Below are 71848 nucleotides of genomic sequence, written 5' to 3' on the forward strand. Positions count from 1 at the left end.
CGTGTGGGACTGAGGGAAGTGTACCGTTTTTGACTGCGGGAAGTGTACCCTGTGTGACTGAGGGAAGTGTACCCTGTGTGACTGAGGGAAGTGCACCCTGTGTGACTCAGGGAAGTGTACCCTGTGTGACTCAGGGAAGAGTAAGACGGTTGGACTGAGTGAAATGTACCCTGTGTGAATGAGGGAAGTGTACCCTGTGTGACTGAGGGATGTGTATGCTGTGTAAGAGAGGGAAATGTACATTGTGTGACAGAGGGAAGTGTACCCTGTGTGACAGAGGGAAGTGTACCCTATGTGACTAAGCGAACTGTACCCTGTGTGACTGAGGGAAGTGCACTCTGTGTGACTGAGGGAAGTTTACCCTGTGTGACTGAGGGACGTGTACCCTGTGTGACTGAGGGACGTGTACCCTGTGTGATTGTGGGAAGTGTACCCTGTGTGACTGAGGGACGTGTTCCCTGTGTGACTGAGGGAAGTGCACCCTGTGTGACTGATGGAAGTATACCCTGTGTGACTGAGGGAAGTGTACCCTGTGTGACTGAGGGAAGTGTACGCTGTGTGACAGAGGGAAGTGTACCCTGTGTGACTGAGGGAAGTGCACCCTGTGTGACTGATGCTGGTGTACACTGTTTGACTGAGGGAATTGTACCCTGTGTGACTGAGGGATATGTACCCTGTGTGACAGAGGGAAGTGTACCCTGTGGGACTGAGTGAAGTGTACCCTGTGTGACTGAGGGAAGAGTACCCTGTGTGACTGAGGGAAGTATACCCTGTGTGACTGAGGGATGTGTACCCTGCGTGAATGAGGGAACTGTACCATGTTTGACAGAGTGAAGTGTACCCTGTGTGACTGAGGGAAGAGTACCCTGTGTGACTGAAGGAAGTGTACCCTGTGTGACTGAGGGAAATGTACCCTGTGTGACTGTGGGAAGTGTACCCTGTGTGACTGAGGGATGTGTACCCTGTGTGACTGAGGGAAGTGTACGCTGTGTGACTGAGGGAAGTGTGCCCTGTGTGTCTGAGGGAAGTGCACCTGTGTGACTGATGGAAGTGTACCCTATGTGACTGAGGGAAGTTTACCCTATGTGACTGAGGGTCGTGTATCCTGTGTGACTGAGGGAAATGTAACACGGTTTGACTGAGGTAAGTGTACCCTGTGTGACTGAGGGAGGTGTACGCTGAGGGACTGAATGAAGTATACCTTGTGTGACTGAGGGAAGTGTAACCTGTGTGACTGAGGGAAATGTACCCTGTGTGACTGAGGGAAGTGTACCCTGTGTGATTGAGGGAAGTGTACCCTGTGTGACTGAGGGAAGTGTACCCCTGTGTGACTGAGGGAACTGTACATCTGTAAGACTGAGGAAAGTGTACCCGGTGTGAATGAGGGAAGTGTTCGCTGTGTGACTGAGGGAAGTGTACCCTGTGTGTCTGAGGGAAGTGTACCCTGTGTGACTGAGGGATGTGTACCCTGTGTGACTGAGGGACGTGTTCCCTGTGTGACTGAGGGAACTGTTCCTCGGTGTGACTGAGGGCAGTGTACCCTGTGTGACTGAGCGAAGTGTACCCGGTGTGACTGAGCGAAATGTACGCTCTGTGACTGAGGGAAGTGTATCTGCGTGACTGAGGGAAGTGTACCCTGTGTGACTCAGGGAAGTGTACCCTGTGTGACTCAGGGAAGTGTACCCTGTGTGACTCAGGGAAGTGTACCCTGTGTGACTCAGGGACGTGTAAGCCGGTTGGACTGAGGCAAGTGTACACTGTTTGACCGAGGGAAGTGCACCCTGTGTGATTGAGGGATGTGTACCCTGTGTGAATGAGGGAAGCGTACGTTGTGTGACAGAGGGAAGTGTCCCCTGTGTGACTGAGGGAAGTGTACCCTGTGTGACTGAGGGAAGTGTACCCTGTGTGACTGAGGGAAGTGTACCCTGTGTGACTGAGGGAAGTGTACACTGTGGGACTGAGGGAAGTGTACCCTGTGTGACTGAGGGAAGTGCACCCCTGTATGTCTGAGGAAAGTGTACCCCTGTGTGTCTGAGGGAATTGTACCCTGTGTGACTGAGGGATATGTACCCTGTGTGACAGAGGGAAGTGTACCCTGTGGGACTGAGTGAAGTGTACCCTGTGTGACTGAGGGAAGAGTACCCTGTGTGACTGAGGGAAGTATACCCTGTGTGACTGAGGGATGTGTACCCTGCGTGAATGAGGGAACTGTACCATGTTTGACAGAGTGAAGTGTACCCTGTGTGACTGAGGGAAGAGTACCCTGTGTGACTGAAGGAAGTGTACCCTGTGTGACTGAGGGAAATGTACCCTGTGTGACTGTGGGAAGTGTACCCTGTGTGACTGAGGGATGTGTACCCTGTGTGACTGAGGGAAGTGTACGCTGTGTGACTGAGGGAAGTGTGCCCTGTGTGTCTGAGGGAAGTGCACCTGTGTGACTGATGGAAGTGTACCCTATGTGACTGAGGGAAGTTTACCCTATGTGACTGAGGGTCGTGTATCCTGTGTGACTGAGGGAAATGTAACACGGTTTGACTGAGGTAAGTGTACCCTGTGTGACTGAGGGAGGTGTACGCTGAGGGACTGAATGAAGTATACCTTGTGTGACTGAGGGAAGTGTAACCTGTGTGACTGAGGGAAATGTACCCTGTGTGACTGAGGGAAGTGTACCCTGTGTGATTGAGGGAAGTGTACCCTGTGTGACTGAGGGAAGTGTACCCCTGTGTGACTGAGGGAACTGTACATCTGTAAGACTGAGGAAAGTGTACCCGGTGTGAATGAGGGAAGTGTTCGCTGTGTGACTGAGGGAAGTGTACCCTGTGTGTCTGAGGGAAGTGTACCCTGTGTGACTGAGGGATGTGTACCCTGTGTGACTGAGGGACGTGTTCCCTGTGTGACTGAGGGAACTGTTCCTCAGTGTGACTGAGGGCAGTGTACCCTGTGTGACTGAGCGAAGTGTACCCGGTGTGACTGAGCGAAATGTACGCTCTGTGACTGAGGGAAGTGTATCTGCGTGACTGAGGGAAGTGTACCCTGTGTGACTCAGGGAAGTGTACCCTGTGTGACTCAGGGAAGTGTACCCTGTGTGACTCAGGGACGTGTAAGCCGGTTGGACTGAGGCAAGTGTACACTGTTTGACCGAGGGAAGTGCACCCTGTGTGATTGAGGGATGTGTACCCTGTGTGAATGAGGGAAGCGTACGTTGTGTGACAGAGGGAAGTGTCCCCTGTGTGACTGAGGGAAGTGTACCCTGTGTGACTGAGGGAAGTGTACCCTGTGTGACTGAGGGAAGTGTACCCTGTGTGACTGAGGGAAGTGTACACTGTATGACTGATGGAAGTGTACCCTGTGTGACTGAGGGACGTGTACCCTGTGTGACTGAGGGAAGTGCACCCTGTGTGACTGAGGAATGTGTACCCTGCGTGAATGAGGGAACTGTACCATGTTTGACAGAGTGAAGTGTACCCTGTGTGACTGAGGGAAGAGTACCCTGTGTGACTGAAGGAAGTGTACCCTGTGTGACTGAGGGAAATGTACCCTGTGTGACTGTGGGAAGTGTACCCTGTGTGACTGAGGGATGTGTACCCTGTGTGACTGAGGGAAGTGTACGCTGTGTGACTGAGGGAAGTGTGCCCTGTGTGTCTGAGGGAAGTGCACCTGTGTGACTGATGGAAGTGTACCCTATGTGACTGAGGGAAGTTTACCCTATGTGACTGAGGGTCGTGTATCCTGTGTGACTGAGGGAAATGTAACACGGTTTGACTGAGGTAAGTGTACCCTGTGTGACTGAGGGAGGTGTACGCTGAGGGACTGAATGAAGTATACCTTGTGTGACTGAGGGAAGTGTAACCTGTGTGACTGAGGGAAATGTACCCTGTGTGACTGAGGGAAGTGTACCCTGTGTGATTGAGGGAAGTGTACCCTGTGTGACTGAGGGAAGTGTACCCCTGTGTGACTGAGGGAACTGTACATCTGTAAGACTGAGGAAAGTGTACCCGGTGTGAATGAGGGAAGTGTTCGCTGTGTGACTGAGGGAAGTGTACCCTGTGTGTCTGAGGGAAGTGTACCCTGTGTGACTGAGGGATGTGTACCCTGTGTGACTGAGGGACGTGTTCCCTGTGTGACTGAGGGAACTGTTCCTCGGTGTGACTGAGGGCAGTGTACCCTGTGTGACTGAGCGAAGTGTACCCGGTGTGACTGAGCGAAATGTACGCTCTGTGACTGAGGGAAGTGTATCTGCGTGACTGAGGGAAGTGTACCCTGTGTGACTCAGGGAAGTGTACCCTGTGTGACTCAGGGAAGTGTACCCTGTGTGACTCAGGGACGTGTAAGCCGGTTGGACTGAGGCAAGTGTACACTGTTTGACCGAGGGAAGTGCACCCTGTGTGATTGAGGGATGTGTACCCTGTGTGAATGAGGGAAGCGTACGTTGTGTGACAGAGGGAAGTGTCCCCTGTGTGACTGAGGGAAGTGTACCCTGTGTGACTGAGGGAAGTGTACCCTGTGTGACTGAGGGAAGTGTACCCTGTGTGACTGAGGGAAGTGTACACTGTGGGACTGAGGGAAGTGTACCCTGTGTGACTGAGGGAAGTGCACCCCTGTATGTCTGAGGAAAGTGTACCCCTGTGTGTCTGAGGGAAGTGCACCCTGTATGACTGATGGAAGTGTACCCTGTGTGACTGAGGGACGTGTACCCTGTGTGACTGAGGGAAGTGCACCCTGTGTGACTGATGGAAGTGCACCCTGTGTGACTGATGGAAGTGTACCCTGTGTGACTGATGGAAGTGTACCCTGTTTGACTGAGGGACGTGTTCCTGTGTGACTGAGGGAAGTGTACGCTGTGTGACAGAGGGAAGTGTACCCTGTGTGACTGAGCGAAATGTACCCGGTGTGACTGAGGGAAGTGTACCCTGTGTGACTGAGGGAAGTGTACCCTGTGTGACTGAGGGAAGTGTACCCTGTGTGACTGAGCGAAGTGTACCTGGTGTGAATGAGGGAAGTGTTCGCTGTGTGACTGAGGGAAGTGTACCCTGTGTGTCTGAGGGAAGTGTACCCTGTGTGACTGAGGGATGTGTACCCTGTGTGACTGAGGGACGTGTTCCCTGTGTGACTGAGGGAACTGTTCCTCGGTGTGACTGAGGGCAGTGTACCCTGTGTGACTGAGCGAAGTGTACCCGGTGTGACTGAGCGAAATGTACGCTCTGTGACTGAGGGAAGTGTATCTGCGTGACTGAGGGAAGTGTACCCTGTGTGACTCAGGGAAGTGTACCCTGTGTGACTCAGGGAAGTGTACCCTGTGTGACTCAGGGACGTGTAAGCCGGTTGGACTGAGGCAAGTGTACACTGTTTGACCGAGGGAAGTGCACCCTGTGTGATTGAGGGATGTGTACCCTGTGTGAATGAGGGAAGCGTACGTTGTGTGACAGAGGGAAGTGTCCCCTGTGTGACTGAGGGAAGTGTACCCTGTGTGACTGAGGGAAGTGTACCCTGTGTGACTGAGGGAAGTGTACCCTGTGTGACTGAGGGAAGTGTACACTGTGGGACTGAGGGAAGTGTACCCTGTGTGACTGAGGGAAGTGCACCCCTGTATGTCTGAGGAAAGTGTACCCCTGTGTGTCTGAGGGAAGTGTACCCTGTGTGACTGAGGGAAGTGCACCCTGTATGACTGATGGAAGTGTACCCTGTGTGACTGAGGGACGTGTACCCTGTGTGACTGAGGGAAGTGCACCCTGTGTGACTGAGGGATGTGTACCCTGCGTGAATGAGGGAACTGTACCATGTTTGACAGAGTGAAGTGTACCCTGTGTGACTGAGGGAAGAGTACCCTGTGTGACTGAAGGAAGTGTACCCTGTGTGACTGAGGGAAATGTACCCTGTGTGACTGTGGGAAGTGTACCCTGTGTGACTGAGGGATGTGTACCCTGTGTGACTGAGGGAAGTGTACGCTGTGTGACTGAGGGAAGTGTGCCCTGTGTGTCTGAGGGAAGTGCACCTGTGTGACTGATGGAAGTGTACCCTATGTGACTGAGGGAAGTTTACCCTATGTGACTGAGGGTCGTGTATCCTGTGTGACTGAGGGAAATGTAACACGGTTTGACTGAGGTAAGTGTACCCTGTGTGACTGAGGGAGGTGTACGCTGAGGGACTGAATGAAGTATACCTTGTGTGACTGAGGGAAGTGTAACCTGTGTGACTGAGGGAAGTGTACCCTGTGTGACTGAGGGAAGTGTACCCTGTGTGACTGAGGGAAGTGTACCCTGTGTGACTGAGGGAAGTGTACACTGTGGGACTGAGGGAAGTGTACCCTGTGTGACTGAGGGAAGTGCACCCCTGTATGTCTGAGGAAAGTGTACCCCTGTGTGTCTGAGGGAAGTGTACCCTGTGTGACTGAGGGAAGTGCACCCTGTCTGACTGATGGAAGTGTACCCTGTGTGACTGAGGGACGTGTACCCTGTGTGACTGAGGGAAGCGCACCCTGTGTGACTGATGGAAGTGCACCCTGTGTGACTGATGGAAGTGTACCCTGTGTGACTGATGGAAGTGTACCCTGTTTGACTGAGGGACGTGTTCCTGTGTGACTGAGGGAAGTGTACGCTGTGTGACAGAGGGAAGTGTACCCTGTGTGACTGAGCGAAATGTACCCGGTGTGACTGAGGGAAGTGTACCCTGTGTGACTGAGGGAAGTGTACCCTGTGTGACTGAGGGAAGTGTACCCTGTGTGACTGAGCGAAGTGTACCTGGTGTGAATGAGGGAAGTGTTCGCTGTGTGACTGAGGGAAGTGTACCCTGTGTGTCTGAGGGAAGTGTACCCTGTGTGACTGAGGGATGTGTACCCTGTGTGACTGAGGGACGTGTTCCCTGTGTGACTGAGGGAACTGTTCCTCGGTGTGACTGAGGGCAGTGTACCCTGTGTGACTGAGCGAAGTGTACCCGGTGTGACTGAGCGAAATGTACGCTCTGTGACTGAGGGAAGTGTATCTGCGTGACTGAGGGAAGTGTACCCTGTGTGACTCAGGGAAGTGTACCCTGTGTGACTCAGGGAAGTGTACCCTGTGTGACTCAGGGACGTGTAAGCCGGTTGGACTGAGGCAAGTGTACACTGTTTGACCGAGGGAAGTGCACCCTGTGTGATTGAGGGATGTGTACCCTGTGTGAATGAGGGAAGCGTACGTTGTGTGACAGAGGGAAGTGTCCCCTGTGTGACTGAGGGAAGTGTACCCTGTGTGACTGAGGGAAGTGTACCCTGTGTGACTGAGGGAAGTGTACCCTGTGTGACTGAGGGAAGTGTACACTGTGGGACTGAGGGAAGTGTACCCTGTGTGACTGAGGGAAGTGCACCCCTGTATGTCTGAGGAAAGTGTACCCCTGTGTGTCTGAGGGAAGTGTACCCTGTGTGACTGAGGGAAGTGCACCCTGTATGACTGATGGAAGTGTACCCTGTGTGACTGAGGGACGTGTACCCTGTGTGACTGAGGGAAGTGCACCCTGTGTGACTGAGGGATGTGTACCCTGCGTGAATGAGGGAACTGTACCATGTTTGACAGAGTGAAGTGTACCCTGTGTGACTGAGGGAAGAGTACCCTGTGTGACTGAAGGAAGTGTACCCTGTGTGACTGAGGGAAATGTACCCTGTGTGACTGTGGGAAGTGTACCCTGTGTGACTGAGGGATGTGTACCCTGTGTGACTGAGGGAAGTGTACGCTGTGTGACTGAGGGAAGTGTGCCCTGTGTGTCTGAGGGAAGTGCACCTGTGTGACTGATGGAAGTGTACCCTATGTGACTGAGGGAAGTTTACCCTATGTGACTGAGGGTCGTGTATCCTGTGTGACTGAGGGAAATGTAACACGGTTTGACTGAGGTAAGTGTACCCTGTGTGACTGAGGGAGGTGTACGCTGAGGGACTGAATGAAGTATACCTTGTGTGACTGAGGGAAGTGTAACCTGTGTGACTGAGGGAAATGTACCCTGTGTGACTGAGGGAAGTGTACCCTGTGTGACTGAGGGAAGTGTACCCTGTGTGACTGAGGGAAGTGTACCCTGTGTGACTGAGGGAAGTGTACCCTGTGTGACTGAGCGAAGTGTACCTGGTGTGAATGAGGGAAGTGTTCGCTGTGTGACTGAGGGAAGTGTACCCTGTGTGTCTGAGGGAAGTGTACCCTGTGTGACTGAGGGATGTGTACCCTGTGTGACTGAGGGACGTGTTCCCTGTGTGACTGAGGGAACTGTTCCTCGGTGTGACTGAGGGCAGTGTACCCTGTGTGACTGAGCGAAGTGTACCCGGTGTGACTGAGCGAAATGTACGCTCTGTGACTGAGGGAAGTGTATCTGCGTGACTGAGGGAAGTGTACCCTGTGTGACTCAGGGAAGTGTACCCTGTGTGACTCAGGGAAGTGTACCCTGTGTGACTCAGGGACGTGTAAGCCGGTTGGACTGAGGCAAGTGTACACTGTTTGACCGAGGGAAGTGCACCCTGTGTGATTGAGGGATGTGTACCCTGTGTGAATGAGGGAAGCGTACGTTGTGTGACAGAGGGAAGTGTCCCCTGTGTGACTGAGGGAAGTGTACCCTGTGTGACTGAGGGAAGTGTACCCTGTGTGACTGAGGGAAGTGTACCCTGTGTGACTGAGGGAAGTGTACACTGTGGGACTGAGGGAAGTGTACCCTGTGTGACTGAGGGAAGTGCACCACTGTATGTCTGAGGAAAGTGTACCCCTGTGTGTCTGAGGGAAGTGTACCCTGTGTGACTGAGGGAAGTGCACCCTGTATGACTGATGGAAGTGTACCCTGTGTGACTGAGGGACGTGTACCCTGTGTGACTGAGGGAAGTGCACCCTGTGTGACTGAGGGATGTGTACCCTGCGTGAATGAGGGAACTGTACCATGTTTGACAGAGTGAAGTGTACCCTGTGTGACTGAGGGAAGAGTACCCTGTGTGACTGAAGGAAGTGTACCCTGTGTGACTGAGGGAAATGTACCCTGTGTGACTGTGGGAAGTGTACCCTGTGTGACTGAGGGATGTGTACCCTGTGTGACTGAGGGAAGTGTACGCTGTGTGACTGAGGGAAGTGTGCCCTGTGTGTCTGAGGGAAGTGCACCTGTGTGACTGATGGAAGTGTACCCTATGTGACTGAGGGAAGTTTACCCTATGTGACTGAGGGTCGTGTATCCTGTGTGACTGAGGGAAATGTAACACGGTTTGACTGAGGTAAGTGTACCCTGTGTGACTGAGGGAGGTGTACGCTGAGGGACTGAATGAAGTATACCTTGTGTGACTGAGGGAAGTGTAACCTGTGTGACTGAGGGAAGTGTACCCTGTGTGACTGAGGGAAGTGTACCCTGTGTGACTGAGGGAAGTGTACCCTGTGTGACTGAGGGAAGTGTACACTGTGGGACTGAGGGAAGTGTACCCTGTGTGACTGAGGGAAGTGCACCCCTGTATGTCTGAGGAAAGTGTACCCCTGTGTGTCTGAGGGAAGTGTACCCTGTGTGACTGAGGGAAGTGCACCCTGTCTGACTGATGGAAGTGTACCCTGTGTGACTGAGGGACGTGTACCCTGTGTGACTGAGGGAAGCGCACCCTGTGTGACTGATGGAAGTGCACCCTGTGTGACTGATGGAAGTGTACCCTGTGTGACTGATGGAAGTGTACCCTGTTTGACTGAGGGACGTGTTCCTGTGTGACTGAGGGAAGTGTACGCTGTGTGACAGAGGGAAGTGTACCCTGTGTGACTGAGCGAAATGTACCCGGTGTGACTGAGGGAAGTGTACCCTGTGTGACTGAGGGAAGTGTACCCTGTGTGACTGAGGGAAGTGTACCCTGTGTGACTGAGCGAAGTGTACCTGGTGTGAATGAGGGAAGTGTTCGCTGTGTGACTGAGGGAAGTGTACCCTGTGTGTCTGAGGGAAGTGTACCCTGTGTGACTGAGGGATGTGTACCCTGTGTGACTGAGGGACGTGTTCCCTGTGTGACTGAGGGAACTGTTCCTCGGTGTGACTGAGGGCAGTGTACCCTGTGTGACTGAGCGAAGTGTACCCGGTGTGACTGAGCGAAATGTACGCTCTGTGACTGAGGGAAGTGTATCTGCGTGACTGAGGGAAGTGTACCCTGTGTGACTCAGGGAAGTGTACCCTGTGTGACTCAGGGAAGTGTACCCTGTGTGACTCAGGGACGTGTAAGCCGGTTGGACTGAGGCAAGTGTACACTGTTTGACCGAGGGAAGTGCACCCTGTGTGATTGAGGGATGTGTACCCTGTGTGAATGAGGGAAGCGTACGTTGTGTGACAGAGGGAAGTGTCCCCTGTGTGACTGAGGGAAGTGTACCCTGTGTGACTGAGGGAAGTGTACCCTGTGTGACTGAGGGAAGTGTACCCTGTGTGACTGAGGGAAGTGTACACTGTGGGACTGAGGGAAGTGTACCCTGTGTGACTGAGGGAAGTGCACCCCTGTATGTCTGAGGAAAGTGTACCCCTGTGTGTCTGAGGGAAGTGTACCCTGTGTGACTGAGGGAAGTGCACCCTGTATGACTGATGGAAGTGTACCCTGTGTGACTGAGGGACGTGTACCCTGTGTGACTGAGGGAAGTGCACCCTGTGTGACTGAGGGATGTGTACCCTGCGTGAATGAGGGAACTGTACCATGTTTGACAGAGTGAAGTGTACCCTGTGTGACTGAGGGAAGAGTACCCTGTGTGACTGAAGGAAGTGTACCCTGTGTGACTGAGGGAAATGTACCCTGTGTGACTGTGGGAAGTGTACCCTGTGTGACTGAGGGATGTGTACCCTGTGTGACTGAGGGAAGTGTACGCTGTGTGACTGAGGGAAGTGTGCCCTGTGTGTCTGAGGGAAGTGCACCTGTGTGACTGATGGAAGTGTACCCTATGTGACTGAGGGAAGTTTACCCTATGTGACTGAGGGTCGTGTATCCTGTGTGACTGAGGGAAATGTAACACGGTTTGACTGAGGTAAGTGTACCCTGTGTGACTGAGGGAGGTGTACGCTGAGGGACTGAATGAAGTATACCTTGTGTGACTGAGGGAAGTGTAACCTGTGTGACTGAGGGAAATGTACCCTGTGTGACTGAGGGAAGTGTACCCTGTGTGATTGAGGGAAGTGTACCCTGTGTGACTGAGGGATGTGTATGCTGTGTAAGAGAGGGAAATGTACATTGTGTGACAGAGGGAAGTGTACCCTGTGTGACAGAGGGAAGTGTACCCTATGTGACTAAGCGAACTGTACCCTGTGTGACTGAGGGAAGTGCACTCTGTGTGACTGAGGGAAGTTTACCCTGTGTGACTGAGGGACGTGTACCCTGTGTGACTGAGGGACGTGTACCCTGTGTGATTGTGGGAAGTGTACCCTGTGTGACTGAGGGACGTGTTCCCTGTGTGACTGAGGGAAGTGCACCCTGTGTGACTGATGGAAGTATACCCTGTGTGACTGAGGGAAGTGTACCCTGTGTGACTGAGGGAAGTGTACGCTGTGTGACAGAGGGAAGTGTACCCTGTGTGACTGAGGGAAGTGCACCCTGTGTGACTGATGCTGGTGTACACTGTTTGACTGAGGGAATTGTACCCTGTGTGACTGAGGGATATGTACCCTGTGTGACAGAGGGAAGTGTACCCTGTGGGACTGAGTGAAGTGTACCCTGTGTGACTGAGGGAAGAGTACCCTGTGTGACTGAGGGAAGTATACCCTGTGTGACTGAGGGATGTGTACCCTGCGTGAATGAGGGAACTGTACCATGTTTGACAGAGTGAAGTGTACCCTGTGTGACTGAGGGAAGAGTACCCTGTGTGACTGAAGGAAGTGTACCCTGTGTGACTGAGGGAAATGTACCCTGTGTGACTGTGGGAAGTGTACCCTGTGTGACTGAGGGATGTGTACCCTGTGTGACTGAGGGAAGTGTACGCTGTGTGACTGAGGGAAGTGTGCCCTGTGTGTCTGAGGGAAGTGCACCTGTGTGACTGATGGAAGTGTACCCTATGTGACTGAGGGAAGTTTACCCTATGTGACTGAGGGTCGTGTATCCTGTGTGACTGAGGGAAATGTAACACGGTTTGACTGAGGTAAGTGTACCCTGTGTGACTGAGGGAGGTGTACGCTGAGGGACTGAATGAAGTATACCTTGTGTGACTGAGGGAAGTGTAACCTGTGTGACTGAGGGAAATGTACCCTGTGTGACTGAGGGAAGTGTACCCTGTGTGATTGAGGGAAGTGTACCCTGTGTGACTGAGGGAAGTGTACCCCTGTGTGACTGAGGGAACTGTACATCTGTAAGACTGAGGAAAGTGTACCCGGTGTGAATGAGGGAAGTGTTCGCTGTGTGACTGAGGGAAGTGTACCCTGTGTGTCTGAGGGAAGTGTACCCTGTGTGACTGAGGGATGTGTACCCTGTGTGACTGAGGGACGTGTTCCCTGTGTGACTGAGGGAACTGTTCCTCGGTGTGACTGAGGGCAGTGTACCCTGTGTGACTGAGCGAAGTGTACCCGGTGTGACTGAGCGAAATGTACGCTCTGTGACTGAGGGAAGTGTATCTGCGTGACTGAGGGAAGTGTACCCTGTGTGACTCAGGGAAGTGTACCCTGTGTGACTCAGGGAAGTGTACCCTGTGTGACTCAGGGAAGTGTACCCTGTGTGACTCAGGGACGTGTAAGCCGGTTGGACTGAGGCAAGTGTACACTGTTTGACCGAGGGAAGTGCACCCTGTGTGATTGAGGGATGTGTACCCTGTGTGAATGAGGGAAGCGTACGTTGTGTGACAGAGGGAAGTGTCCCCTGTGTGACTGAGGGAAGTGTACCCTGTGTGACTGAGGGAAGTGTACCCTGTGTGACTGAGGGAAGTGTACCCTGTGTGACTGAGGGAAGTGTACACTGTGGGACTGAGGGAAGTGTACCCTGTGTGACTGAGGGAAGTGCACCCCTGTATGTCTGAGGAAAGTGTACCCCTGTGTGTCTGAGGGAATTGTACCCTGTGTGACTGAGGGATATGTACCCTGTGTGACAGAGGGAAGTGTACCCTGTGGGACTGAGTGAAGTGTACCCTGTGTGACTGAGGGAAGAGTACCCTGTGTGACTGAGGGAAGTATACCCTGTGTGACTGAGGGATGTGTACCCTGCGTGAATGAGGGAACTGTACCATGTTTGACAGAGTGAAGTGTACCCTGTGTGACTGAGGGAAGAGTACCCTGTGTGACTGAAGGAAGTGTACCCTGTGTGACTGAGGGAAATGTACCCTGTGTGACTGTGGGAAGTGTACCCTGTGTGACTGAGGGATGTGTACCCTGTGTGACTGAGGGAAGTGTACGCTGTGTGACTGAGGGAAGTGTGCCCTGTGTGTCTGAGGGAAGTGCACCTGTGTGACTGATGGAAGTGTACCCTATGTGACTGAGGGAAGTTTACCCTATGTGACTGAGGGTCGTGTATCCTGTGTGACTGAGGGAAATGTAACACGGTTTGACTGAGGTAAGTGTACCCTGTGTGACTGAGGGAGGTGTACGCTGAGGGACTGAATGAAGTATACCTTGTGTGACTGAGGGAAGTGTAACCTGTGTGACTGAGGGAAATGTACCCTGTGTGACTGAGGGAAGTGTACCCTGTGTGATTGAGGGAAGTGTACCCTGTGTGACTGAGGGAAGTGTACCCCTGTGTGACTGAGGGAACTGTACATCTGTAAGACTGAGGAAAGTGTACCCGGTGTGAATGAGGGAAGTGTTCGCTGTGTGACTGAGGGAAGTGTACCCTGTGTGTCTGAGGGAAGTGTACCCTGTGTGACTGAGGGATGTGTACCCTGTGTGACTGAGGGACGTGTTCCCTGTGTGACTGAGGGAACTGTTCCTCGGTGTGACTGAGGGCAGTGTACCCTGTGTGACTGAGCGAAGTGTACCCGGTGTGACTGAGCGAAATGTACGCTCTGTGACTGAGGGAAGTGTATCTGCGTGACTGAGGGAAGTGTACCCTGTGTGACTCAGGGAAGTGTACCCTGTGTGACTCAGGGAAGTGTACCCTGTGTGACTCAGGGACGTGTAAGCCGGTTGGACTGAGGCAAGTGTACACTGTTTGACCGAGGGAAGTGCACCCTGTGTGATTGAGGGATGTGTACCCTGTGTGAATGAGGGAAGCGTACGTTGTGTGACAGAGGGAAGTGTCCCCTGTGTGACTGAGGGAAGTGTACCCTGTGTGACTGAGGGAAGTGTACCCTGTGTGACTGAGGGAAGTGTACCCTGTGTGACTGAGGGAAGTGTACACTGTGGGACTGAGGGAAGTGTACCCTGTGTGACTGAGGGAAGTGCACCCCTGTATGTCTGAGGAAAGTGTACCCCTGTGTGTCTGAGGGAAGTGTACCCTGTGTGACTGAGGGAAGTGCACCCTGTATGACTGATGGAAGTGTACCCTGTGTGACTGAGGGACGTGTACCCTGTGTGACTGAGGGAAGTGCACCCTGTGTGACTGAGGGATGTGTACCCTGCGTGAATGAGGGAACTGTACCATGTTTGACAGAGTGAAGTGTACCCTGTGTGACTGAGGGAAGAGTACCCTGTGTGACTGAAGGAAGTGTACCCTGTGTGACTGAGGGAAATGTACCCTGTGTGACTGTGGGAAGTGTACCCTGTGTGACTGAGGGATGTGTACCCTGTGTGACTGAGGGAAGTGTACGCTGTGTGACTGAGGGAAGTGTGCCCTGTGTGTCTGAGGGAAGTGCACCTGTGTGACTGATGGAAGTGTACCCTATGTGACTGAGGGAAGTTTACCCTATGTGACTGAGGGTCGTGTATCCTGTGTGACTGAGGGAAATGTAACACGGTTTGACTGAGGTAAGTGTACCCTGTGTGACTGAGGGAGGTGTACGCTGAGGGACTGAATGAAGTATACCTTGTGTGACTGAGGGAAGTGTAACCTGTGTGACTGAGGGAAATGTACCCTGTGTGACTGAGGGAAGTGTACCCTGTGTGATTGAGGGAAGTGTACCCTGTGTGACTGAGGGAAGTGTACCCCTGTGTGACTGAGGGAACTGTACATCTGTAAGACTGAGGAAAGTGTACCCGGTGTGAATGAGGGAAGTGTTCGCTGTGTGACTGAGGGAAGTGTACCCTGTGTGTCTGAGGGAAGTGTACCCTGTGTGACTGAGGGATGTGTACCCTGTGTGACTGAGGGACGTGTTCCCTGTGTGACTGAGGGAACTGTTCCTCGGTGTGACTGAGGGCAGTGTACCCTGTGTGACTGAGCGAAGTGTACCCGGTGTGACTGAGCGAAATGTACGCTCTGTGACTGAGGGAAGTGTATCTGCGTGACTGAGGGAAGTGTACCCTGTGTGACTCAGGGAAGTGTACCCTGTGTGACTCAGGGAAGTGTACCCTGTGTGACTCAGGGACGTGTAAGCCGGTTGGACTGAGGCAAGTGTACACTGTTTGACCGAGGGAAGTGCACCCTGTGTGATTGAGGGATGTGTACCCTGTGTGAATGAGGGAAGCGTACGTTGTGTGACAGAGGGAAGTGTCCCCTGTGTGACTGAGGGAAGTGTACCCTGTGTGACTGAGGGAAGTGTACCCTGTGTGACTGAGGGAAGTGTACCCTGTGTGACTGAGGGAAGTGTACACTGTGGGACTGAGGGAAGTGTACCCTGTGTGACTGAGGGAAGTGCACCCCTGTATGTCTGAGGAAAGTGTACCCCTGTGTGTCTGAGGGAATTGTACCCTGTGTGACTGAGGGATATGTACCCTGTGTGACAGAGGGAAGTGTACCCTGTGGGACTGAGTGAAGTGTACCCTGTGTGACTGAGGGAAGAGTACCCTGTGTGACTGAGGGAAGTATACCCTGTGTGACTGAGGGATGTGTACCCTGCGTGAATGAGGGAACTGTACCATGTTTGACAGAGTGAAGTGTACCCTGTGTGACTGAGGGAAGAGTACCCTGTGTGACTGTGGGAAGTGTACCCTGTGTGACTGTGGGATGTGTACCCTGTGTGACTGAGGGAAGTGTACGCTGTGTGACTGAGGGAAGTGTGCCCTGTGTGTCTGAGGGAAGTGCACCTGTGTGACTGATGGAAGTGTACCCTATGTGACTGAGGGAAGTTTACCCTATGTGACTGAGGGTCGTGTATCCTGTGTGACTGAGGGAAATGTAACACGGTTTGACTGAGGTAAGTGTACCCTGTGTGACTGAGGGAGGTGTACGCTGAGGGACTGAATGAAGTATACCTTGTGTGACTGAGGGAAGTGTAACCTGTGTGACTGAGGGAAATGTACCCTGTGTGACTGAGGGAAGTGTACCCTGTGTGATTGAGGGAAGTGTACCCTGTGTGACTGAGGGAAGTGTACCCCTGTGTGACTGAGGGAACTGTACATCTGTAAGACTGAGGAAAGTGTACCCGGTGTGAATGAGGGAAGTGTTCGCTGTGTGACTGAGGGAAGTGTACCCTGTGTGTCTGAGGGAAGTGTACCCTGTGTGACTGAGGGATGTGTACCCTGTGTGACTGAGGGACGTGTTCCCTGTGTGACTGAGGGAACTGTTCCTCGGTGTGACTGAGGGCAGTGTACCCTGTGTGACTGAGCGAAGTGTACCCGGTGTGACTGAGCGAAATGTACGCTCTGTGACTGAGGGAAGTGTATCTGCGTGACTGAGGGAAGTGTACCCTGTGTGACTCAGGGAAGTGTACCCTGTGTGACTCAGGGAAGTGTACCCTGTGTGACTCAGGGACGTGTAAGCCGGTTGGACTGAGGCAAGTGTACACTGTTTGACCGAGGGAAGTGCACCCTGTGTGATTGAGGGATGTGTACCCTGTGTGAATGAGGGAAGCGTACGTTGTGTGACAGAGGGAAGTGTCCCCTGTGTGACTGAGGGAAGTGTACCCTGTGTGACTGAGGGAAGTGTACCCTGTGTGACTGAGGGAAGTGTACCCTGTGTGACTGAGGGAAGTGTACACTGTGGGACTGAGGGAAGTGTACCCTGTGTGACTGAGGGAAGTGCACCCCTGTATGTCTGAGGAAAGTGTACCCCTGTGTGTCTGAGGGAAGTGTACCCTGTGTGACTGAGGGAAGTGCACCCTGTATGACTGATGGAAGTGTACCCTGTGTGACTGAGGGACGTGTACCCTGTGTGACTGAGGGAAGTGCACCCTGTGTGACTGATGGAAGTGCACCCTGTGTGACTGATGGAAGTGTACCCTGTGTGACTGATGGAAGTGTACCCTGTTTGACTGAGGGACGTGTTCCTGTGTGACTGAGGGAAGTGTACGCTGTGTGACAGAGGGAAGTGTACCCTGTGTGACTGAGCGAAATGTACCCGGTGTGACTGAGGGAAGTGTACCCTGTGTGACTGAGGGAAGTGTACCCTGTGTGACTGAGGGAAGTGTACCCTGTGTGACTGAGCGAAGTGTACCTGGTGTGAATGAGGGAAGTGTTCGCTGTGTGACTGAGGGAAGTGTACCCTGTGTGTCTGAGGGAAGTGTACCCTGTGTGACTGAGGGATGTGTACCCTGTGTGACTGAGGGACGTGTTCCCTGTGTGACTGAGGGAACTGTTCCTCGGTGTGACTGAGGGCAGTGTACCCTGTGTGACTGAGCGAAGTGTACCCGGTGTGACTGAGCGAAATGTACGCTCTGTGACTGAGGGAAGTGTATCTGCGTGACTGAGGGAAGTGTACCCTGTGTGACTCAGGGAAGTGTACCCTGTGTGACTCAGGGAAGTGTACCCTGTGTGACTCAGGGACGTGTAAGCCGGTTGGACTGAGGCAAGTGTACACTGTTTGACCGAGGGAAGTGCACCCTGTGTGATTGAGGGATGTGTACCCTGTGTGAATGAGGGAAGCGTACGTTGTGTGACAGAGGGAAGTGTCCCCTGTGTGACTGAGGGAAGTGTACCCTGTGTGACTGAGGGAAGTGTACCCTGTGTGACTGAGGGAAGTGTACCCTGTGTGACTGAGGGAAGTGTACACTGTGGGACTGAGGGAAGTGTACCCTGTGTGACTGAGGGAAGTGCACCCCTGTATGTCTGAGGAAAGTGTACCCCTGTGTGTCTGAGGGAAGTGTACCCTGTGTGACTGAGGGAAGTGCACCCTGTATGACTGATGGAAGTGTACCCTGTGTGACTGAGGGACGTGTACCCTGTGTGACTGAGGGAAGTGCACCCTGTGTGACTGAGGGATGTGTACCCTGCGTGAATGAGGGAACTGTACCATGTTTGACAGAGTGAAGTGTACCCTGTGTGACTGAGGGAAGAGTACCCTGTGTGACTGAAGGAAGTGTACCCTGTGTGACTGAGGGAAATGTACCCTGTGTGACTGTGGGAAGTGTACCCTGTGTGACTGAGGGATGTGTACCCTGTGTGACTGAGGGAAGTGTACGCTGTGTGACTGAGGGAAGTGTGCCCTGTGTGTCTGAGGGAAGTGCACCTGTGTGACTGATGGAAGTGTACCCTATGTGACTGAGGGAAGTTTACCCTATGTGACTGAGGGTCGTGTATCCTGTGTGACTGAGGGAAATGTAACACGGTTTGACTGAGGTAAGTGTACCCTGTGTGACTGAGGGAGGTGTACGCTGAGGGACTGAATGAAGTATACCTTGTGTGACTGAGGGAAGTGTAACCTGTGTGACTGAGGGAAGTGTACCCTGTGTGACTGAGGGAAGTGTACCCTGTGTGACTGAGGGAAGTGTACCCTGTGTGACTGAGGGAAGTGTACACTGTGGGACTGAGGGAAGTGTACCCTGTGTGACTGAGGGAAGTGCACCCCTGTATGTCTGAGGAAAGTGTACCCCTGTGTGTCTGAGGGAAGTGTACCCTGTGTGACTGAGGGAAGTGCACCCTGTATGACTGATGGAAGTGTACCCTGTGTGACTGAGGGACGTGTACCCTGTGTGACTGAGGGAAGTGCACCCTGTGTGACTGATGGAAGTGCACCCTGTGTGACTGATGGAAGTGTACCCTGTGTGACTGATGGAAGTGTACCCTGTTTGACTGAGGGACGTGTTCCTGTGTGACTGAGGGAAGTGTACGCTGTGTGACAGAGGGAAGTATACCCTGTGTGACTGAGCGAAATGTACCCGGTGTGACTGAGGGAAGTGTACCCTGTGTGACTGAGGGAAGTGTACCCTGTGTGACTGAGGGAAGTGTACCCTGTGTGACTGAGCGAAGTGTACCTGGTGTGAATGAGGGAAGTGTTCGCTGTGTGACTGAGGGAAGTGTACCCTGTGTGTCTGAGGGAAGTGTACCCTGTGTGACTGAGGGATGTGTACCCTGTGTGACTGAGGGACGTGTTCCCTGTGTGACTGAGGGAACTGTTCCTCGGTGTGACTGAGGGCAGTGTACCCTGTGTGACTGAGCGAAGTGTACCCGGTGTGACTGAGCGAAATGTACGCTCTGTGACTGAGGGAAGTGTATCTGCGTGACTGAGGGAAGTGTACCCTGTGTGACTCAGGGAAGTGTACCCTGTGTGACTCAGGGAAGTGTACCCTGTGTGACTCAGGGACGTGTAAGCCGGTTGGACTGAGGCAAGTGTACACTGTTTGACCGAGGGAAGTGCACCCTGTGTGATTGAGGGATGTGTACCCTGTGTGAATGAGGGAAGCGTACGTTGTGTGACAGAGGGAAGTGTCCCCTGTGTGACTGAGGGAAGTGTACCCTGTGTGACTGAGGGAAGTGTACCCTGTGTGACTGAGGGAAGTGTACCCTGTGTGACTGAGGGAAGTGTACACTGTGGGACTGAGGGAAGTGTACCCTGTGTGACTGAGGGAAGTGCACCCCTGTATGTCTGAGGAAAGTGTACCCCTGTGTGTCTGAGGGAAGTGTACCCTGTGTGACTGAGGGAAGTGCACCCTGTATGACTGATGGAAGTGTACCCTGTGTGACTGAGGGACGTGTACCCTGTGTGACTGAGGGAAGTGCACCCTGTGTGACTGAGGGATGTGTACCCTGCGTGAATGAGGGAACTGTACCATGTTTGACAGAGTGAAGTGTACCCTGTGTGACTGAGGGAAGAGTACCCTGTGTGACTGAAGGAAGTGTACCCTGTGTGACTGAGGGAAATGTACCCTGTGTGACTGTGGGAAGTGTACCCTGTGTGACTGAGGGATGTGTACCCTGTGTGACTGAGGGAAGTGTACGCTGTGTGACTGAGGGAAGTGTGCCCTGTGTGTCTGAGGGAAGTGCACCTGTGTGACTGATGGAAGTGTACCCTATGTGACTGAGGGAAGTTTACCCTATGTGACTGAGGGTCGTGTATCCTGTGTGACTGAGGGAAATGTAACACGGTTTGACTGAGGTAAGTGTACCCTGTGTGACTGAGGGAGGTGTACGCTGAGGGACTGAATGAAGTATACCTTGTGTGACTGAGGGAAGTGTAACCTGTGTGACTGAGGGAAATGTACCCTGTGTGACTGAGGGAAGTGTACCCTGTGTGATTGAGGGAAGTGTACCCTGTGTGACTGAGGGAAGTGTACCCCTGTGTGACTGAGGGAACTGTACATCTGTAAGACTGAGGAAAGTGTACCCGGTGTGAATGAGGGAAGTGTTCGCTGTGTGACTGAGGGAAGTGTACCCTGTGTGTCTGAGGGAAGTGTACCCTGTGTGACTGAGGGATGTGTACCCTGTGTGACTGAGGGACGTGTTCCCTGTGTGACTGAGGGAACTGTTCCTCGGTGTGACTGAGGGCAGTGTACCCTGTGTGACTGAGCGAAGTGTACCCGGTGTGACTGAGCGAAATGTACGCTCTGTGACTGAGGGAAGTGTATCTGCGTGACTGAGGGAAGTGTACCCTGTGTGACTCAGGGAAGTGTACCCTGTGTGACTCAGGGAAGTGTACCCTGTGTGACTCAGGGACGTGTAAGCCGGTTGGACTGAGGCAAGTGTACACTGTTTGACCGAGGGAAGTGCACCCTGTGTGATTGAGGGATGTGTACCCTGTGTGAATGAGGGAAGCATACGTTGTGTGACAGAGGGAAGTGTCCCCTGTGTGACTGAGGGAAGTGTACCCTGTGTGACTGAGGGAAGTGTACCCTGTGTGACTGAGGGAAGTGTACCCTGTGTGACTGAGGGAAGTGTACACTGTGGGACTGAGGGAAGTGTACCCTGTGTGACTGAGGGAAGTGCACCCCTGTATGTCTGAGGAAAGTGTACCCCTGTGTGTCTGAGGGAATTGTACCCTGTGTGACTGAGGGATATGTACCCTGTGTGACAGAGGGAAGTGTACCCTGTGGGACTGAGTGAAGTGTACCCTGTGTGACTGAGGGAAGAGTACCCTGTGTGACTGAGGGAAGTATACCCTGTGTGACTGAGGGATGTGTACCCTGCGTGAATGAGGGAACTGTACCATGTTTGACAGAGTGAAGTGTACCCTGTGTGACTGAGGGATGTGTACCCTGTGTGACTGAGGGAAGTGTACGCTGTGTGACTGAGGGAAGTGTGCCCTGTGTGTCTGAGGGAAGTGCACCTGTGTGACTGATGGAAGTGTACCCTATGTGACTGAGGGAAGTTTACCCTATGTGACTGAGGGTCGTGTATCCTGTGTGACTGAGGGAAATGTAACACGGTTTGACTGAGGTAAGTGTACCCTGTGTGACTGAGGGAGGTGTACGCTGAGGGACTGAATGAAGTATACCTTGTGTGACTGAGGGAAGTGTAACCTGTGTGACTGAGGGAAGTGTACCCTGTGTGACTGAGGGAAGTGTACCCTGTGTGACTGAGGGAAGTGTACCCTGTGTGACTGAGGGAAGTGTACACTGTGGGACTGAGGGAAGTGTACCCTGTGTGACTGAGGGAAGTGCACCCCTGTATGTCTGAGGAAAGTGTACCCCTGTGTGTCTGAGGGAAGTGTACCCTGTGTGACTGAGGGAAGTGCACCCTGTATGACTGATGGAAGTGTACCCTGTGTGACTGAGGGACGTGTACCCTGTGTGACTGAGGGAAGTGCACCCTGTGTGACTGATGGAAGTGCACCCTGTGTGACTGATGGAAGTGTACCCTGTGTGACTGATGGAAGTGTACCCTGTTTGACTGAGGGACGTGTTCCTGTGTGACTGAGGGAAGTGTACGCTGTGTGACAGAGGGAAGTATACCCTGTGTGACTGAGCGAAATGTACCCGGTGTGACTGAGGGAAGTGTACCCTGTGTGACTGAGGGAAGTGTACCCTGTGTGACTGAGGGAAGTGTACCCTGTGTGACTGAGCGAAGTGTACCTGGTGTGAATGAGGGAAGTGTTCGCTGTGTGACTGAGGGAAGTGTACCCTGTGTGTCTGAGGGAAGTGTACCCTGTGTGACTGAGGGATGTGTACCCTGTGTGACTGAGGGACGTGTTCCCTGTGTGACTGAGGGAACTGTTCCTCGGTGTGACTGAGGGCAGTGTACCCTGTGTGACTGAGCGAAGTGTACCCGGTGTGACTGAGCGAAATGTACGCTCTGTGACTGAGGGAAGTGTATCTGCGTGACTGAGGGAAGTGTACCCTGTGTGACTCAGGGAAGTGTACCCTGTGTGACTCAGGGAAGTGTACCCTGTGTGACTCAGGGACGTGTAAGCCGGTTGGACTGAGGCAAGTGTACACTGTTTGACCGAGGGAAGTGCACCCTGTGTGATTGAGGGATGTGTACCCTGTGTGAATGAGGGAAGCGTACGTTGTGTGACAGAGGGAAGTGTCCCCTGTGTGACTGAGGGAAGTGTACCCTGTGTGACTGAGGGAAGTGTACCCTGTGTGACTGAGGGAAGTGTACCCTGTGTGACTGAGGGAAGTGTACACTGTGGGACTGAGGGAAGTGTACCCTGTGTGACTGAGGGAAGTGCACCCCTGTATGTCTGAGGAAAGTGTACCCCTGTGTGTCTGAGGGAAGTGTACCCTGTGTGACTGAGGGAAGTGCACCCTGTATGACTGATGGAAGTGTACCCTGTGTGACTGAGGGACGTGTACCCTGTGTGACTGAGGGAAGTGCACCCTGTGTGACTGAGGGATGTGTACCCTGCGTGAATGAGGGAACTGTACCATGTTTGACAGAGTGAAGTGTACCCTGTGTGACTGAGGGAAGAGTACCCTGTGTGACTGAAGGAAGTGTACCCTGTGTGACTGAGGGAAATGTACCCTGTGTGACTGTGGGAAGTGTACCCTGTGTGACTGAGGGATGTGTACCCTGTGTGACTGAGGGAAGTGTACGCTGTGTGACTGAGGGAAGTGTGCCCTGTGTGTCTGAGGGAAGTGCACCTGTGTGACTGATGGAAGTGTACCCTATGTGACTGAGGGAAGTTTACCCTATGTGACTGAGGGTCGTGTATCCTGTGTGACTGAGGGAAATGTAACACGGTTTGACTGAGGTAAGTGTACCCTGTGTGACTGAGGGAGGTGTACGCTGAGGGACTGAATGAAGTATACCTTGTGTGACTGAGGGAAGTGTAACCTGTGTGACTGAGGGAAATGTACCCTGTGTGACTGAGGGAAGTGTACCCTGTGTGATTGAGGGAAGTGTACCCTGTGTGACTGAGGGAAGTGTACCCCTGTGTGACTGAGGGAACTGTACATCTGTAAGACTGAGGAAAGTGTACCCGGTGTGAATGAGGGAAGTGTTCGCTGTGTGACTGAGGGAAGTGTACCCTGTGTGTCTGAGGGAAGTGTACCCTGTGTGACTGAGGGATGTGTACCCTGTGTGACTGAGGGACGTGTTCCCTGTGTGACTGAGGGAACTGTTCCTCGGTGTGACTGAGGGCAGTGTACCCTGTGTGACTGAGCGAAGTGTACCCGGTGTGACTGAGCGAAATGTACGCTCTGTGACTGAGGGAAGTGTATCTGCGTGACTGAGGGAAGTGTACCCTGTGTGACTCAGGGAAGTGTACCCTGTGTGACTCAGGGAAGTGTACCCTGTGTGACTCAGGGACGTGTAAGCCGGTTGGACTGAGGCAAGTGTACACTGTTTGACCGAGGGAAGTGCACCCTGTGTGATTGAGGGATGTGTACCCTGTGTGAATGAGGGAAGCGTACGTTGTGTGACAGAGGGAAGTGTCCCCTGTGTGACTGAGGGAAGTGTACCCTGTGTGACTGAGGGAAGTGTACCCTGTGTGACTGAGGGAAGTGTACCCTGTGTGACTGAGGGAAGTGTACACTGTGGGACTGAGGGAAGTGTACCCTGTGTGACTGAGGGAAGTGCACCCCTGTATGTCTGAGGAAAGTGTACCCCTGTGTGTCTGAGGGAATTGTACCCTGTGTGACTGAGGGATATGTACCCTGTGTGACAGAGGGAAGTGTACCCTGTGGGACTGAGTGAAGTGTACCCTGTGTGACTGAGGGAAGAGTACCCTGTGTGACTGAGGGAAGTATACCCTGTGTGACTGAGGGATGTGTACCCTGCGTGAATGAGGGAACTGTACCATGTTTGACAGAGTGAAGTGTACCCTGTGTGACTGAGGGAAGAGTACCCTGTGTGACTGAAGGAAGTGTACCCTGTGTGACTGAGGGAAATGTACCCTGTGTGACTGTGGGAAGTGTACCCTGTGTGACTGAGGGATGTGTACCCTGTGTGACTGAGGGAAGTGTACGCTGTGTGACTGAGGGAAGTGTGCCCTGTGTGTCTGAGGGAAGTGCACCTGTGTGACTGATGGAAGTGTACCCTATGTGACTGAGGGAAGTTTACCCTATGTGACTGAGGGTCGTGTATCCTGTGTGACTGAGGGAAATGTAACACGGTTTGACTGAGGTAAGTGTACCCTGTGTGACTGAGGGAGGTGTACGCTGAGGGACTGAATGAAGTATACCTTGTGTGACTGAGGGAAGTGTAACCTGTGTGACTGAGGGAAATGTACCCTGTGTGACTGAGGGAAGTGTACCCTGTGTGATTGAGGGAAGTGTACCCTGTGTGACTGAGGGAAGTGTACCCCTGTGTGACTGAGGGAACTGTACATCTGTAAGACTGAGGAAAGTGTACCCGGTGTGAATGAGGGAAGTGTTCGCTGTGTGACTGAGGGAAGTGTACCCTGTGTGTCTGAGGGAAGTGTACCCTGTGTGACTGAGGGATGTGTACCCTGTGTGACTGAGGGACGTGTTCCCTGTGTGACTGAGGGAACTGTTCCTCGGTGTGACTGAGGGCAGTGTACCCTGTGTGACTGAGCGAAGTGTACCCGGTGTGACTGAGCGAAATGTACGCTCTGTGACTGAGGGAAGTGTATCTGCGTGACTGAGGGAAGTGTACCCTGTGTGACTCAGGGAAGTGTACCCTGTGTGACTCAGGGAAGTGTACCCTGTGTGACTCAGGGACGTGTAAGCCGGTTGGACTGAGGCAAGTGTACACTGTTTGACCGAGGGAAGTGCACCCTGTGTGATTGAGGGATGTGTACCCTGTGTGAATGAGGGAAGCGTACGTTGTGTGACAGAGGGAAGTGTCCCCTGTGTGACTGAGGGAAGTGTACCCTGTGTGACTGAGGGAAGTGTACCCTGTGTGACTGAGGGAAGTGTACCCTGTGTGACTGAGGGAAGTGTACACTGTGGGACTGAGGGAAGTGTACCCTGTGTGACTGAGGGAAGTGCACCCCTGTATGTCTGAGGAAAGTGTACCCCTGTGTGTCTGAGGGAAGTGTACCCTGTGTGACTGAGGGAAGTGCACCCTGTATGACTGATGGAAGTGTACCCTGTGTGACTGAGGGACGTGTACCCTGTGTGACTGAGGGAAGTGCACCCTGTGTGACTGATGGAAGTGCACCCTGTGTGACTGATGGAAGTGTACCCTGTGTGACTGATGGAAGTGTACCCTGTTTGACTGAGGGACGTGTTCCTGTGTGACTGAGGGAAGTGTACGCTGTGTGACAGAGGGAAGTGTACCCTGTGTGACTGAGCGAAATGTACCCGGTGTGACTGAGGGAAGTGTACCCTGTGTGACTGAGGGAAGTGTACCCTGTGTGACTGAGGGAAGTGTACCCTGTGTGACTGAGCGAAGTGTACCTGGTGTGACTGAGGGAAGTGTACCCGGTGTGACTGAGGGAAGTGTACCCTGTGTGACTGAGGGAAGTGTACACTGTGAGACTGAGGGATGTGTACCGTGTGTGACTGAGGGAAGTGTACCGTGTGTGACTGAGGGAAGTGTACCCTGTGTGACTGAGGGAAGTGTGCCCTATGTGACTGATGGAAGTGTACCCTGTGTGACTGAAGAAAGTGTACGCCATGTGACTGCGGGAAATGTATGCTGTGTGACTGAGGGAAGTGTATGCTGTGGGACTGAGTGAAGTGTACCCTGTGTGACTGAGGGAAGTGTACCCTGTGTGACTCAGGGAAGTGTACCCTGCGTGACTCAGGGAAGTTTAAGCCGGTTGGGCTGAGGCAAGTGTGCACTGTTTGACTGAGGGAAGTTTACCCTGTGATGTGCCTCAATAAGTTCCGAGACTCGATGTTAGCGAAACAAAACAAGGCTTTTATTAACTTAGAAAGTAACACGTAAAAGAGAGAGATGTCTTCCTTCTGGAGGCTGAGGCCAGACTGAGCCAGCTTACAAAAGGGGCCAGGTATGGGCGGAGCCCTACACACAGCACATTCCAGCACATTCCAATACATAATACAATGAGGACTCGGGGAAGGGAAATGACACTGTAACCGACCACAGTCACAGGCATTGATGAATGGAATATATTTCATCACACCCTGTGTGACTGAGGGAAGTGTACCCTGTGTGACTGAGGGACGTGTACCCTGTGTGACTGAGGGAAATGTACCCTGTGTGACTGAGGGAAGTGTACGCTGTGTGACAGAGGGAAGTGTACGCTGTGTGACAGAGGGAAGTGTACCCTTTGTGACTTAGGGATGTTTAGCCTGTGTGACTGAAGTGAAGAGTAGATTGCCTTTCAAAAGCTAGGCTTTATTAACCTTAAAAACCAGCAGTACATCTTAAGCTCCCAGTCTCAACCAGACTGTGGAGAACTGAATTTAAGATGGCCACCACAGGTCACATGACATCATCTAACCAATAGGTTTACAGCATATATCTCAAGGCAGGAAAACAGGCAACCAATTACAATGCTTCTTATAAAACAAGAATAATCACCACAGTGACTGAAGGAAGTGTACCCTGTGTGACTGAGAGAAGTGTACGCTGTGTGACAGAGGGAAGTGTACACTGTGTGACAGAGGGAAGTGTACCCTGTGTGACAGAGGGAAGTGTACGCTGTGTGACAGAGGGAAGTGTACGCTGTGTGACTGAGGGAAGTGTACGCTGTGTGAGAGAGGGAAGTGTACACTGTGTGACTTAGGGAAGTGTACCCTACGTGACTAAGTGAACTGTACCCTGTGTGACTGAGGGAAGTGTACCCTGTGTGACTGTGGGACGTGTACCCTTTGTGACTGAGGGAAGTGTACCCTGTGTGACTGAGGGAAGTGTACCATGTGTGACTGAGGGAAGTGTACCCCTGTGTGAATGAGGGACGTGTATCCTGTGTGACTGAGGGAAGTATACCCTGTGTGATTGAAGGAAGTTTACCCTGTGTGACTCAGGGAAGTGTACCCTGTGTGACTGAGGGACGTGTTCCCTGTGTGACTGAGGGAAATGTACCTTGGTGTGACTGAGGAAAGTGTACCCTGTGTGACTGAGGGAAGTGTACCCTGTGTGACAGAGGGAAATGTACCCTGTGTGACTGAGGGAGTGTACCCTCTGTGACTGAGGGATATGTACCCTGTGGTACTGAGTGAAGTGTACGCTGTGTGACTGAGGGAAGTGTACCCTGTGTGACTGAGCGAAGTGTATCCGGTGTGACTGAGGGAAGTGTACCCTGTGTGACTCAGGGAAGTGTACTCTGTGTGGCTGAGGACATGTACCCTGTGTGACTGAGAGAAGTGTACTCCTGTGTGACTGAGGGAACTGTACCCTGTGTGACTGAGGGAAGTGTACCCTGTGTGACTGAGGGAAGTGTACCCTGTGTGACTGAGGGAAGTGTACACCTGTGTGACTGAGGGAAGTGTACACTGTGTGACTGAGGGAAGTGTACCATGTGTGAATGAGGGAAGTGTACCATGTGTGAATGAGGGAAGTGTACCCTGTGTGACTGAAGGATGTGTACACTGTCTGACAGAGGAAAGTGTACCATGTGTGACTGAGGGAAGTTAACTCTGTGTGAATGAGGGAAGTGTACCCTGTGTGAGTGAGGGAAGTGTACCCTGTGTGTCTGAGGGAAGTGTACCCTGTGTGCCGGAGCGAAGTGTACCCTGTGTGACTGAGGATGTGTACCCTGTGTGAATGAGAGAAGTGTACCATATTTAACTGAGGGAAGTGTACCCCTGTGTGACTGAGGGACGGTGCCTCTGTGTGACTGAGGGAAGTGTACCCTGTGTGACTGAGGAAAGAGTACCCTATGTGACTGAGGGAAGTGTACCCTGTGTGACTGAGGAAAGTGTACCCTGTGGGACTGGTGGAAGTGTACCCTGTGTGACTGAGGCAAGTGTACCCTGCGTGACTGAGGAAAGTGTACCCTGTGCGATTGAGGGAAGTGTACCCTGTGTGACTGAGGGAAGTGTACCCTGTGTGACTGAGGGAAGTGTGCCCCTGTGTGACTGAAGGAAGAGTACCCTGTGTGACTGAGGGAAGTGTACCCTGTGTGACTGTGGGAAGTGTACCCTATGTGACTGAGGGAAGTGTCCCCTATGTGACTGAGGGAAGTGTCCCCTATGTGACTGAGGGTCGTGTATCCTGTGTGACTGAGGGAAATGTAACACGGTTTGACTGAGGTAAGTGTACCCTGTGTGACTGAGGGAGGTGTACGCTGAGGGACTGAGTGAAGTATACCTTGTGTGACTGAGGGAAGTGTAACCTGTGTGACTGAGGGAAATGTACCCTGTGTGACTGAGGGAAGTGTACCCTGTGTGATTGAGGGAAGTGTACCCTGTGTGACTGAGGGAAGTGTACCCTGTGTGATTGAGGGAAGTGTACCCTGTGTGACTGAGGGAAGTGTACGCCTGTGTGACTGAGGGAACTGTACATCTGTAAGACTGAGGAAAGTGTACCCGGTGTGAATGAGGGAAGTGTTCGCTGTGTGACTAAGGGAGGTGTACCCTGTGTGACTGAGGGATGTGTACCCTGTGTGACTCACGGAAATGTACCCTGTGTGACTCTGGGAAGTGTAAGCTAGCTGGACTGAGGCAAGTGTACACTGTTTGACTGAGGGAAGTGTACCCTGTGTGACTGAGCGAAGTGTACCCGGTGTGACTGAGCGAAATGTACGCTCTGTGACTGTGTGACTGAGGGAAATGTACCCTGTGGTACTGAGGGAAGTGTACCCTGTGTGACTCAGGGAAGTGTACCATGTGTGAATGAGGGAAGTGTACCCTCTGTGACTGAGGGATGTGTACACTGTCTGACAGAGGAAAGTGTACCATGTGTGACTGAGGGAAGTTAACTCTGTGTGAGTGAGGGAAGTGTACCCTGTGTGTCTGAGGGAAGTGTACCCTGTGTGTCTGAGGGAAGTGTACCCTGTGTGACGGAGCGAAGTGTACCCTGTGTGACTGAGGGACGGGTCTCCTGTGTGACTGAGGGAAGTGGACCCTATCTGACTGAGGGAAGTGTACCCTGTTTGACTGAGGAAAGGTACCCAGTGTGACTGAGGGACGTGTTCCCTGTGTGACTGAGGGAACTGCACCTCGGTGTGACTGAGGGAAGTGTACCCTCTGTGACTGAGGGATATGTACCCTGTGGTAATGAGTGAAGTGTACATTGTGTGACTGAGGGAAGTGTACCGGTGTGACTGAGGGAAGTGTAGCCGGTGTGACTGAAGGAAGTGTACCCTGTGTGACTGAGGGAAGTGTACACTGTGTGACTGAGGGATGTGTACCGTGTGTGACTGAGGGAAGTGTACCGCTGTGTGATTGAGGGACGGTACATCTGTGTGACTGAGGTAAGTGTACCCTGTGTGACTGAGCGAAGTGTACCGTGTGTGACTGAGGGAAGTGTACCATGTGTGACTGTGGGACGTGTACCCTGTGTGACTGATGGAAGTTTACCTGTGTGACTGAGGGAAGTGTACCCTGTGTGACTGAGGGAAGTGTACCCTGTGTGACTGAGGGAAGTGTACCCTGTGTGACTGAGGGAAGTATACCCTGTGTGACTGAGGGAATTGTACCCTGTGTGACTGAGGGAAGTGTACCCTGTGTGACTGAGGGAAGTGTACACTGTGGGACTGAGGGAAGTGTACCCTGTGTGACTGAGGGAAGTGCACCCCTGTATGTCTGAGGAAAGTGTACCCCTGTGTGTCTGAGGGAAGTGTACCCTGTGTGACTGAGGGAAGTGCACCCTGTGTGACTGATGGAAGTGTACCCTGTGTGACTGAGGGACGTGTACCCTGTGTGACTGAGGGAAGTGCACCCTGTGTGACTGATGGAAGTGTACCCTGTTTGACTGAGGGACGTGTTCCTGTGTGACTGAGGGAAGTGCACCCTGTGTGACTGAGGGAAGTGTATCCTGTGTCACTGAGGGAAATGTACGCTGTGTGACAGAGGGAAGTGTACACTGTGTGACAGAGGGACGTGTACACTGTGTGACAGAGGGAAGTGTACTCTTTGTGAATGAGGGACTTGTACCCTGTGTGACTGAGGGAAGTGTATCCAGGTTTGACTGAGGCAAGTGTACCCTGTGTGACTGTGGGAAGTGTACCCTGTGTGACTGAGGGAAGTGTACCCTGTGTGACTGAGGGAAGTGTACTCTGTGTGACTGAGGGAAGTGTACGCTGAGGGAATGAGCGAGGTGTACCGTGTGTGACTGAGGGAAGTGTACCCCTGTGTGACTGAGGGAAGTGTACCCTGTGCGTCTGAGAGAAGATTTCCCTGTGTGACTGAGGGAAGTGTACCCTGTGTGACTAAGGGAGGTGTACCCTGTGTGTCTGAGGGAAGTGTACCCTGTTTGACTGAGGGAAGTATTCCCTGTGTGACTGAGGGAAGTGTACCCTGTGCGTCTGAGAGAAGATTTCCCTGTGTGACTGAGGGAAGTGTACCCTGTGTGACTAAGCGAACTGTACCCTGTGTGACTGAGGGATGTGTACCTTGTGTGACTGAGGGAAGTGTACCCTGTGTGACTGAGGGAAGTGTAACCTGTGTGACTGAGGGAAATGTACCCTGTGTGACTGAGGGAAGTGTCCCCTGTGTGACTGTGGGAAGTGTACCCTGTGTGACTGAGGGAAGTGTACCCTGTGTGACTGAGGGAAGTGTACCCTGTGTGACTGAGGGAAGTGTACCCTGTGTGTCTGAGGGAAGTGTACCCTGTGTGACTGAGGGAAGTGTACCCTATGTGACTGAGGGAAGTGTACCCTATGTGACTGAGGGAAGTGTACCCGATGTGACTGAGGGGCGTGTAACCTGTTTGACTGAGGGAAGTGTAACCCGATTTGACTGAGGCAAGGGTACACTGTGTGACTGAGGGACGGTACCTCTGTGTGACTGAGGGAAGTGTACCCTGTGGGACTGTGGGAAGTATACCCTGTGTGACTGAGGGAAGTGTACCCTGTGTGATTGAGGGAAGTGTCCATCTGTGTGACTGAGGGAAGTGTACCCTGTTTGACTGAGGGAAGTATTCCCTGTGTGACTGAGGGAAGTGTGCCCTGTGCGTCCGAGAGAAGATTTCCCTGTGTGACTGAGGGAAGTGTACCTTGTGTGCTTGAGGGAAGTGTACCCTGTGTGATTGAGGAAATTGTAACCTGTGTGACTGAGGGAAGTGTTCCTTGTGTGACTGAGGGAACTGTACCCTGTGTGACTGAGGGACGTGTAACTGTGTGACTGAGGGAACTGTACCTCGCTGTGACTGCGGGAAGTGTACCCTGTGTGACTGAGGGACCTGTAACCTGTGTGACTGAGGGACGTGTTCTCTGTGTGACTGAGGGAAGTGTAGGATTCGCAAAAATCCAGGAAAATACAGTCTACATTGTAAAACCCCTGAAATGGCCACATTTTATGAACACAAGATGGAGTTGGCAGATCACATGACTCATTTCAGAAGGACATACCACTGCAGTATCTTAAAGAAACCCCTGAGTCACCACCGATTAGAAGATTCCAGAACTGACTGCAATTGATATGGTAAAATGGTTACAGTAGTAACGAAGTCAAAACAAAAGTATTTACACCTCAAGGTGTGTTAATTGCTAGAAAAACGCAAACCCATCTCTGAAATCGCAGAGCACAGACAAAACCTATTATCTGTACCAAACTCAGAGGGACACAGGACAGATCCCATTAGTTTCATTTACAAGTCATTAAATTAAAGTACCCGCTTTTGTCAAAGCAGCCTGCCCATTACTTTAACAAAAGAAAACCCCTGATTTGGCGCCAAGATAATAGCAAGAAAACAGTATAACTGTTGGGGAAAAAGAGACATTAAAAAAAAACAACACACAGTTTCACACAGACACGAGGTCAAAGGCAGAGCGAGTGGAGAGGTTCGATTACAGTTCGAGGAGCATGGAGGGCCTACAAGTTCGAGCAGGAGAGCAGGTTCAGGAGCCGGTCCTATAAGGAAGATTGGAGATCCCGGACGATACAGGAGCACCAAGGTCAAGGACAGTTTTTTTAAAACCCTGGTGAGCATAGAGGCCCAACTCCACCCAGCTGATCTAGTTGAGGTATACTTTAGACGGGAGGGTTTTTAATATTAAGGGCTTTGTAATTCGGGAGTGTTATTCATCCTTCGTTGTGCCGTGCGCTTTCTCCACCCCCGTTTTATTATATCGCTGATCTAGAATTGACGTATTATGATAGTCAAAGTAACTCTTGTGTGTTAAATTTTAGTTCCCATTGAGAGGCGTGTTCATGATTTTTGTCTGCATTGTTTCTTCATTCTCTATGTTTTATTCTCCTTAAAAATAAAGATACCTTTGATTTAAAACTTACCTTGTCTCACCTGATCCATTTGTCTTCCGAGTCACAAGTTGGGCCAACACATCAAGGTGGTCTGGCAATCAGCCCAGTGTCTAGAACCGGTGAGGGGGGAGCGCTTCGGAACCGCTCACGAGCAGTGTGAAATCAAAAACCGATCTCGCACACCACAAGCTCGTTAAAACGACCTCTTACAAAATGGCGACCCAGATGGGGCACTGGCTACAGAACCCTTGTGTGGTGGACAAAGACTCGGGTGAGACAGATGTTATGGAGGATAGGTTATCCTCCTACGTGTGTGGCAAAGTAAATGTAGCAAAAAAATGGGTACATGACCTGTTAGGAGCTGAGCGTCCCCTAAAGGCAGCCGCCCAGTGGACGGCTAGTAAAGAGCACCGCAAGGGCATTGAAAAAGCGGTGTGGCTTATGTGCTATAAAAAGCAGGTTCTGGTACTGGACCACGCGGTGGCCAGTAAGGAAACCAAAATTAAGCATTTGTCCCGGGAGCTGCAGGAAAAGGTTGCAGCGGAAGGGAAGGTGCTAGTGGCTCTGGAGGCCATAAGCCAAGAGAGGGCAGCAATGGTCCGGGACCATCGGCGGAAGGTAGAAAGGCTGGAGGGCAAGATAGCTGAGCTGGAGGGGAGCGCTAGGTTCAGGGTAGAACACGTAGAGTATCAGGCAAGAGAATCCAGGGAGAAAGAGAGGAGATTAAAAACAGGGATTAGCCGCCTTACAGGGGAACTGAAGGCACAGGAGGAAAAGGTAGGCGAAGTAAAAGCAGCCTATAAGCTGGCCTGCGCTCCAGGGTTTGAGGAGGCAGACCACGGCCCCTGTAGGCAGGAAATAGAAAGCCTGAATCTGACATTGGCCAGGGCAAAGGGGATGATATGCCTCATTAGCCCCAAGGTCGGCCAGGCTGAGTTCAACGGTAACCCAAGCAGGGAAGTCCCGCAGGCAGCCCCCAGAACAAAACGGGTTAGGGAACCCGAGATTTCACAGCCACCACCCCTAGCCCCTAGTTTTCCAGAGGTCTGGGATCAGGAGGGGGTGGAGGATGAAGAATCCAAGGTAGACCAGGGTAGCCCGAGAGAGAATCAGGGACCGGGACCGGTGTACCCCGTGACACAACGGAGGTACGGACCACCCGGTGACGACGGGGAACCTGGGGACCTCCAGAACCAATTCCTGGTGCCACACGGTGCGCAACAATTGCGCTCCATGGTGAGCTACATCCCCAAGCTCACCATGAAGGGGGACCCTTCTCCTCACTTTAGGGAGATAGGGCAGGCGGCCTGTGTTAACGACTGCGACGAGGCAGAGAAGGCCAAGATGATGTTGTTCTCCCTGGGTAGCGATCTCCTCCAGACGCTACCCGATGGGTGTAAGAGGGGTCATGAAAATTATGGCAGGCTGAAGGATGAGATCCTGGAGGCCATGGGGATGAACGAGGGGAGTCCGTTCACCCGGGTGGAGAAAACAGTCCAGCTCCCCGGGGAATTCCCGCAGGCGTTCGCGGACAGGCTGTGGCCAGTCTACCAGGGTGCGTGCCCGGGAATGCCGGCGCGAGCGAACCTGGACGGGGACCAGTTAGTCCACTGGCTCAGGTGCCTGATGAATAACTCCCTGCCCCGCGTTCGAACGCAGGCAATGGCCTGGTTCGACCCCCGAAACCCTCTGACCACGGAGGCGACGGTGATCCGCCAACTCACCGTCACCTTTAGAAACGGGAGGGATAGTGAGACACCCCAGCAAAACGGGAAGGTTTGTGAGGTCAGGCCTGGTGACCAGCCCTGTAAAGAGTGGCGCCAAGAAGGGAGCTGTCCCAACCAAAGCCGACAAACGTGCTACGGCTGCGGGAAGGAGGGGCATTGGCGCAGGGACTGTAAGAATCCCTGGAAGGACACAAGGGAAAAGGTCCCCACAGTCCCAGCCCAAGCCCTGGCCGCACCCCCGACCTCTGCCCCAGAGAGAGAGACGGAGCCAACTGTCCCTCCAGAGCTGCTGGATGTGCTGCTGGCTTCAGTGAGGCATTGGTCCTCACTAAGGGAAAGATAGCAGCCACCACCGGTCCAGCGGTTCCCCCAACCCCTTCCCAAAGTGGCCCGCAATGACTGGAGCCTGCGCAGCCCGTCTATCTATGTGCGCTCCAGTACGACGGATGGAAGAGACCGCTCGTGCAGATGGAGGTAGAGAAGGAAATGGGGACTTATCTGTTGGATACAGGAGCTTCATGCACCGTGATCCATACAGAGAATCCCACCGCCTCACCTCTGTCTAACGGGGTTCCATACGTCCTATCGGGGTTCACAGGGGCGGAGCAGACGGGTGCGTTCTCCAGGCCGCTCTCGATCCGCCTGGGCACACTCCAGACAAAGTGGACATGTGTCCTGGCGAGATGGGATGCGGAGGGAGGGAAGGGGATCCTAGGGGCCGACTTCATCGTGGGCCATGGGATCCTCGTGGACCTCAGGAACCATTGCCTTTGGGGGGCCAACACCGGAAAGGAAAGTGGAGTGGTAGTAATCCCGGGAAAGGATGGGAAGGGAACCCTGTGTACCATGAAGCCGAAAGGGAGTTACGACCTCGGTGAAATGATGGAGGGTATCCCAGAAGTATTTATAGCCGAGGTGCAGGCTCAGTTAGGTGCGTTCGCCACGCACAAACACGACTGTGGGAGGGTTGCTAGCTTTGAGGTTAGGGTAGATGGGGATCCCATGGCCCGGCCCCAAGAGCAGTACAACTTCCCAAAGGAAGCAGAGGCTGATATGGAGGTGGCCATATCAGCGCTGGTACAGCAGGCGGTGCTGAGGCCTATAGCCACCCATGTGAACTCTCCGCTTTGGCTGGTTAAGAAACCGGACAATTCCTGGAGAGCCACGGTGGACTATTGGGTGTTGAACAGCAACATCCCCGCATGTGCCCCCACAGTGGCAGCAGTGGCCGACCTCATTGGGAGTATCCCCACATCCGCGACCACGTTCACGGTGCTGGATATTTCCAATGGGTTCTGGTCGATCCCTGTGCGGAGGGAGGACCAGTATAAATTTGCCTTTACTTTCAAAGGGCAACAGTATACCTGGAATTGCTTGCCACAAGGCTTCCACAATAGTCTCAACAGAAAATGCTGGAAAAACTCAGCAGGTCAGGCAACATCCGTGGAGAGAAATTTCTCTCCACGGATGTTGCCTGACCTGCTGAGTTTTTCCAGCATTTTCTGTTGTTATTTCGGATTTCCAACATCTGCAGTATTTTGCTATCGTTCCACAATAGTCTGTAAGATTCGCGAAATTTTCATTGATTAATCACGCAGGAAATTAGGGTTAATAAAACAGCTTTATTGACCAAAAGAAGCTTTTACAGATAAACCTTTGATAAAAGGGCACACAAAATGGCCGCCAGACCTCGTGACCAGTTTCTGGGACCATTTGAATTTCTGTTACTGCAAGCCAGACAGGCTTGTGGATTGAGGACATTAAAAGCCCGCGGAAACCAGTTTCGGGAAGCCGAAACTCATGGAACTGAGTATACATATTGATTAGATTACAAGTACAAGACAGATTTGGGTGGCAGGATGAGGCCCATCAAGAAATGGGTGGACAATTGAACGAACGCTTTAACCCATTACGCTGTACAAAGAGAAGCCGTTTAACAGCCATCCAGGGCAATCTCCAGACCGATCAATATACAAACCAAGTTACGGTAACAAAGCAAAGACATTATCGGCCCAGGAAGGCCAGTTCAGCTATCACCGACTCCCATTATGAAGACAAAACACCCCTGCAGAGAGTTCTGCCCGCCAAAATTATTACAAAGACAGGACTATGATTTGGCGGGAGATAAGAATGTTCCAAAAAGTATAACTGTGGATTGAGTAAAGTCCATCGGAAGAGTTCTCCATCGGTACGTTTCGGGACAGACTCCATCGGAACCAAGCAGCACTTCGGTTCGGACCGGGTTCGGTGTTCGGCCAGGCAAGGCCCGGCCACGACGGGAAGACGACGAGGGAGGCCCGGGTACTTTTGTCGGGAGATCATCGACGACCCAGGCCGGAGAAGAAGACCCTCAGGGCCCAGGTACTCCAATCAGAAGGACAATGATGACTGTATAAAGAGTCATCGGGAGATCATCGACGACCCAGGAAGACACCCAGGGCCCGGTACTCCAATTCGTCAACATCACATCGGCGAGCGCTCATCGCAGGAGAACCAAGAGGAAAACAAGCTGCGCCAGAAGCTTCCAAACCCACGTGACGACGGAAAGCTGTGTTGAAAGGCTGCAAAGCCTTTTTCGCAATTCTTAAAGTGGTGAGCATGATCCCGAGTCCCTCAAATCGAAACTTAGTTAGGTCTAGGGGAGGGGGTTAAGGGTAATTGTAATGTGTTACCCCTTTTTCGATGTGCCGTGTGTTCCCCATTTCTATAGAGTTAAGTTTATAGATGTGTGCATGCTTGTAGTTGCTTTAATCTGTGCATATGACATGTATTTTATAATGTTGCAAACTGTTCAATAAAGGCATCCATTTCGTGCTATTCGACCTGGTCTATTGAGTTTTTCTGCACTACAGCTCCCTGCACCTAAGTCCAAGGTCGAGAACCGTAGGGGCGAGTGGGTCGAACCACTCACGGGTAATTATTGCAAGAAGCCTGGCAGGAGACCAGAGCGAGCAAGAGAAACCCCCTACAGAGATGGCGACCGCGGCAGGACCTTGGCAGCAGGAATGTAGTGTTTTAGATCAAGGTCTGAATAAACGAAATGTGATGGATGAGAGAATAGCGGATTATGTTTTTGGGAAGGTAAACCTTACAAAACAGTGGATATCCGACCTATTAAGAGATAGGCGCTAGAGGTCATTGCGCTGGACTTACAGCCGGTTCAGAAATTCCCTGGGGCCCTACCATCGGCGGTAGACCGGTTGCGCTGCGCCGGCACCGATGACGTCATCGGTGTGCGCAGCGTCCCGGTTGCCGTGGTGACGGGCCCCAGCGCCGAAATTGAGTTGCGGCCGCCTCGCCCGTGGCAGCCGCAACTAAGACTCTGGCAACCGAGTCTTACAGGAGTTTGCGCCGGCGCATTAAGGTCGCGCGGCGGCCGGCCGCTTTCCCGCCGGCCGCCTGCCCGCACCTCCCTCCCCGGACTCCTCCACCCACCCCCCCGCGGAACAGATGCTTCTGGCCTGCGAGCCCGGCACTTCCCCGAGGTGCCGGGCTCATTTTTGTGAAGATTTTACTGGCCAGCGGGCGGGTGCAGGCAGCTCCTCCTTAACTGAAGGAGGAGGCCTGCACTTCCCGAGCCTGCCGCACCGCATCGGGCGCCGCAGCGCCGGAATAGCGCCGCAATGCGGCAGGTAGCGCCCATTTTCAGGCGCAAACACCCTTCAGTAGCGCCGGCAGCCGTTTGGGCGCGGCGCTACTGAATTTTTGGCGCGCGCAGGGGGACTTAGCGCCGGCGCTAACTTTCCGGCGCTAAAGCCCTGGCGCGGCGCCAACTGAATTTCTAGGCCAAGATCTGTAGAAAAAGCGGTCTGGCTGATGTGCTACAAGAAGCAAGTCCAGCTTTTGGACCAAGTCGTTGTAGCACAGACGGCCCAGATCAAAGGGTTACTAGCAGAAGTAGAGGAAAAGGTTGCGGGAGGAAAGAGACTGATTGCATCGCTCAACGTGCTGAATCAGGAACGCCACTCCGTAACCACTCGCCATGAGACCAAGATAGATTACTTGGAGTGTCAGGTCACTGAGGCCAAGACCAGTGAAGGAAGAATAAGAGACAGGTGTGTCCGCCTAGCTCAGCAGGTAAAGGCACAGGAGGAGAGTATTCTGGGAGCTAGAGCAGCGTACAAGATGGCCATCGAGGATAGGTCTGAGAACGCCGACCATAGCGCTTGCCAAAGGGAGCTGGAGGACCTGAGAACGGCCCTAGCGAAGGCAAACGGCTTGGTGTGTCTCATAAACCCACCAGCGAGCCATCTACAGTTAGCCAGGGAATCCAAAAGACCGATTCCGCGAGAGGCAGTTAGGGTACCAACCACCGAGCTCTCGGCACCTCCCAGCTATAATGAGTCTTGGGTTGAGGGGGAGGAAACGGTGGAGTTAGTCGAAGAGATTCCTGAGGTAGAGCAACCCCAGGTAGTAGGGTCGAAGCCGGCACCGATGTGTCCCGCTCGACACCGGAGGCTCGGTCCGAACGAAGACAATGGCGATGACGGACCCCTCGTGAATCAGATCGTAATGCCCCACAGCGCACAACAGCTAAGGGCAATGATAAGCCACATCCCAAAACTCTCCAAGTCAGGAGATCCCTCCGTCCATTTTAGGGACGTGGAGCAGACCGCAGCAGTTAATGACTGCGACGGGGTAGAGCAGTTGTAAGATTCGCAATTTTCAGCAAAAATCACGCAAGAAAACTGGATAAAATAAGACTGTTTATTGACCAAAGTAAGCTTGCACAGAAAAACCTTTGATAAAAGGGCATACAAAATGGCCGCCAGGCCCCGTGATCAGTTTATGAACCATTTTATTTCTGTTACTGCAAGCCAGACAGGCTTGTGGATTGAAGACAGTGAGCCCACGAAAGCCAGTCTCTGGGAACCGAAACTCAGAGCAACAGCATACATATTCAATGGATTATAAGTACAGGATGGGGCCCATCAAGATATGGGCGGACAATGTAAAAACACTTATACCCATTTATCGTACAAAGGAAAAACCGTTTAGCAGCCATCAAGGAAAATGTCCGGACTGATCAATATGCGAACCGAGCCACGGTGACAATGCAAAAGACATTGAAAGACATTATCGGCCAGGAAGGCCAGTTTAAGTTATCACCGGCTCCGTTACAAGACAAAGCGCCCCTGCAGAGATTTCTGCCCGCCAAAATTAATACAAAGACAGGACTATGGTTTGGCGGGAGATAAGACTGTCCCAAAAGAGTATAACTATGGATTGAAAGTCCATCTAAGTTACTTCGGACTCCGGGTTACTTGAACAACTTCTTCTTCACTGCCACGGCTTCTTGTTGGGCGACTTCAGGCTTCCATTTCTTCAAGAACTTTCTTCTACGAGGAACGAACGAAGGGCGGACGGTGCCCGGATCGGCGCCTCTTCCACTTCGGCAGATCGATGAAAACGTTTTCGTTTTTTTTTTAAAGACGGACGGTTTTGGTAAAAGGACAACGTGGTCGGTGTTCAGCCAAACAAGGCTCGGCCACGACGAGAAGACGACGAGGGTGGCCCGGGTACTGGGGTCGGGAGATCATCGACGACCCAGGCCGACGGAGAAGAAACCCTCTGGAGAACCGGCGATCGATGCCACAAGATTCTCCCAAGTGCATAGCCTGCATCTGGGTCTGCTCCATGAACCCAAATTGACTTAGTGGATCTCAACCTTAACGAGCGCTCATCGAGGCTGGGTCTACCCCACCGCCTCGAGGGAGGAGAGAATATCGACTGCGCCAGAAGTTTCCAAATCCACGTGACGACGGAAAGCGGTGCCAAAAAGGCTGCGAACCCCCTTTCTCGCGATTTCGAGAGTGGTGAGCATGATCCCAAGTTCCCCAGGTCGAAACTTAGTTTAGGTATAGGGGAGGGAGTTAAGGGAAATCGTAATGTGTTTCCCCTTTTTCGATGTGCCGTGTGTTCCCCATTTCCATAGAGTCAAGTTCATAAATTTGTGCATGATTGTAGTAACTTTAATCTGTGCCTATGACATGTATTTTGTAATGCTTCAAACTGTTTAAAAATAAAAGCATCCATTTCGTGCTATTCAACCTGGTCTATTGAGTTCTTTCTCTGCACTACTGTTCTCTGCACCTAAGTCCAAGGTCTAGAACCGTAGGGGGGAGTGGGTCGAACCACTCAAGGGTAATTATTGCACGAAGCCTGGCAGGAGACCAGAAAGAGCAAGAGAAACCCCCTACAGAAATGGCGACCGCGGCAGGATCTTGGCAGCAGGAAAGTAGTGTGTTAGATCAAGATCTGAATAAACGAAATGTGATGGATGAAAGAATAGCAGATTATGTTTTCGGAAAAGTCAACCTCACAAAACAATGGATATCTGATCTACTAAGGGATAGGCGCCCGCTAGACGCAGCCATCAAGTGGACAGCGGGTAGAGAGCATAAGAAATCTGTAGAAAAGGCGGTCTGGCTGATGTGCTACAAGAAGCAAGTCCAGCTTTTGGACCAGGTAGTTGCAGCACAGACAGTCCAGATCAACGGCTTGCTTAAAGGCGTGGAGGAAAAGGTTGCGGGAGGTCAAAAACTGATTGAATCGCTTGACGCGCTGAACCAGGAACGCCGCTCTGTAATTCGCTGCCACGAAACCCGGGTAGAATATTTAAAATGTCAGGTCGTTGAGGCCAAGGCCAGTGAAGGTAGAATGAGAGAGAGGTGTTCCCGTCTAGCCAAACAAGTAGATGCCCAAGAGGAAAAGCTCCTGGGAGCCAGGGCAGCATATAAAATGGCCATGGAGGATAGATCTGAGAACACCGACCACAGCACTTGCCGCCGGGAGCTAGAGGACCTGAGAAAGGCCCTAGCGAAGGCAAACGGGTTGGTGTGTCTCATAAATCCACCAGCGAGTCAGCTGTTGCTAGCCAAGGAATCCAAAAGACCGATTCCACAAGAGGCAGTTGGGGTACCAACCCCCGAACCTTCTGCGCCTCCTGCCTATGAGGAGTCTTGGACTCCGGGACAGGAGACGGAGACGGTAGAGGAAGAGAGCCCTGAGGTAGAGCAACCCCAGACAGTAGAGTCGGGGTCGGCGCCAATGTGTCCAACGAGACACCGGAGGATCGGTCCAAATGAAGAAAATGGCGATGACGGACCCCTTGAGAGTCAGATCATAATGCCTCATAGCGCACGACAGCTAAGAGAGATGATAAGTCACATCCCAAAACTCTCCGAGTCAGGAGATCCCTCCGTGCATTTCAGGGACGTGGAGCAGACCGCAGCAGTCAATGACTGCGACGGGGTTGAACAGTCTAAAATGCTGCTGTTCTCCCTGGACAGTTCGCTCCTCCAGTGTCTCCCTGACGAGAGCAAGAGAGGGCACAGGGACTATGAGTTGCTACGGGATGAGATTCTGGAGATCATGGGAGAGGGGGACGGAACTCCGTTCCTCCGTTTAGAAAAGACAGTGCAGCTAGAGGGAGAACCCCCACGGGTTTTCGCCGACAGGTTGTGGCCAGTGTATCGGCGCAGCTGCCCGGGCGGGCCGGCCCGGGCCGGGCTGGATGGCGAACAAAGGGCTCACTGGCTTCGGTGCCTGGTAGCAGGTTGCCTGCCAGTAGTGAAGGAACAGGCCAAAGCATGGTTTGACCCCACTAACGCCCGCTCCACGGAGGAAGTAGTACTAGATCAGCTCACGATCAGTTATAGAAACAACAAGGGCAAGAAAACGCCTGTTGTGAAAGGAAAGGTGCATGAGGTGAGACCCGCAGCCTCTGCTAAAAAGGAATGGCGTCAGGAGGGAAATCGCCATCCCCAAGCAAATAGCAGTTGTTACGGGTGTGGGAAGGAGGGTCATTGGCGCAAGGACTGTAGGAATCCTTGGAAGGATAAGAGGGAGAGAGCGTTCGCCGCAGCCCAAGATCGAGCCCAAGCCCGAGTCGCCAACGGCCCGAGAGTTTCCCCAACACCAGCACAACCACAAGTGCAGGCCGCTGCCCCAACACCAGTCCAGAACCCAACCGTAGCCTTTGCCCCGAATGAAGGGGGTGGTGCGGTTGTGGACCCCGCTGCGATCGAGTCAGTCTTGGAGACTATGCGGTCTCTGATGACCTGGCAGGGGAAGGTAGCGGTTGCTAACAGCCCTATCGCCCCCGAGACCCCAGCCGAAACACCTAAATGACTGACGCCCGCGCAGCCCATCTACTTGTGTCCGCTCCGCTATGACGCTTGGAGAAGACCTGTGGTGGAGATGGAGGTGGAGAAACAAAGGGGTAGTTACCTGTTGGATACGGGAGCTTCGTGTACCTTGATCCACACGGACAAACCTTTTGCCTCACCTCTGTCCGCCCAGGCTCCATATTTAGTAGCGGGTTTCACAGGTAGAGCACAGGCTGGCGCGCACTCCCTCCCGCTCTCCATTCAGTTGGGAGCGCTCCACACCACATGGACGTGCATCCTATTGAAGTGGAAAGAGGGGGGGGGGAAAGGCATCCTCGGGGCTGATTTCTTGGTGGAACACGGGATCCTCGTGGACCTGAGAAATCACTGTCTCTGGGGAGCCGAGGGCGGTTTAGGTAAGGCAGTCGTAATCCCGGGGAAGGAAGAAAAGGGGGCCCTGTGCACTATGAAGCCATCAGGAGGTTACGATCTCGAGCTCATGATAACAAACGTCCCAACGGACTTGCAGGCGCGTGTGTCAGAAAATCTGACCGCGTTCGCCACCCACAAGCACGACTGCGGGAGAGTCACTGGGTTCGAAGTCAGCGTAGACGGGGACCCCATGATCCGACCCCAAAAGCAGTATAATTTCCCCAAGGAGGCAGAACCCGACATGGAGACAGCAATATCTTCATTGGTACAGCAGGGCGTATTGAGGACGATAGCCACCCACGTGAACTCCCCATTATGGCCGGTAAAGAAACCGGACAATTCGTGGAGAGCCACGGTGGACTATAGAGTCCTCAATAGTAATATCCCAGCCTGCGCGCCCACGGTAGCAGCAGTTGCAGACTTAATAGGGAGTATTCCAGCATCGGCGACCACATTCACGGTGCTGGACATCTCGAACGGTTTTTGGTCCATTCCGCTGCGGCGGGAGGACCAGTACAAGTTTGCCTTTACTTTCAAAGGGCAACAGTACACCTGGAACTGCTTACCACAGGGTTTTCACAACAGCCCCAGCATTTTCCATCAGTGTATGGCGGGGAGTTTGAAAGAGTTCAGCCAGCCCAACCAGATAGTGCAGTATGTGGACGACTTACTCCTGTTCACAGATACAAGGGAGCAGCACGGCCCACTGTTAGCCGAATTGTTGGAACTGTTAGAAAGGAAGGGTTTCAAAGTAAACCCAAAGAAAGCCCAGATCGGCCAGCAGGAAGTTAAATTCCTGGGTCTGGCCATCCGCGCTGGGGAAAGAGCCATAGATAAGGCCAGACGGGAATCTATACAAGATCTGCCGATTCCCAACACAGTAACGGGTGTAAGGTCCTTTTTGGGATTGACCGGGTACTGCAGAGATTTCATCGAGGACTATGCTGCCACAGCGGCCCCGCTACTTCGACTCTTACACAAGGGAGTCGAGTGGTCTTGGGACGAGGGGTGCCAGGCAGCATTCGAGAAGTTGAAAAGAGATCTGCAGACCGCGCCAGCCCTAGGGGCCATAGATGGGGGAGAGGAGTTCTTTCTGGAGGTAGCCGCTAGTGGGGACAGCCTGAGCGCAGTACTGCTCCAAGAGCGGCACGGCAAGCTAAGACCAGTAGTTTATTCCTCCAGGGTGCTCACGGATGTGGAGAGGAGTTTCTCCAATTGCGAACGGCATCTCCTGGCCACGCATTGGGCTGTGAACAGATCAGTGATCTTCACAGGGACCTCTCCCATTACGCTCCTCACCCATCACACCCCCACGAAGATGCTTCTGGACGGGAGGATTAAGGATGGGACCGTAAGCAGCGCTCGGATTGCGCGCTGGACCCTCCTCCTTTCCCAGATGGATCTCAAAGTTAAAGGCCTCTGCGCGCCAAGGCTCGCAGCCAATATGGCATATCCCGGGACAGCCCATCAATGTTCCGTAGAAGGGGTATGGGAAGTTAACATAGGTTTACGGGCCGGGATACATCCCACGGGCCGCGAGATCTACGTAGACGGTTCTAGCACTGTAGCTGACGGCAAGCGACTCACAGGGTGTGGAGTTTATGACCCTGCGGCAAACATTGCCCTGGCAATTAAGCTCCCCAGCACTATGAGCGCGCAGCAGGCTGAACTGTCCGCGGTGGCGTACGTGGTTACCCACCCCGAGATTTTCCCAACCCCATACACGATTTGCTCAGACAGCATGTTCACGTGCAATTCGTGTACGGAGTACCTCGCCATCTGGTCCCGACGCGGGTACACCTCCGCGGACGGGCGGCCTTTAACAGTTAAGCCCTTGCTGGAGAAGATCCTAGCAGCTGTGGGGGAGAAAGGAGAGGTGTTCATCCATAAGGTGAAGGCTCACTCCATTACAGAACCCCGCAGTCAGGGCAACCAGCAGGCGGATGCGCTAGCCAGGGAGGGTGCCCGCAGCGGCATTCTCTGGGACCCATACGAACCCGGACCCGTGGCGGCGATCCAAGGCAGGGAGGGAATTCCCGGGAACACAGGGGTGACACCGCCCCCAGACCTAAAGACCGTCCAAACCCTGGATCCCGCCCTAAAAGCAGTCCTAAAAGCCATCACAGAGGGCAAACAGGTAGAAGGTCCGTACAGTACGGCAGCCCTCACAGTCAAAGAAGGTATGCTGTTCCGAAAGGAGCAGTGGGTTGTGCCGCAGCAGCACCGAAGGGAATTCCTGCAATTGGCCCACGAGGGTCCAGGAGCGGGACACCCCGGACCTGAGGTCACCTGGCAACGGGTGGAACAGGCGGGATGGTGGCCGGGACTTCGGGACGATGTCCGCGAGTTCTGCGCAAGCTGTCTTGTGTGTGCTGCTAACAACCCAGACCCCCACAAAAGGAAGGTGCCCATGGGGCACATCAGGAGGGTAGAGGGACCATGGCAGTCGATTCAGGTCGACTACATAGGGCCCCTGCCCGCCGCCCAGGGAGGCTATAAGTACTGCCTTGTCCTGGTAGATGTGTTCACCAAATGGGTAGAAGCCTTCCCGTGCAGAACAGCTACGGCACTGGGTACTGCTAAGATCTTGATTCGGGAAGTGTTCTCACGGTGGGGACTCCCCCGTTTTGTAGAGTCCGACCAAGGGAGTCAGTTCACCGGTCAAGTAATGCAGAACGCCCTCAGGCTCTTGGGCATTGAGGGAAAGTGGCACGTAGCATACAATCCCCAGTCATCCGGGATTGTTGAGCGTATGAATCGGACCCTCAAGGAAAAGCTGAGGAAAGAGACAATGGGCTCGCCCCAGAAATGGGCGGAGGTCCTGCCTTTAGTCCTCATGGGGATCCGAGCCAGCCAGTCCAAAAGCACGGGGTATTCCCCGCACGAGTTAATGACTGGAAGGATCATGCGAACACCCACCCATGTGCTAGCCCCGGTGCTCACTGAGGGCCAGCTCCGAGAAGTGAAACGGGACAAATTCGCCCAAACCCTCTTGGAGCGCCTGAGACAGATTTATGGGCAGGCGGCTGGGAACATGGGAAGACAGCACCAGGGAAATAAACTGTTGTTGGAACCTCGGAAACAACAAGAGTGGGTAGTCGGGGACCAGGTCATGGTCCGAAACTACGCCAGGGTAGGGAGTTTTGAACCACTGTACATGGGGCCATACAGCATTGTAGACAAAGCCAGCCCCATGGTTTATGCAGTGAAGACGCCCCGACGTACCAAATGGTTTCACATCAACCAGTGTAAACTGTTTAAACCGGGTACACCAGGGCCACCAAAGGGGACCAGGTCTGAGAACAAAGATCCTCAGCCTGTAACAGAGTCACAGACCACACAGGCTGGAGCAGTAGCCTGCGTGAAGGGAGAGGCCATCCCATTGGAGTGGGAGGTCTCATCTTTTGAATGGGATTTAGGCAGGGGAGAGCCCGAACAGCTCAACCTCGCTTTAGACCCAATCACGGAGGAGGAAGAGTCAGAGGACGGCAGTCCCGCCCTCGACTCAAGCTTGGGGGAGGTAGGGAGTGGGGGTGGAGACTCGTTACCTGTAGGGACAGGTGAGGTGGAGTCGGAAGCCACAGATCCCGACCCCGGGGGGGTGGAGCCTGAGGAAGGGGAGCTGGAGCCGGCAGCTGTGGAGGAACCACAGGCTGTGACGGTAACAGTCACGACCCCAGGTCCATCGGCCCCGGGAGCCCAACCCAAAGCAGCCCCTCGTAGGTCAGCTCGAGCGCCCCAGCCCAGAAAATTTTGGCCAGATTCTCCCCATCCTCCCCAACCACGGTTTAAAGCAGCCCCAGGAAGACATGATCCCCGTTCAGCAGCGACAGGCTGCGGGGGATCAAGGCCAAAGATCAATGCAGCCCCACCGCAGGGTGTGGCACACGACAGACCTCACAGGGATTCGGAAAGCCGCCCCACGGAGGGCGGCGTTGTACATAAGTTAAGATAGGTAATTATGGTCATAGTTTAAGGAATGTAAAGTATATGGTGTTAAGAGTACAATTTTGAAGTCTGCCCGGTATGTGTGTTTGTTAGGGAGCGGGGTCCAGGAACCCGCGCGTCCAATTAATTTAGGCCAGCACCTATCGGGAGCCCGGCTACATCATTTTGTTGGTTACAGAAACCTGGGATACGATGGAAAGGATTGTCGTCGCGTTCATGGCGATCGGGTGCGGGTGGGCCTACCGAGGCCGCACCAAGGACGTCATCATTTTCGGGTGCTCCGGGGACACGGCCCCCATCGCAACGGATGGGACGGGGGAGCGAGAGGTAGAGGAAACCGCCACCTACTTCCACCAAGGGAGATGGCCAGGTTGGCTGGGAACGAATTCTACGGAATATTCCAGCAATTTCGGTTTTGCCTACCAAGAGACTTCATTAACGTGCCCTCGAGTGAGGATCCTAGCGCCCAGAGTCAGCGTCACCGTGGGAAAGAGGATTTGTCTGGTGTGCAATGGGAACGTACCACCAAGGCGATGGTGGTGGCTACGAAAGCTGGGAAAGGACATGAGAAACTCTACGGTCGAGTGGGAGCGACTGGGTAATAATACCCATCGGACTATTACGGGAACTCACGGACAATTACGTGTGTGTTGGGACAAATGGTGGGAACCGGATGAGGGAATATATGTCTGTATGTGGGGTTCGAGACGCGTCTGCCCCAAGGGCGTGTCCATCTTCTTCCAGAGGCAGTGGCAGGATGAAGGGAAGGGGATGAGATGGGATGTTAGCACTCGAGCGTGCGGAGCCCCATACTCCCCTATTCCGGTGAACGCCACTGAACTCATCACCCGCCCACGCAAGCCCCTGCCCACGCTTCCGGTAGCACTAGCCCAGAAAGGAGGGTGCCCAACCACCACCAGGGGACCCGGGAACGGTTTAGTATTGGTACCCACCGGTCAGGTGCTGTACCAAGGGGTACACTACGCGGTGGCCTCAGTGATTTTAAATCTCACTGAGGTAAGATTGCCGGAGTGGTGTCCCAAAGAAACGGAACAATTATACCAGGTCCTGTTAACCAGTATGTTTAGACAATTTTACGAATTTGACTTTGCCGACATCGACAGAGACAAATTATACACCACACCGCCAGAAGTTTTGGATCGAGTCGGGAGGCAAAGAAGGGGTACTGTAAATGACATATTCACTGCTTTTAATACCGGGACATCTGTTGTCAATGCTCTAGATAACGTGGAACTGCAGACACAGATCAACGGTTTAAAAGCCCAGTTAAGGAACATATTGACAGACGAAAACAAGGTCGTGGGTTCTGAGTTGCATGAGGACCAGGCCATGACACTACACTTTAAGGACATAATTGCTGAGCTGGAGAAACACGCGAGAACGGTAAATGCACTCATTAAGGAGGATCGGAATGCGTCCGATCAAGCTGCGCAAAACGAGGCCTGTGTGCTGTACGGGGCGTGGTTGTTGGGCGAGGGCCGCAGTAATCTTGAGGATTTAAAACAGGGTTTGGTCCCGTCCTGGATCAGCAACAAGCACTTGCAAGCGCTCCACCCTTTTGAGAATGCATTAAGCCCGTGCCAGCTCAGACTAGCCGCAGAAGCATACCCAGTTCCAGTGGACTGCGGACATTCGAATCACACTATTATGGGAATAGTAGTAAGAATGCCGGTGTTGGGTCCCGCAGCAAAGCCCGCCCCGGTATACAGAGTAGAGAACATTGGAGTCATTCAGGGGGGCGCACACATTCGTTACGCAGTGGTCCCGCCTTACGTCATCAGATGGGAGCGTACGATGACAGGCACCGACCTCTCGGGATGTCGGAGCCGGGGAGCACACATCATCCTGTGTCCCCAGCACTTGAATGCCTTTTTGAAACCACAGTGCGGGTTCAGAACCGCTAGCGCGAAGCCGGTGAATTGCACCATGGAGGCAATGGCAGAGGACCATGTGCCCCCACAGGTAGCATATATCGGGGGTGGGACATACTGCGTCACCACTGCAGCGCCTCAGTACCGATATGGACAACACGAGTGGTGTTCGGTCGGTGATAGCAGTTTCTGTTTCAAACCCAGGGCCGAGGTTCAAGTGGCACAACAACGAATTGTTCCCATTCCTGCGCCCTCCACTGTACACATCACTATCAAAGAGAATTTCACAGACTTACAACGATTTGTCGCGCATTTTGGTTATGTCATTCCCCCTCTTCCCGAACACCTCACCAAGGTTTTAAAAGCCGTTATAGTTTCGCAGAAACATTTCTATACACTGGAGCAGAAGACTTTAGAGATAGGAAAAGACATATTGGACATAACCATCCCACCATGGTGGGACTTGTTCACCAACATAGAGGTCCCCGCCTGGATTAGAATAGCATCCCATATCCTAGTAGTATGTCAGGTTTTGATTGTGATATTTTTGCTCTTCGTGCATTGCAAAAGAGGCAAACGCCTCCAGAGGCACGAGAACACAGGAGAATGGAGAGAACGCTATGTGCAGATGGGGGAAGCAGATACCCCACTCTAAGCTGCTAGTATAAGATTAAGCGTCCCTCCATTTAAAAATTTTTTTTTTTTTTTGATTGTTTTGGGTTATAAGGAAATAAGTATGGTTATGTTATTAGTTCTTAGTAAGTTTTTTGGATTAATAAAAGATGCATGCAGATGGCGCAAAAGGGTATCAACCCCTGCCCATCTGACAGGTGAAGATGTTATAGTTTAAGTTTTGCTGTCTATGATTCCAAATGTGCATGAGGTAATTTTCATTTTCTCCGGAAATGGGAACTGCATGTGTCGTGAGGGGCATAGATAGTTAAGTGCCAGGAATGTTTGGATGTGGGGAATCAGGGAAAATTTGCTCATCAAGGATTATTGATACTTTAAGCAAGCTATCAGTATCACAGGGGGGCCTGTAAGATTCGCAATTTTCAGCAAAAATCACGCAAGAAAACTGGATAAAATAAGACTGTTTATTGACCAAAGTAAGCTTGCACAGAAAAACCTTTGATAAAAGGGCATACAAAATGGCCGCCAGGCCCCGTGATCAGTTTATGAACCATTTTATTTCTGTTACTGCAAGCCAGACAGGCTTGTGGATTGAAGACAGTGAGCCCACGAAAGCCAGTCTCTGGGAACCGAAACTCAGAGCAACAGCATACATATTCAATGGATTATAAGTACAGGATGGGGCCCATCAAGATATGGGCGGACAATGTAAAAACACTTATACCCATTTATCGTACAAAGGAAAAACCGTTTAGCAGCCATCAAGGAAAATGTCCGGACCGATCAATATGCGAACCGAGCCACGGTGACAATGCAAAAGACATTGAAAGACATTATCGGCCAGGAAGGCCAGTTTAAGTTATCACCGGCTCCGTTACAAGACAAAGCGCCCCTGCAGAGATTTCTGCCCGCCAAAATTAATACAAAGACAGGACTATGATTTGGCGGGAGATAAGACTGTCCCAAAAGAGTATAACTATGGATTGAAAGTCCATCTAAGTTACTTCGGACTCCGGGTTACTTGAACAACTTCTTCTTCACTGCCACGGCTTCTTGTTGGGCGACTTCAGGCTTCCATTTCTTCAAGAACTTTCTTCTACGAGGAACGAACGAAGGGCGGACGGTGCCCGGATCGGCGCCTCTTCCACTTCGGCAGATCGATGAAAACGTTTTCGTTTTTTTTTTAAAGACGGACGGTTTTGGTAAAAGGACAACGTGGTCGGTGTTCAGCCAAACAAGGCTCGGCCACGACGAGAAGACGACGAGGGTGGCCCGGGTACTGGGGTCGGGAGATCATCGACGACCCAGGCCGACGGAGAAGAAACCCTCTGGAGAACCGGCGATCGATGCCACAAGATTCTCCCAAGTGCATAGCCTGCATCTGGGTCTGCTCCATGAACCCAAATTGACTTAGTGGATCTCAACCTTAACGAGCGCTCATCAAGGCTGGGTCTACCCCACCGCCTCGAGGGAGGAGAGAATATCGACTGCGCCAGAAGTTTCCAAATCCACGTGACGACGGAAAGCGGTGCCAAAAAGGCTGCGAACCCCCTTTCTCGCGATTTCGAGAGTGGTGAGCATGATCCCAAGTTCCCCAGGTCGAAACTTAGTTTAGGTATAGGGGAGGGAGTTAAGGGAAATCGTAATGTGTTTCCCCTTTTTCGATGTGCCGTGTGTTCCCCATTTCCATAGAGTCAAGTTCATAAATTTGTGCATGATTGTAGTAACTTTAATCTGTGCCTATGACATGTATTTTGTAATGCTTCAAACTGTTTAAAAATAAAAGCATCCATTTCGTGCTATTCAACCTGGTCTATTGAGTTCTTTCTCTGCACTACTGTTCTCTGCACCTAAGTCCAAGGTCTAGAACCGTAGGGGGGAGTGGGTCGAACCACTCAAGGGTAATTATTGCACGAAGCCTGGCAGGAGACCAGAAAGAGCAAGAGAAACCCCCTACACAGTCCAGAATGCTGCTGTTCTCCCTGGACAGCTCGATCCTCCAGTGTCTCTCTGACGAGAGCAAGAGAGGGCATAGGGAGTATGAGGTTTTACGGGACGAGATCATGGAGGTTATGGGGGAAAATGACGGAAGTCCGTTCCTCCGATTGGATAGGACGGTACAGCTAGAGGGAGAGCCCCCATGGGTTTTCGCCAGAAGGTTGTGGCCAGTGTATCGGCGCAGCTGCCCGGGCGGGGCGGCCCGGGACGGGCTGGACGCTGGTCAAAGGGCTCATTGGCTCCGGTGCCTGGTCACCAATTGCTTGCCACAGGTGAGGGAGCAGGCCAAAACATGGTTTGACCCCAATAACCCCAGCACCACGGAGGAGATAGTACTTGATCAGCTCACGATAGGTTACAGGAACAGCAGGAGTAAGGAAGTGCCTCCCCCGAAGGGAAAGGTGCATGAGACGAGGCCTGCAGCTCCTGTTAAAAAGGAATGGCATCAGGAGGGGAATCGCCCTCCCCAAGCCAAGAATAGTTGTTATGGGTGTGGGAAGGGAGGTCACTGACGCCGGGACTGTAAAAATCCCTGGAAGGATTTAAAGGGAAAAGCTCTCTCAGCCCCAGCCCAAACGCCCATCTGGGAGAAAGGAGCCGATGTGTCGATCCATCCCGATGCGATCGAGTCAGTTTTAGAGGCAATGCGGTCTCTAATGACCTCGCAGGGGAAGGTGGCAGTCGCCAACGGCCCTGTTGTTCCCCCAGCCCCAACCGCAGCGCCCCAATGACTAAAGCCCACGCAGCCCATCTACCTGTGTCCGCTCCGATATGACGCGCGGAGAAGACCCCTTGTGGAGATGGAGGTAGAGAAGGAAAAGGGTAGTTACTTGTTGGATACAGGGGCATCATGTACCGTGATCCACACAGCTAAACCTTTCGCCTCACCTCTGTCTACCCAGGCTCCATTCTCAGTAGCGGGTTTCACAGGCAAAGAACAGGCTGGCGCGTTCTCCATCCCGCTCTCCATTCATTTGGGAGCACTCCACACCACATGGACGTGTATCCTGATGAAGTGGAACGAGGGGGGTGGTAAAGGCATCCTCGGGTCTGATTTCTTGGTGGAACACGGGATCCTCGTGGACCTTAGAAATCACTGTCTCTGGGGAGCCGAGAATGGGTTAGGCAAGGTAGTCGTGATCCCAGGGAAGGGAGAAAAGGGGACCCTGTGCACCATGAAGCCGTCAGGAGGTTACGACCTCGAGCTTATGGTCGCGGACGTCCCAACGGACTTGCAAGCGTTTGTGTCGGACAATCTGACCGCGTTTGCCACCCACAAGCACGACTGTGGGAGGGTCACCGGGTTTGAGGTCAGCGTAGACGGGGACCCCATGATCCGACCCCAAAAGCAGTATAACTTCCCCAAGGAAGCAGAACCCGACATGGAGATAGCAATATCTTCATTGGTGCAGCAGGGCGTGTTGAGGCCGATAGCCACTCACGTGAACTCCCCATTATGGCCGGTAAGGAAGCCGGACAATTCGTGGAGGGCCACGGTGGACTACAGAGTCCTCAACAGTAACATCCCAGCCTGCGCGCCCACGGTAGCAGCAGTTGCCGACCTAATAGGGAGTATTCCAGCATCCGCGACCACTTTCACGGTGCTGGATATCTCGAACGGTTTTTGGTCCATTCTGTTGCGGCGGGAGGATCAGTACAAGTTTGCCTTTACTTTTAAAGGGCAACAGTACACTTGGAACTGCTTGCCACAGGGTTTTCACAACAGCCCCAGCATTTTCCATCAGTGCATGGCAGGAAGTTTAAAGGAATTTAGCCAGCCCAATCAGATAGTGCAGTATGTGGACGACTTGCTCCTGTTCACGGATTCAAGGGAGGAGCACGGCCCACTATTAGCCGAATTATTGGAGCTACTGGAAAGGAAGGGTTTTAAAGTAAACCCAAAGAAAGCACGGATCGGCCAGCAGGAGGTGAAATTCCTGGGTCTGACCATCCGCGCTGGGGAAAGAGCCATAGATAAGGCTAGGCGGGAATCGGTGCAAGATTTGCCGATCCCTAACACAGTAACGGGTGTGAGGTCCTTTTTGGGACTGACCGGGTACTGCAGAGACTTCATCGAGGACTATGCAGCCACAGCAGCCCCGCTACTCCGACTCTTACACAAGGGAGTCGAGTGGTCTTTGGACGAGGGTTGTCAGGCAGCATTCGAGAAGTTGAAAAGGGACCTGCAGACTGCGCCAGCCCTAGGGGGCCATAGATGGGGGGGAGGAGTTTTTCCTGGAAGTAGCCGCCAGTGGAGACAGCCTGAGCGCCGTGCTGCTCCAGGAGCGACACGGCAAGCTGAGGCCGGTGGTCTACTCCTCCAGGGTGCTTACGGATGTGGAGAGGAGTTTTTCCAATTGCGAACGGCATCTCCTGGCCACGCATTGGGCTGTGAATAGATCAGCGATCTTCACAGGAACCTCTCCCATCACTCTCCTCACCCATCACACACCCACAAAGATGCTTCTGGATGGAAGGATTAAGGATGGGACCGTAAGCAGCGCTCGGATTGCGCGCTGGACCCTCCTCCTTTCCCAGATGGATCTCAAGGTTAAAGGTCTTTGCGAGCCGAAGCTTGCGGCCAACATGGTATATCCCGGAACAGCCCATCGGTGTTCCGTCGAAGGGGTATGGGAGGTCAACATAGGTTTACGGGCCGGGATACACCCCACAGGCCGCGAGTTCTACGTAGACGGTTCCAGCACGGTATCCGCTGGCGAACGACTCACAGGGTGTGGAGTTTATGACCCCGCGGCAAACATTGCCCTGGCGATTAGGCTCCCCAGCACTATGAGCGCACAGCAGGCTGAACTGTCCGCGGTGGCGTACGTGGTTACCCACCCCGAGATCTTCCCAACCCCATACACGATTTGCTCGGACAGCATGTTCACATGCAATTCGTGTACGGAATACCTGGCCATTTGGTCTCGTCGCGGATATACCTCCGCGGACGGACGACCTTTAACAGTTAAGCCCTTGCTGGAAAAGATCCTGGCAGCAGTGGGGGAGGAAGGGGAGGTGTTCATCCACAAGGTGAAGGCTCATTCCACCACAGAACCCCGCAGTCAGGGTAACCAGCAGGCGGATGCGCTAGCCAGGGAGGGTGCCCGCAACGGCATTTTCTGGGACCCCTATGGACCCGGACCCGTGGCAGCGATCCGAGGCAGGGAGGGGACTCCAGGGAACACAGGGGTGACACCGCCCCTAGACCTAAAGACCGTCCAAACCCTGGATCCCGCCCTGAAAACAGTCCTCAATGCTATTGCTGAGGGCAAGCAGGTAGAGGGTCCGTACAGTATGGCAGCCCTCTCCGTCAAGGAAGGCATGTTGTTCCGGGAGGAACAGTGGGTTGTGCCGCAGCAGCACCGGAGGGAATTCCTTCAACTGGCCCATGAGGGTCCAGGGGCAGGACACCCCGGGCTTGAGGTTACCTGGCAACGGGTAGAGCAGGCGGGATGGTGGCCGGGACTTTGAGACGATGTCCGCGAGTTCTGTACAAGCTGTCTTGTGTGCGCTGCAAACAACCCAGACCCCCAGAAAAGGAAGGTGCCCATGGGGCACATCAGGAGGGTAGAGGGACCATGGCAGTCGATACAGGTCGACTACATAGGGCCCCTGCCCACCGCCCAGGGAGGCTATAAGTACTGCCTTGTCCTGGTGGATGTGTTTACCAAGTGGGTAGAAGCCTTCCCGTGTAGAACAGCTACGGCACTGGGTACTGCCAAGATCTTGGTCCGGGAAGTGTTCTCACGGTGGGGGCTCCCCCGGTTTGTGGAGTCCGACCGAGGGAGTCATTTCACCGGCCAAGTGATGCAGAACACCCTCATGCTCTTGGGCATTGAAGGGAAGTGGCACGTAGCGCACAATCCCCAGTCATCCGGGATTGTTGAACGCATGAACCGGACCCTCAAGGAAAAGCTGAGGAAGGAGGCAATGGGCTCGCCCCAGAAGTGGGCGGAGATCCTGCCTCTAGTCCTCATGGGGATCCGGGCCAGCCAGTCCAAAAGTACGGGGTACTCCCCGCACGAGTTAATGACTGGGAGGATCATGCAAACACCCACCCATGTACTAGCCCCGGTGCTCACTGAGGGCCAGCTCCAAGAGGTGAATCGGGACAAGTTCGTCCAAACCCTTTTGGAGCGCCTGAAACAGGTTTATGAGCAAGCGGCTGGGAACATGGGGAGACAGCATCAGGGCAATCGACTGTTGCTGGAACCCCGTAACAAGCAAGAGTGGGAAGTCGGAGACCAGGTCATGGTTAGGAACTATGCCCGAGTAGGGAGCCTAGAACCACTGTACATGGGGCCCTACAGCATTGTAGACAAGGCCAGCCCCATGGTGTACGCAGTGAAGGTGCCCCGACGTACTAAATGGTTTCACATTAACCAGTGTAAACTGTTTAAGCCGGGTGCACAAGGGCCAACAACAGGGGCCACGTCTGAGGACAGAAATCCTCAGCCTGAGACGGAGTCACAGACCACACAGGCTGGAACTGTAGCCTGCGTGAGGGGAGAAGTCATCCCATCGGAGTGGGAGGTCTCCCCGTTAGTTTGGGATTCGGACGAGGAAGAGCCCGAACAACTCGACCCCGCCCCTGAACCGATCACGGAGGAGGAGGAGTCGGAGGACGAAGGTCTCGCTCCCAACTCGAGCTTAGGGGAGGTAGAGATTGGGGGCGGAGACTCACCACCTGTGGGGACAGGTGGGGTGGAGTCGGATGCCACGGATCCCAGCCCCAGGGGGGCGGAGCCTGAGGGAAGGGAGCCGGAGCCGGCTGCTGTGGTGGGACCACAGGCTGAGACGGTGGAGGTCCCGATCCCCGGTCCGTTAGCCCTGGGAGCCTCGCCCAAGGTGCCCCCTCGTAGGTCGGCTCGGACGCCTCAGCCCAGAAAGTTTTGGTCATATCCTCCTTACTTCCCCCAACATCGATCCAGGGTAGCCCAGGAAAGACACGATTCCCGTTCAGCAGCGACAGGCTGCGGGGGATCAAAGCCGAAGGTCAGTGCAGCCCCGCCACAGGGAGCGGCATGCTGCAGCCCTCACAGGAATTAGGTAGGCCGCCCGAAGGAGGGCGGCACTGTACATAAGTTTAGGTATGCTAAGTTTAGGTAATGATAAGTTAAGTTAAGTAATTTTAATGTTAGTTTAAGGCATGTAAAGTTTAAGATGATGGGGATGTTTTAAAAGGTAGTTTTCGAAGTCTGCCCAGTATGTGTGTTTGTTTGGAAGTGGGGTCAAAGGACCCGAGCGTCCGTTTAATTAGGCCAGCGCCTATTGGGAGCCTGGCTACATCATCTTATCGGTTACAGAAACCAGGAATACAATGGAGAGGATTCTCGTGGTGTTCGCGGCGATCGGGTGCGGGCTGGCCTACCGAGGCCGCACCAAGGACGTCGTCATGTTCGGATGCTCCGGGGACACAGCCCCCATCGCGACGGATGGGACGGGGAAGCGAGAGGTTGAGGAAACCGCCACCTACTTCCACCAAGGGAGATGGCCAGGATGGCTGGGGTCGAATTCTACAGAATACTCCAGCAAATCTGGGTTTGCCTACCAAGAGACTTCGTTACTGTGCCCTCGGGTGAGGATCATCGCACCCAGAGTCAGCGTTACCGTGGGAAAGAGGATCTGTTTGGTGTGTAATGGGAACGTACCGCTAAGTAGATGGTGGTGGCTTCGAAAGCTGGGAAAGAATATGAAGAACTCTACAATCGAGTGGGAGCGACTGGGTAACAATACCCATCGGACAATTACGGGGACTCACGGACAATTACGTGTGTGTTGGGACAAGTGGTGGGAACCAGATGAAGGGATATATGTCTGCATGTGGGGTTCGAAGTACGTTTGCCCCAAAGGCATATCCATCTTTTTCCAGAGGCAGTGGCAGGATGAAGGGAAAGGGATGAGATGGGACGTCAGCACCCGGGCGTGCGGAGTCCCATTCTCCCCGATTCCGGTAAACGCCACTGAACTCATCACCTGCCCACGCAAGCCCCTGCCCACGATTCCGGTAGCACTAGCCCAGAAGGAAGGGTGCCCCACCACCACAAAGGGACCCGGGAACGGTTTAGTATTGGTACCCACCGGTCAGATGCTGTACCAAGGGGTACACTACGTGGTGGCCTCAGTGATTTTAAACCTCACTGAGGTACGATTGCCGGAGTGGTGTCCCAAGGAAACGGAACAATTGTACCAGGTCCTGTTAACCAGGATGTTCAGACAATTTTATGAATTTGACTTTGCCGACATCGACAAAGCCAAATTGTACACCACACCACAGGAAGTTTTGGATCGGGTAGGGAGGCAAAGAAGGGGTACTGTAAATGACATCTTCACTGCTTTTAGTACCGGGACGTCTGTTGTCAACGCTCTAGACAACATGGAGCTGCAGACACAGATTAATGGTCTAAAGGCCCAGTTAAGGAACATACTGACAAACGAAAATAAGGTAGTGGGTTCTGAGCTACATGAGGACCAGGCCATGGCACTACACTTAAAAGAAATAATCGCTGAGCTGGAGAAACACGCTAGAACGGTAAATGCACTCATTAGGGAGGATCGGAATGCATCCGATCAGGCTGCACAGAACGAGGCTTGTGTGCTATACGGGGCGTGGTTACTGGGCGAGGGCCGCAGTAATCTGGAGGATTTGAAACAAGGTTTGGTCCCGTCCTGGATCAGCAATAAGCACTTGCAAGCGCTCCACCCTTTTGAGAACGCATTAAGTCCGTGCCAGCTCAGACTAGCTGCAGAGGCGTATCCAGTCCCAGTGGACTGCAGACGCTCGAATCACACTATCATGGGAATAGTGGTGAGGATGCCGGTGTTGGGTCCCACAGCAAAACCCGCCCCGGTATACAGGGTGGAGAACATTGGAGTCATTCAGGGGGGTGCGCACATTCGTTATGCAGTGGTCCCGCCTTATGTCATCAGATGGGAGCGTACGATGACAGGCACCGACCTCTCGGGGTGTCGAAGCCGGGGAGCACACATCATCCTGTGTCCCCAGCACTTGAATGCCTTTTTAAAACCACAGTGCGGGTTCAGAGCCGCTAGCGCGAAGCCGGTAAATTGCACCATGGAGGCAATGGCAAAAGACCATGTGCCCCCGCAGGTGGCATATATCGGAGGTGGGACATACTGTGTTACCACTGCAGCGCCTCACTACCACCACGGACAGCACGGGTGGTGACAGCAGTTTCTGTTTCAAACCCAGGGCTGAAGTTCAAGTGGCACAACAGCGAATTGTCCCCATTCCTGTACCTTCCACTGTTCACCTCACTGTAAAAGAGAATTTCACGGATTTGTAGCGATTCGTTGCGCATTTTGGTTATGTCATTCCCCCTCTCCCCGAACACCTCACCAAGATTTTAAAAGCCGTAATAGTCTCACAGAAGCATTTTTACACACTAGAGCAGAAGACATTGGAGATAGGGCAAGACATATTAGACATAGTCACCCCACCATGGTGGGACCTGTTCATTAATATAGAGACCCCGCCCTGGATTAGAATAGCATCCCACATCCTAGTAGTGTGTCAGGTTTTGATTGTAATATATTTACTGTTCGTGCATTGCAAGAGAGGCAAATGCCTCCAGAGGCACGAGAACACAGGAGAATGGAGAGAACGCTATGTACGAGTGGGTGAAGAGACCCCCGCTTAGGCTGCTATGTATTAAAGGATAAAGCGTCCCTCCACTCTTGGTTTTGGTTACTATATGATTTAAGTGTATGAACACTGTTGTGTTATAACCGTTGATTGGTTTTTCAATTTTTGATTAACAAAATGTGTATGCAGGTGGTGTAAAGGGTATCGGCCCCTTTCACATCTGAAAGATGAATGTGTTATAGTTTGAGGTAGTACTGCCTATGGTTGTCCAACTATACACAATGTAATTTTCTGAAATGGGAACTGCATGTGTCGTGGGGGTCATAGATGGTTAATTACCGGGAATGTTTGGATGTGGGGAATCAGGGAAAATTTGCTCACCAAGGGTTATTGATACTTTAAGCAAGCTATCAGTATCACAGGAGGGACTGTAAGATTCGCGAAATTTTCATTGATTAATCACGCAGGAAATTAGGGTTAATAAAACAGCTTTATTGACCAAAAGAAGCTTTTACAGAGAAACCTTTGATAAAAGGGCACACAAAATGGCCGCCAGACCTCGTGACCAGCTTCTGGGACCATTTGAATTTCTGTTACTGCAAGCCAGACAGGCTTGTGGATTGAGGACATTAAAAGCCCGCGAAAACCATTTTCGGGAAGCCGAAACTCATGGAACTGAGTATACATATTGATTAGATTATAAGTACAGGACAGATTTGGGTGGCAGGATGAGACCCATCAAGAAATGGGCGGACAATTGAACGAACGCTTAAGCCCATTACACTGTACAAAGAGAAGCCGTTTAACAGCCATCCAGGGCAATCTCCAGACCGATCAATATACAAAGCGAGTTACGGTAACAAAGCAAAGACATTATCGGCCCAGGAAGGCCAGTTCAGCTATCACCGACTCCCGTTATGAAGACAAAACACCCCTGCAGAGAGTTCTGCCTGCCAAAATTATTACAAAGACAGGACTATGATTTGGCGGGAGATAAGAATGTTCCAAAAAGTATAACTGTGGATTGAATAACGTCCATCGGAAGAGTTCTCCATCGGTACGTTTCGGGACAGACTCCATCGGAACCAAGCAGCACTTCGGTTTGGACCGTGTTCGGTGTTCGGCTAGGCAAGGCCTGGCCACGATGAGAGGACGACGAGAAGATTTTGGCTTGGAAGCCAGCTCGGCCAGGCAAGGCCCGGCCACGACGGGAAGACGACGAGGGAGGCCCGGGTACTTTTGTCGGGAGATCATCGACGACCCAGGCCGGAGAAGAAGACCCTCAGGGCCCAGGTACTCCAATCAGAAGGACAATGATGACTGTATAAAGAGTCATCGGGAGATCATCGACGACCCAGGAAGACACCCAGGGCCCGGTACTCCAGTTCATCAACATCACATCGGCGAGCGCTCATCGCAGGAGAACCAAGAGGAAAACAAGCTGCGCCAGAAGCTTCCAAACCCATGTGACGACGGAAAGCTGTGTCGAAAGGCTGCAAAGCCTTTTTCGCAATTCTTAAAGTGGTGAGCATGATCCCGAGTCCCTCAAATCGAAACTTAGTTAGGTCTAGGGGAGGGGGTTAAGGGTAATTGTAATCTGTTACCCCTTTTTCAATGTGCCGTGTGTTCCCCATTTCTATAGAGTTAAGTTTATAGATGTGTGCATGCTTGTAGTTGCTTTAATCTGTGCATATGGCATGTATTTTATAGTGTTGCAAACTGTTCAATAAAGGCATCCATTTCGTGCTATTCGACCTGGTCTATTGAGTTTTTTCTGCACTACAGTTCCCTGCACCTAAGTCCAAGGTCGAGAACCATAGGGGCGAGTGGGTCGAACCACTCACGGGTAATTATTGCAAGAAGCCTGGCAGGAGACCAGAGCGAGCAAGAGAAACCCCCTACAGTCCCAGCATTTTCCACCAATGCATGGCGGACAGCCTGAAGGAGTTCAGTCAGCCCCTTCGGTTAGTACAGTACGTGGACGACCGGCTCCTGTTTACCGACACGGTCGGGGAGCACGGCCCACTGCTGGCTGAACTGTTGGAACTACTGACCAGAAGGGAGTTCAAAGTCAACCCAAAGAAAGCGCAGATCGGTCAAAAGGAAGTCAAGTTCCTGGGGCTGACCATCCGCGTCGGAGAAAGGGCCATCGATAGGGCTAGGAGGGAGGCGGTACAGGAGTTACCGGTCCCCGTCACCATAAAGGGTGTGAGGTCGTTTCTAGGGCTAACCGGGTACTGCCGAGACTTCATGGAGGACTATGCGGCCATGGCAGCCCCACTACTCCGACTCCTGCACAAGGGAGTGGAGTGGTCGTGGGATGAAGGATGCCAGGCCGCGTTCGAGCTCCTAAAAAGGAAGCTGCAGATCGCACCGGCCCTGGGAGCGATAGATGGGGGAAGGGAGTTCTTCCTGGAGGTGGCGGCCAGCGAGGACAGTCTCAGTGCTGTGTTGCTCCAGGAGCGACATGGCAAGCTGAGACCCGTGGTTTACTCCTCCAGGGTGCTCACCGACGTGGAGAGGAGCTACTCGGTCTGTGAGCGGCACCTCTTAGCCACACACTGGGCTGTGAAAAGATCCGCCATCTTCACAGGCACCTCCCCCATCACCCTCCTCACACACCACACACCCACCAAGATGCTTTTGGATGGGAGGATTAAGGATGGGACAGTAAGCAGTGCCCGCATTGCGCACTGGACCCTACTCCTCTCACAAATGGATCTGCGGGTACGAGGCCTGTGCGAGCCCAGATTAGCCGCCAACCTGGCTTACCCTGGGACAGCCCATCAATGTTCCATTGAAGGGGTATGGGAGGTCGACGTTGGTCTCCGGGCTGGGATACATCCCACCGGCCGTGAGATTTACGTGGATGGTTCCAGCACAGTATCCGCTGGAAAGCGGCTCACGGGGTTCGGAGTGTATGACCCAACGGCTGACATTGCGTTGGCGATTAAACTCCCCAGTACCATGAGCGCCCAGCAGGCAGAACTGTCTGCTGTGGCGTATGTGGTTACCCATCCCGAAGTTTTCCCTACCCCGTACACGATTTGCTCAGACAGCATGTTTACATGCAATTCGTGTACCGAATACCTGGCCATCTGGTCCCGTCGCGGATTCACTTCCGCGGATGGGAGACCCTTGGTGGTAAAGCCCCTGCTGGAGAAGATCCTGGCAGCCGTGGGGGAGAAGGGTGAGGTCTTCATCCACAAGGTGAAGGCTCACTCCTCCACAGAACCTCGCGGTCAGGGGAACCAGCGAGCTGACGCACTGGCGAGAGAGGGTGCCCAGACCGGCATTTTCTGGGACCCCTACGGGTCCGGACCAGTGGCAGCTGTAAAAGGCAGGGATGGGATCCAGAAGAGTGTAGGGGTAGCGCTAGCCCCGGACCTCAAATCGGTCCAATCTCAGGACCCTGCCCTGAGAGGGGTATTTAATGCGGTTAGCGAGGGGAAGAAAATGGAAGGCCCGTATGGTGCAGCATCCCTGTCCATAAGAGAGGGAATGCTGTTTAAAGAAGAGCAGTGGGTGGTGCCTCAGCAGCACCGGAGGGAATTCCTTCAACTGGCCCATGAGGGACCAGCAGCAGGGCACCCCGGGCCTGAGGTCACCTGGCAGCAGGTGGAACAAGCAGGATGGTGGCCAGGACTCCGGGAGGACGTCCGGGAGTTTTGCGCGAACTGTCTTGTGTGCGCGGCAAATAACCCCGATCCTCACAGGAGGAAGGTGCCGATGGGACACGTTAGGAGGGCAGAGGGACCATGGCAGTCAATCCAAATTGACTATATCGGGCCCTTACCCGCCACCCAGGGAGGCTATAAGTACTGCCTCGTTCTGGTGGACGTGTTCTCTAAATGGGTTGAAGCCTTCCCCTGCCGAACAGTCACAGCGTTAGGGACTGCGAGAATCTTGGTGCGGGAGGTGTTCTCGAGATGGGGACTGCCCCAGTTCGTGGAATGCGATCAGGGAAGCCAGTTTACCGGCCAAGTAATGCAGAACACCCTGATGCTGCTGGGCATTCAGGGGAAATGGCACGTAGCCTACAATCCACAGTCATCGGGGATTGTGGAGCGGATGAACCGCACCTTAAAAGAAAAAATGAGGAAAGAGATAATGGGTTCGCCCCAAAGGTGGGCAGAAGTCCTGCCTCTTGTCCTCATGGGGATCCGCTCCAGCCAGTCGAAGAGTACGGGGTACTCTCCGCATGAGCTCATGACCAGGAGGGTCATGAGAACCCCCACCCATGTCCTGGCCCCAGTCCTAACGGAGGGGCAGCTAAGGGAGGTGAATCGGGACAAATTCGCCCGCACGCTCCTTGAACGCCTCCAAAGGATCTATGAGGGGGCCGCAGGTAACATGGGGAGGCAGCACTAGGGAAATAGGATGCTGCTCGAGCCCAGTAAAACCCATCGCTGGGAGGTAGGGGATCTAGTGATGGTAAGGAACTTCGCCCGTGTGGGGAGTTTTGAGCCACTTTACATGGGTCCCTACAGCATCGTAGATCAGGCCAGCCCCATGGTGTATGCTGTGAAACTGCCCCGGCGCACAAAATGGTTTCACATCAATCAGTGTAAGCTGTTTAAGCCGGAGGCAGGGAAGCAGGCAGCGGGGGCTGAAAAAGGCAGCAAAGAATTAAAAACTGCAGGGGAGCTGCAGCCGCAGGTCACACAGGCTGGACGAGCAGCCTGCGTGAGGGGAGGAGTTGTCCCGTCCACATGGGAGACTCCCCCATTGTTCTGGGACCCAGAAGGGGAGGAGCCGGAGGTCCTAGGTCCTGTCCCTGGTCACAAGGAAGCCGAGTCGGAGGACGAAGGTCCCGCCCCCGACTGCGGTGAAGGGGAGGAGCCGGAGGTCTTAGGTCTTGCCCCTGAGTGCAGCATTAGAGAGGTGGCATCTGGGGGTGGAGACTCTCAACCTGGAGTCCCAGGTAGCGGGGAGGTGCCTGCCGCTGACCCAGAGCCTAGGGAGGCGGAGCCTGCGGGAGGATGCCCACAGCCGGCAGTCGTGGGGAAGCCACGGACTGCAGCCAGGGCCAAAACTCCAGCCAAGGGTCCGACCTACGAGGAAGCCTCATATGTGGTGACCCTTAGACGGTCAAATAGAAAACCGCAACCGAAGAAGGTTTGGTCGCCGGTTTTCACAAGAGGGACCCCCCGGAAGAAAGCTGCGAGAAGTTTAAACGGTCCACAGCCAGCAGCCACGGGCTGCCAGGGACCAGCAGCTGAGACCGATGTGGGAACGCAGCAGGGGGAGGCCTGCGACGGTCCCCGCAGATTATAAGCTGGCCGCCCGGAGACGGGCAGCAGATGCATATATTTATATAGTTTTGGGTAATAAGGTTTAGTTTATTGTAATTTTAGAAAATAAGTAATGTGGTCTTCTGGAAGTATGGTAGCACTTTGGAGCTGTAGAATGTGGCAAGTTTTAAGTGAGCTAGGGTCGCGGGACCCACTCACCCCGCACCCAAGCCGAGGAGCCCAGGGAGCCCGGCTCGAAACCTTTTTTTATCGCTTCGCCAGATCATAACAAGATGATGCTAGTCGGAGGCATCATCCTCGCGGCCCTGGTGGGCCTCAACGTCGCCTGGAGAGGAGAAACGGAGGATCACCGTATCTTTGGATGCTCCGGGGAAACTGCGCCTCTGGCCCACGATGGGCAGGGCCTGCGTGAAGCCGAGGAAGTCGCTGGGTACACCCACGAGGGCAACTGGCCCGGATGGCTGGGCTCAAACGCCACAAAATATTCAAGCGAAACTGGCTTCACATACGAGGAGGTCTCTTTGTTGTGTCCTCGGATCAAGACCCAGGCCACGCGGATCAGTGTGACTGTGGGGAAACGTATTTGCCTAACCTGCAGGGGGTACGTCCCCCTGGATAGGTGGTGGTGGCTCAGGAAACTGAGCAGGGACATGGGGAACCCCAGAGGAAAGTGGGAAAGGTTAAGGAACAACACTCACCGGACTATCACAGGGACCCAGGGAGGGTTGACAGTGTGCTGGGATAAATGGTGGGAACCCGATCAGGGGATTTATGTGTGTATGTGGGGTTCAGAGAAAGTCTGCCCCACAGGTGTTTCCATCATTTTCCACAGCCAGTGGCAAGATAACGGGAGGGGGATAGACTGGGAATCGCGCTTGGACGCATGCACGGTCCCCTACTCCCCAATCGCGGTTAATGCCACTGAGCTAGTGACCCGCCCCCGACAGCCCCTGCCCACGACCCAGACACCACGGACGGTAGCAGAGGGATGCCCCACCACCACCAAGGGACCAGGGAACGGGTTAGTATTAGTTCCCACGGACCAAATGGCCTATCAGGGGGTCCATTACGCGGTGGCCTCGGTCATCCTCAACCTGACCGAGGTGCACCTGCCGGAATGGTGCCCCGTAGAGACGGCAAGGCTGTATCAGGCCCTGCTGAAAGAGACCCTGCAGAAGTTTTACGAGTTTGACTTCGCGGGGGTCAATAGAACCGAACTCTACACCGAGGGCCACAAGGAATGGGAGCAATTGGGGAGACAAAGAAGGGGTGCCGTGAACGACTGGTTCACAGGGTTTAACACTGGGTTGTCCATCATAAATAGTATGGATGACATCGAATTGCAACGGCAGGTTAACGGGTTAAAGACCCAGTTGAGGGGGATCCTCACGGACGAAAATCGGGTGGTGGGTTCGGAGCTCCATGAGGATCAGGCTATGACTCTCCATTTAAAAGAAATCATAGCAGAGCTGGAGAAGCAGGCTCGGACGGTCAACGCTCTCATTAGGGAGGACAGGAACGCCTCAGGTCAGGCTGCCCAGAATGAGGTGTGCGTACTATATGGAGCATGGTTGCTGGGCGAGGGCCGCAGCAATCTGGAGGACTTAAAACAGGGTTTGGTCCCCTCCTGGATCAGTAACAAACACCTCGCAGCCCTCCACCCCTTTGAGAACGCGTTGAGTCCGTGCCAGCTCCGGCTCGCTTCTGAGGCCTACCCAGTGCCGGTGGACTGTGGTCGCTCCAACCACACCATCATGGGGGTCGTCGTGCGGATCCCAGTAATGAGTAGGGCGGCCCGACCTGCGCCGGTGTATAGGGTGGTGAACATTGGAGTCATTCGGGGGGGGAGCACACGTCCGTTTCGCAGAGGTCCCACCCTACATCATTAAGTGGGAGCATGCTATGACGGGGACTGACCTCTCGGGGTGCCGTAGCCGGGGAGCACACATAATCCTGTGTCCCCAGCACTTGAATGCCTATTCAACACCACAGTGCGGGTTCAGTTCTGCTGACGCTAAGCCTATCAATTGCACCATGGAAGCCATGGCACAGGACCATGTTCCCCCACAGGTGGCATACATAGGAGGTGGGACATATTGTGTCACCACCGCAGCGTCTCACTACCGGCACGGACAGCACGGCTGGTGCGCGGTCAGTGAAAGCAGCTTCTGTTTCAAACCCGAGGCAGTAGTTCAAGTGGCACAGCTGCGGGTTATCCCGATCCCTGAACCATCCACTGTTCACCTCACTGTCAAGGAGAACTTCATCGATCTCCAGAAGTACGTGGCCCACTTTGGTTTCACAATCCCCCCTCTCCCAGAACATTTAACCGAACTGCTGAAAGCAGTTACTGTCTCTCAGAAGCACTTCTTTACTTTAGAGCAGAAAACCACCGACATAGGGGCAAAAATCCAAGACATAGTGGTTCCACCATGGTGGGACCTTTTTGATAATATAGAGATCCCATCATGGGTCAGACTGGCTTCCCACGTCTTAGTGGTGTGCCAGGTAGGGATCGTTCTGTACCTGGTCTGTGTCCAGAGTAGGAGGAAGGGACACGACAGGGAGTTCCCTAGTCAGCGGAATTGGCGGGGCCACTATGTCAGCATAAACGGGGACTCGCCCGTGTAGCTAAATGTTTTTATTCCATCTGTTTTTGGTGTATTATAACAAAGATTGTGTTGCGTCGGGTTATGACTCTAAGGTGAGTCTGTACATAGCATAAATGTTTCTCCGGTAGGGGATATCTACTCAACTCCGTTTTCGGGATGAGGAAAGTGCGTGTGCGAGGTACACTCCATAGTCAGGTAAACTACGGGGAAGGTCAGTTGGGGGGGGGAACGGATTTATCCTCACCCTAAAACATTCATGATACAAAAGACGATTTGAGATGTCCATTGTATCACAGGGAGGACTGTAGGATTCGCAAAAATCCAGGAAAATACAGTCTACATTGTAAAACCCCTGAAATGGCCACATTTTATGAACACAAGATGGAGTTGGCAGATCACATGACTCATTTCAGAAGGACATACCACTGCAGTATCTTAAAGAAACCTGAGTCACCACCGATTAGAAGATTCCAGAACTGACTGCAATTGATATGGTAAAATGGTTACAGTAGTAACGAAGTCAAAACAAAAGTATTTACACCTCAAGGTGTGTTAATTGCTAGAAAAACGCAAACCCATCTCTGAAATCGCAGAGCACAGACAAAACCTATTATCTGTACCAAACTCAGAGGGACACAGGACAGATCCCATTAGTTTCATTTACAAGACATTAAATTAAAGTACCCACTTTTGTCAAAGCAGCCTGCCCATTACTTTAACAAAAGAAAACCCTGATTTGGCGCCAAGATAAGAGCAAGAAAACAGTATAACTGTTGGGGGAAAAGAGATATTAAAAAAAAACACATAGTTTCACACAGACACGAGGTCAAAGGCAGAGCGAGTGGAGAGGTTCGATTACAGTTCGAGGAGCACGGAGGGCCTACAAGTTCGAGCAGGAGAGCAGGTTCAGGAGCTGGTCCCAAAAGGAAGATTGGAGATTCCGGACGATACAGGAGCACCAAGGTCAAGGACAGTTTTTTTAAAACCCTGGTGAGCATAGAGGCCCAACTCCACCGAGCTGATCTAGTTGAGGTATACTTTAGACGGGAGGGTTTTTAATATTAAGGGCTTTATAATTCGGGAGTGTTATTCATCCTTCGTTGTGCCGTGCGCTTTCTCCACCCCTGTTTTATTATATCGCTGATCTAGAATTGATGTATTATGATAGTCAAAGTAACTCTTGTGTGTTAAATTTTAGTTCCCATTGAGAGGCGTGTTCATGATATTTGTCTGCATTGATTCTTCATTCTCTATGATTTATTCTCCTTAAAAATAAAGATACCTTTGATTTAAAACTTACCTTGTCTCACCTGATCCATTTGTCTTCCGAGTCACAAGTTGGGCCAACACATCAAGGTGGTCTGGCAATCAGCCCACTGTCTAGAACCGGTGAGGGGGGAGCACTTCGGAACCGCTCACGAGCAGTGTGAAATCAAAAACCGATCTCGCACACCACAAGCTCCTTAAAACGACCTCTTACAGAAGTGTACCCCTGTGTGACTGAGGGAACTGTACCTCTGTGTAACTGAGGGAACTGTACCCTGTGTGACTGAAGGATATGTACCCTGTGTGACTGAAGGACGTGTACCCTGTGTGATTGAGGGACGTGTACCCTGTGTGACTGAGGGACGTATTCCCTGTGTGACTGAGGGAAGTGTAGCCTGTGTGACTGAGGGAACTGTACCTCGGTGTGACCAAGGGAAGTGCACCCTCTGTGACTGACTGATGTGTACCCTGTGGGACTAAGTGAAGTGTACGCTGTGTGACTGAGGTAAATGTACCCTGTGTGACTGAGGGATGTGTACCCTGTGGGACTGAGGGAAGTGTACCGTGTGTGACTGAGGGAAGTGTACCGTGTGTGACTGAGGGACGGTGCCTCTGTGTGACTGAGGGAAGTGTACCCTGTGTGACTGAGGGAAGTGTACCGTGTGTGACTGAGGGAAGTGTACCGTGTGTGACTGAGGGAAATGTACATCTGTGTGACTGAGGAAAGTGTACCCTGTGTGATGGAGGGAAGTGTACCCAGTGTGACTGATGTAAGTGCAACCCGGTTTGACTGAGGGAATGTACCCTGTGTGACTAAGGGAATTGTACCCTGTGTGACTGAGGGACGTGTACCATGTGAGACTGAGGGAAGTGTACCCTGTGTGACTGAGGGAAGTGTACCGTGTGTGACTGAGGGGAGTGTACCCTGTGGGACTGAGGGAAGTGTACCGTGTGTGACTGAGGGGAGTTAACCCTGTGGGACTGAGGGAAGTGTACCATGTGTAACTGAGGGAAGTGTACCATGTGTGACTGAGGGAAGTGTACCCTGTGTGACTGAGGGAAGTGTACCCTGTTTGGCTGAGGCAAGTGTACCCTATGTGGCTGAGGGAAGTGTACCCTGTGTGACTGAGGGACGTGTTCCCTGTGTGACTGAGGGATGTGTACCCTGTGTGACTGAGGGATGTGTACCCTGGGTGAATGAGGGAAGTGTACGCTGTGGGACTGAGTGAAGTGCACCCCTGTGTGACTGAGGGAAGGTACCTCTGTGTGACTGAGGGAAGTGTACCCTGTGTGACTGAGGGAAGTATACCCTGTGTAACTGAGGGAAGTGTACCATGTTTCACTGAGGGAAGTGTACCCTGTGTGACTGAGGGAAGTGTACCCTGTGTGACTGAGGGAAGTGAAACCTGTGTGACTGAGGGAAGTGTGCCCTGTGTGACTGAGGGAAGTGTACCCTGTGTGACTGATGGAAGTGTACCCTGTGTGACTGAGGGAAGTGTACCCTGTGTGACTGAGGGAAGTGTACCCTGTGTGACTGATGGAAGTGTGCCCTGTGTGACTGATGGAAGTGTACACTGTGTGACTGAGGGAAGTGTACCCTGTGTGACTGAAGGAAGTGTACCCTAGGTGACTGCGGGAAGTGTACCCTGTGTGACTGCGGGAAGTGTACCCTGTGTGACTGAGGGACGTGTTCCCGGTGTGACTGAGGGAAGTGTACCAGGTGTGACTGATGAAGTGCACCCTGGGTGACTGATGGAAGTGTACAATGTGGGACTGAGTGAAGTGTGTCCTGTGTCGCTGAGTGAAGTGTACCCTGTGTGTCTGAGGGAAGTGTACCCCGTGTGACTGAGGGAAGTGTACACTGTGTGACTGAGGGAAGTGTACACTGTGTGACTAAGGGAAGTGTACCTGTGTGACTGAGGGAAGTGTACCCCTGTGTAACTGAGGGATGTGTACCCTGTGTGTCTGAGGGATGTGTACCCTGTGTGTCTGTGGGATGTGTACCCTGTGTGACTGAGGGCAGTGTGCCCTTTGTGACTGAGAGAAGTGTACCGTGTGTGACTGAGGGAAGTGTACCATGTGTGACTGAGGGAGGTGTACCCTGTTTGATTGAGGGACGTGTACCCTGTGTGACTGAGGGAAGTGTACCCCTGTGTGACTGAGGGAAGTGTACCCCTGTGTGACTGAGGGAAGTGAACCCTGTGTGACTGAAGGAAGTGTACCCTGTGTGACAAAGGGAAGTGTACCCTGTGTGACAGAGGGAAGTGTACCCTGTGTGACTGCGGGAAGTGTACTTTGTGTGACCGAGGGACGTGTTCCCGGTGTGGCTGAGGGACGTGTACCCTGTGAGACTGAGGGAAATGTACCCTTTGTGACTGATGGATGTGTACCCTTTGTGACTGAGGGAAGTGTACAATATGTGACTGAGGGATGTGTACACTCTTTGACTGAGGGAAGTCTACCCTTTGTGACTGAGGGACGGTGCCTCTGTGTGACTGATGGAAGTGTACCGTGTGTGTCTGAGGGAAGTGTACGCTGTGTGACTGAGGGAAGTGTACTGTGTGTGACTGAGGGAAGTATACCCTGTGTGACTGAGGGAAGTGCACCCTGTGTGACTGAGGGAAGTCTACCGTGTGTGACTGAGGGAAGTGTACCATGTGTGACTGAGGAAAGTGTACCCTGTGTGACAGAGGAATGTGTACCCTGTGTGACTTAGGGACGTGTACCCTGTGTGACTGAGGGGAGTTAACCCTGTGGGACTGAGGGAAGTGTACCATGTGTGACTGAGGGAAGTGTACCATGTGTGACTGAGGGAAGTGTACCCTGTGTGACTGAGGGAAGTGTACCCTGTTTGGCTGAGGCAAGTGTACCCTATGTGGCTGAGGGAAGTGTACCCTGTGTGACTGAGGGACGTGTTCCCTGTGTGACTGAGGGATGTGTACCCTGTGTGTCTGAGGGATGTGTACCCTGGGTGAATGAGGGAAGTGTACGCTGTGGGACTGAGTGAAGTGTACCCCTGTGTGACTGAGGGACGGTACCTCTGTGTGACTGAGGGAAGTGTACCCTGTGTGACTGAGGGAAGTGTACCCTGTGTGACTGAGGGAAGTGTACCCTGTGTGAATGAGGGAAGTGAACCCTGTGTGACTGAGGGAAGTGTACCCTGTGTGACTGATGGAAGTGTATCCTGTGTGACTGAGGGAAGTGTAGCCTGTGTGACTGAGGGAAGTGTACCCTGTGTGACTGATGGAAGTGTACCCTGTGTGACTGATGGAAGTGTACACTGTGTGACTGAGGGAAGTGTACCCTGTGTGACTGAAGGAAGTGTACCCTAGGTGACTGCGGGAAGTGTACCCTGTGTGAATGCGGGAAGTGTACCCTGTGTGACTGAGGGACGTGTTCCCGGTGTGACTGAGGGAAGTTTACCAGGTGTGACTGATGAAGTGTACCCTGGGTGACTGAGGGAAGTGTACCCCGTGTGACTGAGGGAAGTGTACACTGTGTGACTGAGGGAAGTGTACACTGTGTGACTAAGGGAAGTGTCCCTGTGTGACTGAGGGAAGTGTACCCCCGTGTAACTGAGGGATGTGTACC

This window comes from Somniosus microcephalus, chromosome 19 (assembly GCF_052327205.1).
Source record: "Somniosus microcephalus isolate GS21.2 chromosome 19, FLI_Smic_1.0, whole genome shotgun sequence".
Classification (NCBI taxonomy): Eukaryota; Metazoa; Chordata; class Chondrichthyes; order Squaliformes; family Somniosidae; genus Somniosus; species Somniosus microcephalus.